Source organism: Tachypleus tridentatus, chromosome 8 (genome assembly GCF_004210375.1).
Source record: "Tachypleus tridentatus isolate NWPU-2018 chromosome 8, ASM421037v1, whole genome shotgun sequence".
NCBI classification, from domain to species: Eukaryota; Metazoa; Arthropoda; class Merostomata; order Xiphosura; family Limulidae; genus Tachypleus; species Tachypleus tridentatus.
In genome coordinates, this window is record NC_134832.1 from 89,540,267 (window position 1) to 89,612,355 (window position 72,089).

At 33.5% G+C, this 72,089-nt stretch overlaps 2 protein-coding genes across 7 annotated transcripts in view; both read right to left on the reverse strand.

Moving 5' to 3' along the window:
* Positions 1–2,430: 2,430 nt before the first annotated feature.
* On the reverse strand, positions 2,431–55,507 carry LOC143222895 (uncharacterized). 6 transcript variants are annotated; one of them, XM_076450039.1, is made up of 5 exons: positions 55,353–55,479; positions 54,416–54,551; positions 45,296–45,451; positions 22,849–22,995; positions 2,431–6,260 (listed from the first exon to the last, which is right to left on the reverse strand). In XM_076450039.1, the coding sequence occupies exons 3-5, from the start codon at positions 45,423–45,425 to the stop codon at positions 3,694–3,696; spliced, it is 2,844 nt and encodes a 947-aa protein (XP_076306154.1). In that variant the 5' UTR covers positions 45,426–45,451; positions 54,416–54,551; positions 55,353–55,479; the 3' UTR covers positions 2,431–3,693. The 6 variants fall into 6 exon arrangements, with proteins under 6 accessions (XP_076306154.1, XP_076306157.1, XP_076306153.1 ...); XM_076450042.1 differs by lacking the exon at positions 54,416–54,551 and adding an exon at positions 46,408–46,650 and having other exon boundaries at positions 55,353–55,461; XM_076450038.1 differs by lacking the exon at positions 54,416–54,551 and having other exon boundaries at positions 55,353–55,507.
* Positions 55,508–64,387: 8,880 nt separating this feature from the next.
* The window catches only part of LOC143222894 (uncharacterized), a 12,223-nt gene continuing 4,521 nt past the window's right edge, over positions 64,388–72,089 (reverse strand). Inside the window, exons 3-4 of the mRNA XM_076450036.1 lie at positions 65,486–65,700; positions 64,388–64,663 (exon numbers count right to left, since the gene is read on the reverse strand). Coding sequence (XP_076306151.1) covers positions 64,568–64,663; positions 65,486–65,700 — 311 coding nt within the window. The 3' untranslated portion in view covers positions 64,388–64,567. The remainder of the gene's footprint in view (positions 64,664–65,485; positions 65,701–72,089) is intronic.

Below are 72,089 nucleotides of genomic sequence, written 5' to 3' on the forward strand. Positions count from 1 at the left end.
TAGTTTATCAGGATAGACTTTAACTTCTCCTCCATCCTACGTACTAAATACAAAAATTGCATATCTTTATTAGTAGCCTCCTTAAAGTATAAGGGCGACTCACATTCCTAAATAAAATCGACCACACATTGCACTCGTTACATTTAACACACTGTGAACACTTAACTCCTACAAGTCTTAACCACTGGATTTATACCTGCGGCTTGAAAATAAGTAGTCAGTACCAAATGTCAGTATCCTATTCATAACACTGTTATTGTTAAGACAAATGTTTAAGGAACAATTTCCCGGCATGACCAGGTGGTTAAGGCTCTTGACTTGTAACCTGAGGTTTGAATTCTCCTCGCATTAAACATGTCCGTTGTTTGAACCGTGGGGACATTATAAGTGACAATTAATCCTGCAATTCATTGGTAAATGAGTAGCCCAATTTCAATTCATAATTGTCTATGTTTCACCAACTTAAAGTGAGAATCTCCAAGAGATATATAAGGTATGCGATAAAAACAACAAGTGTATATCCTCCCGATTATTCATATTTTATATAAATTCTTTAATCTTGAAATTATTTTCCTGTTCCACTATATGTTTTATAAAATTATTGTTCCGTTGGCTCTCAGTCCATAAAAGGCATCTTGTACATCAAGCAAGAAACTACTGTATGGTCCCTTAATAAATTAATTAAATCTGTATAGTTAGTCTTCATTTTCTTAAACATTTGCTTCCATGTTGTCATGATCTTGTATGCTAAAGCTTCAAGTTGTTTCTATTCCTTAAATGTGCAATTTATAATAAACCAGGTGAGTCTATTTAGAACTACGTTCTTTGTGTCATTGTCATAACATTTACTCTACCCATGGTAGTAGAATGTTTTGTTCCATGCAGAAACAGACTTCTCAATAATTTAGAAATTGTTTCTCACCATTATTCAGGTTAAGTTGGATTTTTACTTCCTCGGGCTTTTGTACATAATATAACAAGTACTTGGATGTAAAGTATCCATGATTAGGTGCGAAAACTATTGATTGTGGTGACATAAACCTCCATGTAAATATAATCATATATACAGAAACTGGCCATGTACACGAAAAAACCTACATCATAGATTGTGAGTAATTCTTTCCTGGATTGAAAACAGCACCATCGAAATATATTTATATTTGATCGACAGTATGTAAAGATAAAAATAAAGAACGAAAAAATGCGAATTTCAATACAATTTTCAAGAGAACAACAAAATTAATAGGAACCAACATTGACAGTTATTTCTATTACCTGTACATCTATTTTTGAAAGTCAAAGACGTACTCTTCCTCACATTGCTGAAAGTGACAATGGTCATACCTTTCAATTAAGATAACGTGCCTTGATAATGGCAGGTAAACATGGTAATGTAAGTGTCAGAACGAGGATATTGGTCATCATTGTAATTCCATCCTTGCGAGTGGAGATACGCCTCACTACAGAAACTCCTTGAGTGGAGAAACTAGCAACAATCTCTGACTAAGGGATGCTCTTGAAATCCCTCTCAACAATAACTTCTCATGATGAATTGAAGGTAGCATGAGGTGTCACCTTAATAGGTATATCCCCAATTGCCTTCGAATGCAAAAGGAGTTCACTGTATTGAGATGTGGATGTTTCCACCAATATGTCACCAGATCAAAGCTTCTTTATTGACTTTGGAGAGCCAACAAGTTCCTCTAGTCTCTTCTGAATGAAAAAGGGAGACATTTGCCCTAAAGGTTTGTCTGAAAGAGTATGTAAGATAAGAAAATTTAATATAACAGGTGTTACAGATGTTGAAGATTGCTGCTCAGAATCTTCAAGACATAGTCATTTACCTATGGACTGTTTTTTCACTATTTTATTTGAAGGATCCAAACAATAAAAAAAATTTTCATTGCACACTGACCCACCCACCTTATGAGAAGTTGCATTACAATGCCAAACAAGGACACTGCAGCAATGCCAGGATTTTGTGAGCACTATACCCACACACCGGTATCAGATACATGTCGATAACACCTGTTGAGAACATCCAACACTGGGTAGTTGGTTGATTTTAACCCAAGTGGACCAGTCAATTGACCCTACATGGGCCACTCCAAGGCTGCCTTGTCTTCAGGAATTAAAGGCCAAAGAGGGTGTTAGGGTTTGACCCCTCAATCACCAGGATCCTCTTTTCCATTTCATGGGTCACCTTGCATGAGAAACACGTGGGTGGATGTTTACATCCCGGAGGAGGTAAAGTGAAAGAACATAACCTTTCCTGGGAGGTCCCCTCACCATCTACAGGAATCCACACTGAGGGGCTGATGTTTTATTATTATTCTGCTATTGTATTAGTTGTAATCAAAAGAAAAGTGAAGATGTCACTTGACTGACAGCTATGAAATTTAATAATGAAGCTTTGCTTGATCATGTATATCAATTTTAAAATATTTTTATTTTCAGGTAAGAAGAGACAATTTTATTTTTAGGACATTCCATTTTATATGCATAACAACACTTTATATTCAAAATTGGATATATGAATTTTGAAAAGAAAAAATTCTGAGACCGTATTATCATTATTTTGACATAAGCCTGAGCTTTAACACGGAGTTATATGAATGGAAATTCTTGAAGAACCCGAGATTAAAAATGTAAGTACTAAAAGGTTTATTTTTATGCATGCTTTTCATCTATTATTATAATATTACTAAAAAGAAAAATTAGAAACTTATTATAAATTATTTTAAATGAAATAAATATCCAATGAATGACAGCACACCTTAAATGCAAATATTGTTATAAAATTTGCTACAAACATGCTGCTAACTGGATCCATCTTTCACAAAAATCTGTCTAGATTATTAAATAGGTGCCAGTGTAGACTGAAAGTCAAAATTCAACTGTAAATAAAAAAAAAAGTAAGCAAAAATATATATTCATTAAGGCTGTAAGAATAAATAATGTGTAATTATCTGTCATAATTTGCAGACAGTCTGAAATGAATAAAAGATAATTTAGATTTTTTTTCTTTGGATATAGGAATGAGCTTAGTCTAATTGGTGGATTCTACATAGTGTTAGATAAAAAAAATTACAAATAACAAAAAAGTTATGCAAATGAAACTTGAAACCTATAATATGTAGAAAAAGTATTTCTAATCATAATATGAAAATCACATGTATTCAGACTAATTAGAGTTTGAGTCAGACTCTTAATACATAAACTCACAAAAAATTTGGCAAAAGTCTTTAATGAAAGACACTGATACTTTGTGTATAAAACATTTGAAATGTTTGCTAAAAACCTGTTTAATTTGGTAAATATTCATTTACTGCATAAGTTATAATACATATACTTTTATGGTTACCTGTTAATTATTCAGTAATTGTAAAGACAGTCATTTTAACCAATCCTGTATTTCTAATATTCTATCTATATCCTCAATAAATGTCTCACAGATATTTCACAAATGAACAGTAAAAGGCTTTGTGTTGGTATGAACTACCTTATGTTGCCATAAAGCATTTTCAAAATAACACACTTTACCACAAACTTCACAAATGTACAATTCATTTTGAGTGTTGAGAATCTGATATTTACTCAAGTTACTTCCATATGAGAATTTTCCACCAAACTCATTATAATTGCACCCTTCCTCTTTACTGTGTGTACTCTGGTGTATTCTAAAGCTATCTGTTAATGTGCATTTTGGTCACTCACATCACAACTATACTTTCCATCTAAATTGTGTTTCAAATGATGTAATCTAAAGGTATTTACATTTATGAATATTCTGTCACAAACATCACATCTGTATGGTATTTCTCCTGTGTGGATCATTTCATGTATATTTAAAGTATCTTGTCTTGAAAACTTTTCACCACAGTGAGCACAACTATATGGTTCCTCCCCAGTATGAATACTATGATGAACTCTCAATTCAGTTTCTTTTCTGAACTTTTCACCACACTCATCACAACTGTACATTTCCTCTGTAATGTGTTTCAACTGATGTTTTCTAAATCTATCTAATGTTCCAAATCTTTTAACACAAAAGTTGTCTTCTTCTCTGTGTATAACTTCATGCACATTTGGGATATCTTGTCTTGAAAACTTTTCACCACAATGATCATGGACATATGGTTCCTCCCCAGCATGTATACTACAATGCTTTTGCAAGTCAAACTTATGTTTGAATTTTTCACCACACTTATTACAACTGTATTCTTCCTCTAAACTGTGTTTCAACTTATGTTTCCTTAAGCTATATACTGTTTTCAATTTTTTACCACAAACTTCACAACTGTATGGTTTTTCTCCTATGTGAATTATTTTATGTACATTTAGAGTATCCTTTCTTGAAAACTGTTCACCACAGTGATCACAAATGAATGGTTTCTCTCCAGTGTGAATCCTCTGATGTAATTTAAGACTGCTTATTGTTTGGAATTTTTTACCACATACCTCACACACATGCATTTCCTCCACATTATGTTTTCTCTGATGTTGCTTTAAATTACATCTACTTTTAAATGTTTTATTACACACATCACAACTAAACATTTCATTTATAATGTGTGTACTCTGGTGTTTTCTAAAGCTATCTTTTAATGCATATTTTTTGCCACACCAGTCACAAGTGTATGGTTTCTCTCCAGTATGAATTTTCTGATGTAATTTCAGGTTATATACTGTTTTGAGCTTTTTGCCACACACATCACAACTGTACATTTCCTCTACATTGTGCAACCTCCAATGTTGCCTTAAGTAATCTCTACTTTCAAATTTTTTATCACATATATCACAACTGTACATTCCCTCTACAATATCAGTTAATTGTCCCTCTGTAATGTGTGTCAGCTGATGATCTTTGAAGTTACTTACACTTATGAATATTCTTCCACATACATCACATTTGTATGGTTTTTCTCCCTTGTGGATCATTTCATGTATACTTAGGGTATCTTGTCTTGAAAACTGTTCACCACACCAATCACAAGTGTATGGTTTCTCTTCAGTGTGGATCCTCTGGTGTAGCTGTAGGCTACCTAATGTTTGGAATTTGTTGCCACACACATTACAAATGTACATTCTTTCTGTATTGTGTGCCATCTGATGTTGCCTTAAATAATTTCCACTTTTAAATTTTTTATCACACACACCACAACTGTATGTTCCCTCTCTAATGTGGACACTAAGATGGTTTCCCAATTCAATTTTGTTTTTGAACTTTTGACCCCATTCATCACAACTATACTTTTCTTTTACATCGTGTGGCAACTTGTGTGTCAATTTATGTTTTCTAAAGCTATCTGATTTTGTGAATTTTTTTTCACAAACATCACAGCAGTACTGTTTTATTCCTACGTGAATGATTTCATGTTCATACAGTCTATCTCTTCTTGAAAACTGTTCACCACACCAATCACAAGTGTATGGTTTCTCTCCAGTGTGGATCCTCTGGTGTAACTGTAGGCTACCTAATGTTTGGAGTTTTTTGCCACACACGTTACAAATGTGCATTCTTTCTGTATTGTGTGCCATCTGATGTTGCCTTAAATAATTTCCACTTTTAAATTTTTTATCACAGACACCACAACTGTATGGTTCTTTTGCATTGTGTGTACTCTTATGCTTTATAAAGCTATCTAGTAATCTGTACTTTCTGCCACACACATCACAACTGTATGGTTTTTCTCCTGTGTGGAGTTTTTTATGTTCATTTAGGTTATATTGTCTTGAATACTGCTTGCCACACCAATTACAAGTGTATGGTCTCTCTCCAGTGTGGATTCTCTGGTGTAGCTTAAGGTAACCTTTTGTTTTGAATTTTTTTTCACACCATTCACAAGTGTATGACTTTTCTCCAGTGTGGTTATTCTGATGTAATTTAAGACACTTTTTATATATACCGTGTGCCCTCTGATGTTGTCTTAAATCATTTCTACTATGAAATTTTTCAATGCACCTACACCTACCACAACAGTATAGTTTACCTCCAGTGTGGATACTTTTATCACCCGTGTCAGAATTATTCTGATTTTCTCCTCCACTGGTCAATTCTTTATTATGTAAATATGCATCACATTCAAATACATTACCCAAGTTATCACTTTTGTACTGGTTTCTTTCAAAGCAACTAGAATTCTCAACTAAGCTGTCATTAGAAGCATGTTCACAGTTTGAAACTTCTCCTGAACTTTCTATGTCTTGGGTCACAATAAGTTGCTTTTCACTGTACTTGTTAAAGTATGTCTTGGAATCTAAACAAAAAAGAAATAAATCTAGATTTATTAATTATTACTTTTTATTAGTTGAATTCTCAAGATTTTATACTATACATACTTTCTAAAACTGGTAATGTTACAAAAAATGAAAGAATAAATACCCAGTACACTCAATTAAATAGTAGCTGTAAAACTAGTTTATTTAACATCTAAAAATTCTTAGTTTTCTAATAATTCAAGTCAAAGAAAAACATGTTTTAGAATGGCATACTTCTAAAGATATTACAATTACTCCATTTGAAATATTAATTAGCACTCATTTAAAGATTTACAAACAACTGTTTCTTTACTAAGCATCAAGGCAATATTAGTTTATTTTTCAAAATAAAAACAAAAGACCTTTCATGCTGTTTTCGAAACTTATACTTGTCAAATTATATTTAATCCTTCCATTGATATAAGAGGCTTCCATTACTGCACAAAAAAAAAAGAGCCTTGATTGGGTACATTACATTTTGGAATCTTATCACACCATTACAGTCTATCTTGCAACCAGATCTGGACAATACAACCAATTATACTATGAGCAGCAATTTCATCTATTAATATTACATAAACTAATTCACTGATTAATCAAAATTATGACTAAGTAGACTGCCATAAAAATAACCAATTACCCAAAATTAGTCCTTTTAATTATTTCAACTGTCCAAGTAATTAATATATTACCATTGTTTTAGTTTTTCATTAAGAGCAAACCTAATTACCAGGTTAATTGTCTCTATTACTGTGAATATTAAAACCTGTTTTTAACATTACAAGTTTATTTAACTTGAGGCCAGCATGACCTCATGATTCAAGCGTTTTGGGTCTGATTTTCCTTTCCATTAAACTTACTTACCTTGCCTATGCTATTACAAAGCTTCTAAAACTATCTGCCATTTTCACTAAATACAATTCTACTGACTGAAAGTAAGCAACATGACAGTTACATTTGCCATCAACTCTTCAACTATCTTAGTGTTAATTGGTGTATTTTTTTTGCAACTCATGTCATAATTCCTTATTGATTAACAATATTCTGTATTGTTGAATAAGCAGATTAAGGTACAGGGGTTCAAGACCCCCTCCCTCCAATTGTTTTCAGAAATTAATTAAAAAAAAAGTTTTACCCCACACTTTAGAATAAACAAATTGGTGTTACAGTTTTTATCTGATTGGTCCCTTAAGTACCCCAAAATTTTTTTTCAGATTTCTTGAAGTCAACAAACATTGTATTATAGCCTCTACTAATAAAGATTATTTCTAAGTTCATAAAACAATATAAATAACAATTAAACACTGTCATGGTAAACCTTTTGGCATTGAGTGTTTTTCACAGTATTTATCAATGTGTCTAGACTTTAGATTTGTTTTCATCAAATGTAGTACTGTTTGAAACACACAAGAAGGATGTTTTTCATGTTGATGATGCCCAAAGCAATCAATAACAAAGTGGTATGACTGTATAAGTAATGATTGTTTGTTACATAAGATTTTGAAACTAGGCATCCTTTTAAAGAATATTCTTGTACCTCTCAGCAGTCAGTGTGTCATCAATTCTTTGTAGTCTTCCAAAACAACTGGTTCAGTTGTAGTGTAAACTTTCTACAGAACCCACCTCTTCACATTTTATTTTAGATTATGTACTCTGACCTTTTAGATACAACTGTACTCTTTGGCAACAAATAAACTATTGCTGATTGTTTTCAAACAATGTTTATTTGTTTAGACACACCTGTGAAGAGCATCTTCCTCCAGCTTTGTTGTTTGAAGTCTGATATCCACTTCAGACTTTTAGTTTAGTTCTCTCCTAAACAGTGTCTTTACTAGCTACACATCCACTGAAGCCATTTCATAGATCTTACAGTTCCGGAGGTAGCATCCATATATGCACTTACAACTAGGTCATTGGCAAAATTCGTACTAGATAGTCAAGTATTACAGAAAGATCACACGCAAAGTTATTCAATAACACTTTTATAGTGTCTGCACCTTCTACCTTAATTAAACTTATCAACAGCAGTTATTACACACATCTTTTCCAGTTTGCACACAGCTCTGAAATAGACATACAACTTTTACTTAGTCTGTTAGGTGGAATAATCTTCTTCATTCAAGCATATGATAACCTTATTTTGTTATGAGGTAATGTTTTAAAAGATAAAATATATTTACACAAAACATTTCTTTTCATCTCAGAATTTGATTTTTTTTTTTAATTACTGGTGACAAAGTTCCATTTTTCCATATTTTAAAAGCCACATTTCATTAGTTAATTTTTCAGACCACACACTGTGACATAAGGTTGGTAAGTAAGGATTGGTAGTAATAAATCAACTTAGAAGAATGAAAATTACATTAAAAAGAAGGCATGGATCATTAGGTTTTCAAAGTATAATAATTTCTCATCAAACATAAACCAATACATAAGAAATAAGCAGACAAATTCTAAAAAATCAATAAATGTGAGCTATGAAGAAATTAAAACTGAACATTTTTTCTTTGTATAATACACTAAACAAATGCTACATAATTTTAAAATACTTTGTTGAAATATGATTGTTATTAAAACCTTTATCTTATATTTTGAAATAGTATATCCAGATTTGCTATTCAACTCTTGAAAGGTGCATATCAGTAATAGTAGGATTATAGTTGGTATTTTCAAGTTGACACCACAATATGCAACATATAAACTTAAAGGCCAGGTAAGAGACCTCAACGTTCAGGTACAACCTTCTCTAATTACTAACTCACTGTCAAAGGAGAAAAATCAGAAAGCACGTAAGAGTGAACTGGTACCCTGTTAATCAAAGCATTCAAACTCAAACTGAAACAGCATTTATGAATGCCAGTTTACACACAATGGTTATTGCCTACATTTAAATTAGACTATTTGATTAATCCTATTTAATCCTTACATCCCTGATATTAAAATTAGCCATAATTATGAATTCATTAACAGCCAAAACCTTAATCTTATTATACAGTTTCTCACTAATTTCATCAGTATCATTTATTGGTCTGTTACAACTTCCCACTAAAAGCTTTTCCCTTTATATTCACTAACAGAAACCCAAATCGATTCAATTTCCTTGCTATCTTTGATATCCTCAATTTCAAAATGATGTAACTTCCATTTTACATATAAAGCCACCCCTTCCTCTCTTTAGTACTTCTCCCTCTTAAATATCATGTAATCTCATACTTCAAAGACATTTCTCTCATCAAAATCACCTCTGTTTAACCATATTTCAGTTATTCCTATTATATCAAAATCTACCATTCCTACCGGTGCACTGAAATAATCTGTTTTATCTGGCACCACAATAGTAAGAACTACTTCCACACTTATAACTATTTCAAAACTCACATCCTATGTCAAACTTTTCTGTTTCTCATTCTTTTTGCAGCTTAAACCTTTTTCTAGCTTAAATCTTCAATTACAACCACTGGAAAAAGGCTAGCCCCTACCTTACATGTAAACCATCCATTCTAAAAAGCTCCCTCCTTCACTGAACTGATCCCACAAGTCCAGCCAGATGACCTGCCCATTCTTACATACTAGCCTAAGTCTACCATTTAGCTCAAGTGACCTACTTATTATCAGTGGCATATTTAGGTAGGAGCAAGAGGGGGCTCAGCATCAGGGCCCATGGTCTTAATGGGGGCCCAGTGATAATTTTATTTTATGTAAAATTAAATAGGAGGTAGGGCCTACACAACCTTACATCTGCAACTGCTTATAATTTCATCTGCATAGTTAATTACAGGTAGTATTCCTGACAAAATTAAGTTATGGTATTTTTCTTTAAATGCCTCATTCAACTACTTTTATTTATTAACTAGTTCCTCTGACCTACATTTCCCTACATCATCATACCCTACATGTACCACCAAAACTGCATCTCTACTAGCTCCCTTTCATTACATCTCCTGCTCTGTTAGTTATATCCTCCATCTGTGTTTGTGGGTAACATAATGTGATTCTTTTCTCCCAATTTAGCCCACACACCTTGTCAAGGAATCATCTTCTCTGACCCTTCTGTTTCTCTTCAATTCAATATATTCTCCTCTTCAAATTCAATAATATAGGCTCATTATAACTAATATCATTACCTTTTACTTTAATAGTGTTCTTTTTGCCTTTCTAAAAGTTACTGTTAGCTCATTTATATCTTACATGTAAAAGCTTAAGATCCTCCTGAAATCCTGTTGCCATTTCCCATAGTCTATGGTTCTCTTTATCTATTGCCTCTGCTTTAATTAGGAATATCCTCTAACGTCTCCACCAACATACAAACTCTATATAAAAATTGCATATCCTTATCACTCACTTCCTTAAAAGTATATGCCAGTTCTGAGTTCCCAAATAAACCCAATCATTGCACCAATTACAAACTAACAAACTCTGAATAATCAATTCCTATGAACTAGTCTTAACCATTGTAATTATACTTATAGTCTGAAAATAAATACTCAATAACTAATACCAGTAGCCTGTTATCAACACTGTTACTGTTAAACCTAACATTTAAGAACTAATTACATTAGCTTTTTTATCACTAGTTTATCTTTACAATTAAGTAATAAAGTTTATCTTTAATTATACAGACCATGGAAATAGAAATTTATTAAAAGTAACAATAACTTGTCTATGATGTATAAATAATGTTAATAATACAATGTACTTAGATTGATTTCTATTATAACCTACTACAGGCTAAGTTTAAACTAAAGGATCTATGTTCAAGTAAAGAAGTTAAACCTTAAAACACAAAAAGACAATAAACTAGTTTATAGATTGTATTTATTTAATAAAACAGTATACTTAACCTGTTTTACAATTTACCAGTAAGTTGGAATACACCTAACCCTAAAATACCATAACACATACAAAGCCTATTTTGGTGTTGTAATAAAACTTACACAATTAAATTCTAAGTCAAAATTTGATTGCCTTATTTTTCCTCACCACTGTTATTATATATAGTTATTCTTGTGTTATTTAATACAAATTATAATATTAAATAACTTTCAGAAATCTATAAGAACTTAACCTTTCAACATTTTGTCTTCTATTTCTCTCATTGGTGTGTTGAAAAAAAAACCCAAAAAACAGGATCATGAGTGTAAGTATACTTACATATCAAATGATTGCTATTGTGAATAAAGTGGTTTGGGTGGTGGTGTTTTTAATTTTTCAGCAATCGATTTTCCAAGATTGGGAAATTCAATAACTTCATTCATTTTTTGATTGTCAAAATTATTACCATAACGTAAAATAATTTTTAAATGAACACAAAATGTTGGTTTAAAATCAAGAATAATAATGCAATTCTTATGACAGTCTCTCTGACACATTTTCTACATCTATTTCACTACTTAATTTCATCATGCACAGCAAGAAAAGCTGGCCATGGGCTGCAATCTTTCCTGCGGTTAAGGAGAAATTACGTAACAACTGTGGTAACTTTGGCCTCCTGCTGTTTATTCTAGCCAGCTCTGTTTAGGCAAAGAGAAGACTGAGCATGAGGAAAATCATTGAGACCAAATTTAGATCTTGTCTGGAAGGTGAAAGGATCACTGACCAGTTTCTGGTCATGTTACACTTGTCTTTGACAAGTAACTTTGATTCAATAACAACTATCCACCTTTGGAATGCACCAAGTGCTGACAGAGTCAACACTGAGAAGCTGATGCACAAGTGTGACAAGAAAGGGATAAAGGAAGAATCCAAGAAATGTATGTTGGGACACCATCAGACACTGACATTGATGCATATTAAATTACCTTTCATTATTTTAATTAAGAAAGAACAATAATTTAAGTTTAACTCATCACCACCTAAGTTATTCTAAGAGCTGTATGCATGTTTTACATGCTTTTTATTAGAATATTTTGTTTATTACGAATTCAAATTTGTGGATGATTAATTAATAGATTTTCAGGATATGAAAGAATTGATTGATATAAAGTTAGTGTTTGACCTTTTACTGGCAAATGCGTCAGCTGGATGGTAATGAGCTATTTGGAAAAATAATAAATTACATTGACAGACATGCAAAGATGCATTCATTATTTATCTTGATTATTGAAGGGCATTAATTTAAAGGGGAATACAAGTTACTGTTACACAATCCATGAGTGAGAAATTAAAGATATATAAAATAAAAACCACTTTGATGGTTTAAAAAAGTAAGTGGGTTGACTTATATTTTATTCTCCATGAAATATGAATTCATAACAAAGTAAACTAAAATATATTGATATATTTCATTTTCTTTCAACATGCATAACATCTACAGTGATTTTGATGATACCCTTCACTATATGGTTTATTTTACAATAAGCTATACGATTGGCCCCTAAAAGCTCATGTTCTAGTGGCACAGTTGGCTCCCTAGCAAGAAAATAAAGTGTGAGTCCTGCAATACTTGCAGTGGACACAGTACAGATAACCCATGAAGCTTTCACTATATATAAATCTACAGTAACTCTAAGCTTTTGGTGGAATGTAATAACTTTTTATACATCATGAACACTTTTAAAAACTGTGTATAATTTTTGAATGTTACGAAGTCTTTCAAATTTTCTAATTTGTGCCAAAACCATTATCTCTCAAATTCTGATCATGACGATATTAAAGGTGAAGATACTCTCAGTTTGAAAATCTAGGTAATAAAGACAAGAATAATAAAAGGCAACATAAAAAAAAGTTGATAAAAATGTTCATTTAGAATTTTCATGCAAAGCTACATGAGAACTATCTGCACAAAAACAAAGGTTACAAAAAAAAAAAATCTCAAGTATAAATAAAAGCTCAAACAAGCCTAAGCAAATTATTGAAACACCATGAAAACCAACCGAGTTAATAACAAAATTGTTACTAATATAGTTATCTAATTAGTTATTGTTCAACACTTGCTATTAAACCATACTCTTCTGGTTATACATTCTTATTATTTATTTGGTCCATACACATTTGTATATAAAATTATTATTTCCGAATTTCTCATTTCAAACAATTCCTAATATACCAGATTTGTCTGTTTCACCTTTATGTTGATTTTCTTTGTATTTTTCTCCCATTGTCTTTTCAATATTGTCTTTAATGCCACCACTATCATTTTGCAGTTTCTCTTCATTATATGCATCTAATTATTCATTAAATTTAGTTTTTTCTTTGATACTCTGGACAAAGCCAAAACAGATGGATCAACTCCATGTATTGTTACCAGGAGGCCTCATCCACCAGCAAGGGAACAGATCCACTACTATGGAAACCTAGTTGCATCTACACCAGTATAACCCCACTACCCTACTCTCAACTGAATGGTACAAATATGTTTCTAGTGCAACTCATTAAGGAGGATACTTCCCTGGTCCACCATCCCAGTGGCTTGGAACTGATAAGTGGCAAGGACTCTCACACTCCACTTGAGGAAGGGGTGGGTTACTATGTTTTGCAGAGTCCAGAGAAATGTCATCACCAGAGACAATACAATGGGTGGCCACAAAATCCTATTTCAAAAAATAGACCACACCAATTTATTTGCTCAAAGCATAGCAGAGATAATCAGCAATGCCCTTATGCTTAATTCACGCCATCCATGGGTGGTATGGTCCAGAACAGACATATTTATGAAGCAATTACTGTGTGTTTGATAACCTCCCACTGATCTTATGGAAAACTTTAACAGTGAAAGCACAGAGCCATGGATAAGAGGACATAATTCAACATGGGATAAAGTGCAGATTTATAATTAAAAAATACCTAGTCACTGAGTGGGATCCATATGATGAAGTAGATAAGTGCATGTGAAAGATACTTTACCAAGTAAAGTTGCACAAAAGTCTAAAGAATGGCAACAGATGGTACACAAAATCCCCACTAAGAGAAAACCATAAGAGGACTGAATTGAATGTACAGGAAGTGGCCCATGTCAGAATGTAGAACATCCAGCACTGGATAACAAAGACAAAAGAATGGAAAACAGTAAGGTGTAGGATTGGATGAAAGGATTACTGGAACAAGTCTTAGAGAAAGAATGTGAGGGCAAAGAAAGCTGTTTGAATTATAAGATAGACCCATTGGTAAAGGGATATGTCAAATATAGAAAAAGGATGATGTTTGCTAGAGGTTAAAGAAAAACTTAGACCCACAGTCAAAGATCCTGGTGAGAATTTCTGCCCCACAAGCCAGGATTGGCTGATCAGTGGTATACCAACAATGGAAGACTTGCCATTTGCACTGTTTATACCACCTGTAATATGGATGAATGAACTTAGCTAACAAAGAAGTATCTCAATGTGTGAAACCTAGCAAGTTGCCAACAGCCTGATGAAGAGTAGACGAAAGGACAGAAAAAAGAAAGGGTGGGATGTAGAACATTGGATTGAGGACAATAAAGAAGTGAAGAAGAAGCAGAAGAGGGATGGGGTGGGGGCAACTGATGAAACCTTGAAAACCAAGAGTGATCTGGACAATAGGAAGAAATCATAAGAAATATACAAGGAGTGCAGTGGATAAGAGATCACCTAATAGAGGAAACTAATGCATGAGATGCATAAAGATACATGTGTGACAAATCCATGCTGAAGGGAGTAACTGCTAGTCAGTGGATAAGGTACAGGTGACCAAAAGAGAGGGAACTCATGGGATAGGTCCATAGCAAGGGCATTCATGTGTGAGGATCCCACTAATGGCAAAGAGCCTTGAAAACAAGGGGATCTAATGTCCACTCTGTGGGATATGTCTAGACAGGGTGCAAAAGATGATCCATGACCAGATGGAAAGCACCCTGCATGGGACAAGTAATAATGCAAATATAATGTGTCTGCCCCAATAGAAAAGATTCAGTGATCAAAATATATAGATCTCTGGATTGGTTGCCCCCATGCTGGGTGATATGTGCCACCACTGTAGAATTTGGTTAAAGGATCAACCTCAGACAATTTCAGGTGAGGAAAAGAAAATAATGTAACACCTGATGAATGGATAGAAGTTCAAAAACAGTTATATGCAAAGTCCTAAAATATTTAAGCTATTAGCCCATATTCTCATACCTGAAAGGAAGTGTCCACAGATAGATGTAGATTTAGATATGGGAAAGTGGCATACCCACAGATATGTGACTATTGTCTGGCCACTGATACAGACAGTTCTTAAGGGAAGAAGGAGGAAAAGTGGTGGCAGAAAGAGTATCCCAACCAAGGCTCTACCAATCACAAAATATCATGGAAAACAAAGTCCAAAAAGCAATAGCACTTTATGAGCAGTAAGTGACTGACCTAAGAGTGGATGGTGAACTAAAATTCCATTGAATTAAGTTGTGATGAAAAAGAAAAAGCCTAACAAATATTTGGGTGAAAAAGACCTCCAACTGAACAAGATAGTGAGAAGGAAAAGAAATAGCATCTGTGTATTAATAAACCAGACCATATGAGCTGCCACAGAAAGTAGCTGCAAGGTAAAAGCAGTTGATTCCAATATGAAATGAGCCAGAAGATGTCAGCTGACCATATAATAAAGAAATTGCAGTCCCATAGTATGGAGATATGTAAAAACCTCAACAATTTGACCAATCATGGAAGGTGTAAAGGTGAGTTATTAATTTCAGCCCTTCCCTTTGAACTCACCTTTAAACCTTCCTCAGATGTAAATATCACCTCTTTCTCATCCTTCTTGCTTTCTCTTTTTGTCTCTCTTCGTTAATGTTGGAGAAATTCGTAGATGATATCCACAACCCAGGAAAAAATACCACAGGGAAAGAATGAACCTCAGGTGAATACAAGTACTGATATGAAGAGGTTGAAGAAAGAACAAATAATTACTGACTACCAAACTCCAGTTTTCATGGGGACAATGAAAAGGCAGGAACAAAGATGCCAGGAAAAATGGAAACAGGTCCAATTGGCCAATACAAGAGCAATTACCAAACTGCTTAAGACGAATGTTGGTCAGACACAAAAGCTTGAAAAGGATGGAAGGAAATAATGAAAAAATAAACCATAGGTGATGATGTATATGCATGGATAGAGGCAATTGTAAAGATTGAATGAGGCTTAGAAGATATCACAAGATGGAAATGGGAATGATTGGAAAATACTGGAGGTTGAAAGTGACAGACAAATCATTTGTCAACTAGCAAAGACTCAAAAGCATTAGTGGAAGCCATGGAGAAGGCTGAGGATAAAGGATGGACCGTGCAATGTTCCACCTCCTAACTCATAAAGCAAATAAATCCAATTGGGTCACCCACACTTGAGCCCTCAAAGTGGTAATGTAAACTTTGGAATTCATAGTACTGAAAGTGACCACCATACAAGACAGCAGAAAAAAGCAACTTGAATGAATTGATAAAAAGAAATACAATAATCAAGTTGATAAAATCAAATTAAGTTGAAAATTAACCACTTCAGGAGTAAAATAAAGTCAAATATTCAATAATAAAGAATAAAAGAGCATCCATATCCAAATCCAAAAGCTGCCAAACAAAAAGTGAAAGTTTGGTAGAATTTACACCATAGGAGCATGTCCTACTCTTATCAATTAAGAGCATGATGCATGATAATATGTACAATAGCTACGTTGGAATCATCCATTCCCAAAGGGGTGAGATGAATGCTTGTGCCATGCATATAGAAAGCAGCACGTAACAAGAATAGCTAATCCTGTGAGAGGAGGAAGGTACCATATCAGGATCAGAATATTAAATTGGTTATTGCTCAAAACTCAATTACGACTTATGAGTTTTGTAAGTTATAATTAATAATAATACACTATTTTGAACTCATTTACAAATCAGGTTTGCTTTCATTTTTCCTGATTGTCTTTTCTCACTCCTAACTCTTTGTGTCCAGGTTATATTTTGGAGTTAGAAGTTGGAAATTCAAGTATGTTGTGACCCAGAATTTTTGAACTGAGTAATATATTCTGTTCAAGGTGTGAAAGTTTTAATAAATATGCTTTTGTTTTGTTTTAATGAATACTGGGATTAACATTACGGTTATTCATAGAAAAGAAAAAAAAAATGTCACATGATGTATTAACCAAAGATAGAGTATAATCCATCATTTGATTCTTCCTTCAACAACAGTAAATACTGACCTAGACACTTAAGGTTTTATTTAATATAGTATTCATAGAATATATCTGATGATTATAGGGAGTTCTAATTTCAGGAAGTATGTTTTTTACTTATCACTCAAGTAAACTGTTTAGTAGCAGCATGTGCTAACAATACATATTTTTATTTTAAGCTATATTTTCTTAAAGTTATATTTCCTTTTCAATTTCAACAGAATAAAAATTAACTTTGCAAACCTAGTTGTAAGCAGTGGATTTTAGTATAGATGAAGCAAGTTCAGAATCTAAACATTCAAATTTTTATTTATTTAAATCTTGATTAGTTTTTCACTTAGATTTATAGGACACACAGAAAAATTTAAGTTAAATAGAAAATTTAAAAAACACAAATTGTTCATCTACACAAGACAGACTCTAATAAACCAGAAATTTGCCTGTCACTTTAAAAGAAGAACTACTATTAAAGTATGTATTGCATGGCATTTTCACAAAGTATTAATAAGGTTTTAACAAAACTGTTTATTTTTGACAAGAGCCATTTTACCATTATTTGTGTATATTGGATCTGGCTGATTAGAAAAATTTCTCAGACAGTTAATAGATGGGTTAATTTATTAATTGATTGATTACATTCAGCTAAATGATAACTGTAAAATGGTATGGCTAAAAATACATATATAATGCTAAATATCAGGTTCTGATACCCATAGTGGGCAGAGTACAGATAACCCACTGTGTAGCTTTGTATTTAACAGCAAACAAATACAATGATAATAATTTAATTGCTTGAATAACTAATAATAAAACATGTTAATAATAAGAAATTGGTTTTGAATTAATCACCCAGCTTCTTTCTATAAGATTCACTAATTTCAAAACAAAGTATTGTGAACATTACAGTGTGGTTAATATGTTGTTATATCTACAAAATATGATTAACAGTGATTCCTTCAAAAGATGGGTAAAACATAGGATTACGCTATTTATGTAAATGCATTTTAACAACTTTTAGTTTTTAAACACTGAAATAATTACTAATATGTAAAAGTTAATTTTTAATTTGTCATCTGTACAAAAACAATTAATGAATATACAATTTTTAGAAATTACAGTTAACTAATAAAAATAACATATATTTATTCTATTAGTCAACAGAATTGCAAAATACTATACAACGAACCATCATCAGTCCTTACACTAACCATTCCGACTATTCAGAATCTAGGATGTTTTTCATAGAGACAAATCGTCACAATGGGAAATTTAATCAGTATTTGTTATCTGAATTTCCTATAGATGCATGACTTGATAATCTGTACATGACTCTATAAGAACCAAGTACGATCAACTGAAAAATGAAACAACTTGATAGTTTTTGACTATAAAACAACTGCAATAACAAGTACCATTCAAAATTTTTCTGAAAACATAAACTCAAATTTGGCAGTATTTTATGACAGTTTTTAGGCGAATGGCCTTTGCAATAGGGATGCACGTATAAACTATAACAGGAACATCAGCATTGTTAAACTATGATGTTTGTTTAAACAAGAAAGCAAATTCAAGTGTAAGGCTTGAAACCATCAGCAGACATTTCAGAACAGAAAGAAATATTCTCATAGGCAATTCAACCATACTTAAGATTCTTTGTAGCAAAGAAATGTGGATAAATACTCCAGATGATTAAGGTCAAGAAACAGCAGCAAGAAATTCAATGGATGCAAAACAGATGAAGACCATTAATTTTGACTATGTGATGTTACATTAACAAATGCTTATGCTACTATGAAAAACATACTGACAAAGCTAATCAATCAGGAAAACTGCATAGTTTAACAGCATTCAGCTACTTCAGAAGATGGCTGCACTGTTTCAAATGGCATTTTAGAATAAAAAAGATGAAAGGTGAACAACAAATGCCAATCAATATCCAATAAATGCAGGTAGAAAAAAATAATGAAATGTTCCAGCATGATATTAATTGATAAACATACAATCAGATGAGACTGATTTACTTTATGGAGTGGGACTCAGCCATCAATCGTTTCTGGCAAGCCAGAGAGTTGAACATACAGAAAATGTAAAAATAGCAGAAAAACGGCTTTGTGTGCCAATGCATGTGGAAGAGAAAAGTAACAGCCATTTGTGTTTGACAAATCTAATCTACCAAAATGGTTTGGAAGTTATTTGAACACTGCCATCCATATGATATACAGGTACATTAGGAAAACTTGAATGATGTCAGTATTGTTCTCCAAGTGACTAAAGAATTTAAATTAAAGAATGAACTGCAAGAAAAGAAGAACATTCTTCTTCTGGATGCTGCTGACTTTTCATGCTGCACCATATTAATAGAAATTTAATGTAAAGCTGTACCTGTACCATTTACCACCAAATACCATATTAGCAATACAGCTTCGAGATGCTGGCATAATCAAGTCATTCAAAGTTACTATGACCATCAGTTGATTAGATAGTACATAAAATATGGTGAAGATAACAATCTGCAAACCTAACTGTCTGTGAAGCTTTATAAATGATAAATTTCTCCAGGTCTATTATCACTATAGAAACTTTTAAAAAACTGCTTCAAGTATATCAACATTTTGGTACAGTCTGTTTAAAATTACTCAGTCTGTAGAGATGTTGAAAGATTGCTTACAGAATTCATATCTTAATTATGAGTAGCAATTATTTTAACTCAAATAATCCATGGCTCATTAGGGACTCAGCTGCACCAACTGGTCAAGAGCTGTCAGATGAAGATACACTGCTGGCCAAAATCTTAAGGCCAATGATCATAAAGAAACAATATGCATTTTGCATTGTTAGACTCAACCACTTATTTCAGTAGAGTTTCAAAAGATGAAAATAAGATAAGGGAAAATAAAAATAAAAACATTTTAGCATTTAATAGGGAAAATGTGAACATTATGAAATTAGCCTAAATACTGGCTGGTCAAAAGTTTAAGACTATATTGAAATGAAGTGTCAATTGGTAAACATGTAACAAAATTTAGCCATTTGCGTTCAAACATTAGCACTGTTAACATCTCCCCCTGACATCTCCTGTGTTACATTGGGTAAAAACATGGCAAAGGCTGAAAAGTTTACAGAGTTTGAACAGTGCAGAATTGTCTAGCTATTGTTGATGAGACTGGGCATAGTAAAATTGATGTTGCAAATTTCTTAAAAGACCCTGAGGGATACAAACGAGAATTTCAAGTGGTCAGCCCAAGACATTTTAGCCTGCATTGAGCAGGAAGATTTGACAGGTTGTCTGACAAGACACCAGCAGATTGTGAACCAGATTAAATTTTGAGTTTATTTACAACAAATAGAACAGTACAAAAAGGCATGACAAGTGAAAAACATTAAATATATACAAAAGAAAAAAATATTAAATATATACAAGTGAAAAAAGAAAACATGAAATATATCCAAAACAAAAAAACAAACAAATAACATTAAATATATACAAATGAAAAAAACACTAAATATATAAAAAAAAAGAAATAGATACAAGTGAAAAATCAATCATTGAACACATTAAGACCCTTACAGATGTAGAATGTAGCTCAAGAACAAAACGACTGCATCTATGAGAGAAAGGCTTTAAAAACTGTAAATGTCTTCAAAGGCCATGCCTCATTCCATGCCACAAAACAGCTCAGTTAAATTTTGCTGAGAAGCACTAATCATTGGACGTAAAAAAGTGATAGAAGGTATTGTTCTCTGATGAGAAAATATTTAACTTGGATGGTACAGGTGGTTTCCAACATTACTGGCATAATAAGAATATCCCACCAGATATATTTTCTACATGACACAGTGGAGGAGGTTCCATCATGATCTGGGGTGCTTTCTCCTTCCATGGAACAATGGAGCTTTAGGTCACTTAGGGGCGTCAAACAGCAGCTGGCTACACTGGCATGTTGGAGAGAGCATCCTTAATGACTGAAGGCCCTCGCTTGTGTGGAAATGACTGGATCTTTCAGCAGAACAATGCTGTATTGCACAATGCCCACAGGACAAAAGACTTTTTTATGTTAAATAACGTGATTATTTTGGACCATCCAGCGTGTTCGCCAAAGCTGAACCCCATTGAAAATGTTTGGGGGTGGATGACAAGGGAAGTCTATAGAAATGGACGTCAATTTTAAACAGTGCATGATCTTCATGAAGTCATCTTCACCACTTTGAATAACATTCCAGCCAGCCTTCTACAAACGCTTATAACAACCATGCCAAAGTGAATGTTTGAAGTTATTCACAATGACGGCTGTGCAACTCACTACTGAGACCTCTTGTTGGGCATTTCCTACCCTGTTTAGGACTTCTTTTTGGTATGGTCTCAAACTTTTGACCAGCTAGTATTTAGGCTAATCTCATAGTGTTCACATTTTCCCTATTAAATGCAAAAAAAGGTTTTTATTTTCATATTCCCTTTTCTTATTTTCATCTTTCAAAGCTCTACTCAAATAAATGGTTGAAAAAAGTTTTTTATTTTCATATTCCCTTTTCTTATTTTCATCTTTCAAAGCTCTACTCAAATAAATGGTTGAGTCTAACAACTAATTTTTTTCTTTATGTTCATTAGCCTTAAGATTTTGGCCAGCAGTGTATTTCCATCATCTTTTCAAGAGCTTAGTGACAGTGATTCTTACATCAAAAATGATCCACCACTTGAATCAGTAAATCTGGATAAACCATGATTTAGCTCTAAAGATGCCCTCATATGATTTAAACAAAACAGTGATTTGTGAAAAGATGACGACATAATGTATTTGCTTAAAGCAACTGAGAAGACAAATCAAATTGTATCAAATTGAAGACAAATCAGTGATTGTATAGTTGGCAAATAATATGTTTTTTATATTCTGTTTAATGTAAAGATAGTGAAATGGTACTTTGATTATAAAAGTTTTGTAATTGTCAATGACATATACAATAAAGAAAATGATAAATTTATTGCACATATAGATAGTTTTTGTTTACCAGTTTGATGCCATCCTTACTGGTTTGAACATACACACTTGTCAATTGATAATGCATAGTGTCCATTGCATTTAAAATAACTGATACAACTACTCAGCTGTCTCAACATTCAGAACACATTACTTTGTTCTAGGTTTGTTTGGATTAATGAGAATTCACTGTATGTACATCACTGTGATTGTTTTCATCAGTTGCACAGTGATTATTTTCATCTGTTGCACATTGGAATATTTCATAAAATTCTTATTTATTTAAATATACCTAATATTACATTTTATGCAAAAAAGTCACACTGAAGATATTCTAACAAACACTATCTTAAAGCAATACTGGATACTTTTCATTTATTTATATAACCTTATACAGAAATAAGCATCACAGTGATTTAACTTCTCTCTTTAATAGTTATGTTATGAACATACTATTTCAATTAAAATATGAAAGGCATTAGGAAGAAATCTAGAATGTTTCATCAACCACACGGCATCTTACCTCGTGTTTCAAGTTTATCTTCCACTTTTACGTACAATTCTGTCTGTTTCAAAGTCTCTTCATGAACAGAACATTTCTTGTTACTGTTACTAAATATGGAAGGATCAACTCCAGCCATTTTGCTAAAAAATACTTCTTCTATTGGTACTGAAAACATAATGGATGATTTTTAATATATGTATACTGACTGGCAAATCATAAAAAAGCAATTATCTCCTGATAGGACAAAAATTTAACTTCAGATTCAGATAGGTAAATGAAATTTTTACAAAAAAAAAGACAACAGGGAAAAACACCAGGCTCCTAAAACCTCATTTAAGAATGCCAATTTTAATCTGAATTATAACAGATTAACCCTTTTGGCGGTTGGCGACCACAGTCGACTTGAAGGCTCAGCACGGCAGGCGACCTTCCTTTATTCTTATGTATTAAATTTAACATATATAGTATTGGGTACAATCACTGAATATTTCAGGGACTTTTGTTGAGTTATTGCCGAGATATCATGCTTTTAGTACTGATACTGTAATTAGTTGAAGTATCAAACATATATATTCAGCACCATGCCAAACATTAAAAGTTGTTATTCAGTGCCAAAAGGGTTAATTGGACTTACATGTGATAAGCTAGCCAAAATGATAAAACTTGGTATAAATACTTATGACTTGAATGTAAATTATTAATATAATTTATTTTGAAACACATTTAGATCACATTATATTACCAAAAAAAAACAACATACTATACGAAATGAAATGTAAAATATATTTAAATTATTCCAAATTATCTATTAATGACAATATTAAGAGATAATGTGGTGTAATTAATTTTAATTATTTACTTCATATAAATTGCTACAGTTTTATACATACTGATGATGCACAACTCTAAAATGAATGTTCAATTAATGAATATATGGCTTAAGTTCTATTTTCAAGAACTTCATTTTACTTTCTTTTTAAAGAGAGGTTTGAATAAAATTAACTTTACAGAGTAGTATACCTTAAGAAATATACATGTATATGTATAGTTATCTAATATCAGAGCCATAAAATATAATTAATTTATGCACAAACCTACTAGTATTTTGTAGACCTATAAAGTTCTTGGATAATTTCCTGTGTCATACTGCACAAAATACAAATGCGTTATAACAAAAAAAAAGCATACTATGCAATCTGATAATACAAACTTTTTAAAAACACCGTGAAAATAAATGAGGTATGATGACCTTACCATGTGATAGAAGTGTGCCCTAAAACAATATTATTACGTATTTGGTAATATTCATGTATTATAGTTTTGTAAACTATTTTTTTCTAAACAAGAATGATATTAAAATCAAATAAGTTTGTAGAAGCAGGTCTACAAAATTATAAATTTTAACATCAAGTTTTTCTAGCTCATTAAAAAGTAGAATATAAATAGCTGTAAACAATGTAGATATCTTTCAAGAACATAAAGTTGTTTTCAAGCAAGCAGCATAAATTATCAACTGTGTGTGAAGTATTTGAGCCTGTGTCAGTTATTACATTTATTGAGTTACTTTGTACAAGTCTGTTTCTAGGTTTGTTAAAAAAAATGTATAATGCAGTTAATGTTATTGTAAACACAACCTAAAAATTACTACAGTGTTCAAGTATGTAGAAGCATTAAGGAAGAAATATATTGGTTTATTACCATTACATGGACTGCACAGTGAATTATTTTAACTGGATAATCCAAAAAAACCTGCAAATGAAAGAACACCATAACAACAACTGATGTCAGAAAAGAGGTTTATACTTGGAAATAATATATAACTTTAACTACTGAAGATGATGACCACAGGAACAAAGAGTTACAGTGCAATGTTACTTGAGATAATAATATGATCAAGATAAAACCAAGAAGAAAGAGTTCAAAAAGTCAAAGGAAGAAACAAAAGATAAGGAGCAAGACATGAAGTTAAAAAAACAAATAGAAATCACCTAACGAAAATAGAGAACCAACAAGAAAGGGCTGAAAGAAAAAGGCGACCTACATAAACAAGAAAACCATAAATAAATCTAATCAAAGACTAGACTGAGAAGGCTATTGAAATTGTATGGATAGATTGCAAAAGGAAATTCAAAGATGTGCAGAAGGACATAAATAAAGTGGAGGTTGTAATGACAAGATTGGTAAAGGATAAAAAAAAAAAGCCTACATAAGGTAGAAAAAAGCATCATTCAGATACAAAGTAACATTGCTAGCATAAAAGAGAAAACAAATTAAATATAAATAACAGATAAAAACTAAAGACACTATTTTACAGTAAAGATAGTGTAAAATGAAACGTTTAGTTAAAAACTAGAAACACCAAATGGTAAAACCATTTTAAAGTACAATTAACTTAAAATACCATATTATTATTAACTGCAGACAAAATGATTGCAGAAAATAAGAACTCCTTCCAAAGGATGCCACAAAGAAGCAAGTTACTAATGTGAGAAAACTTGCAATTATTACAAAGAATGTCAAAAATCAACAGTTATGACATCAAGATGAAGAATAATAATACCACAAGCATTAGTCTTCTAATCCAACCAGACAGAAGGAACAAACAAGTGGTAACCAGACATCAGTAAGCAGGAAGTAATGACAAAGCTCAAATAAGAATACACCATTTGCTCCATATGTGGCAAGAAGTTCATGAATTTATTGATGAAAAGTTTTTTTGTTATGTTGATCAGCATGAGTTCTGTTGCTACAATAATCCAACCCACTCTGATAATGAAAGGTGGGAAACTGCCTAGAGATATAAGGAAGGAAAGGGAGTGACGCAAACAGTAAGAGGAAAATTTGAAATTACTCTTTCAATAACACACTCCTGCACATCTCATGATGTGCAAGTAGCTGATATTGAAAAAGTGTGTTAATTGATAACTGACTTCATGTGGAAACAGAAACCATGATGCATGATTATGCTAGGTTTAAACAGCTCATATCCTGTAACAGGGAAATTCCTGTGCAATACATGGCAATTACTACACCAAAACATGGCCTTCCTCCAACAAAGAGAGTATTCATTCAACGTAAAATTATGAAGTAAAGTATTCACATCAGGACTTGTTAAAAATAAATTTACATCTAGTAACTAAGCCATAATAGAACCAAACACTTGTAAATATCCAGATGAATTAATGGCTGGTAGACCACTTGTAACCTAAAGAATAAAGATGTCATCATTAAGATTCAGGAATATAATAAATCATAAATTGATTGGTTGGTTGGTTTGGTGTTGTATGGCACAAAGCACCGAGGCTATTTGCAGCAAACATCTGGTAAAAAGTTAAAATTAAATTAAAATTAGTATAATTCATAAAAAGAAATAAAGTTTAAAAAACAAACAAATAGCATTATAACTAATGTTTACATCCAGTCTACAATGGTATGAGATAAACTACAGTAATACAAGTTGTAGAGGGCTTTCCGTAGCATAATTGTAATTATCATAACTTGCCAGGAAGACCAACGGGTAGTTCAAACGGCAGCATTAGTCACCTGAAGTTGGCCACTCCAGTCCTGGTTTCGAGTTATTTGACTTTATAGTCATTTTCTAATTACAAATTAAGCTTGATGGACTTTGATTCTTAAAAAAGAATCACATTAATAAAAAAGGTCTAATGTGTAAATTAAAAAACAAATTGCATTAAAAGGATAAATGGCCTTTAAAAATCTAAAAACATTTCCAAGGTGGACAGTGTCACCATCATCAATAACACCGTCTAATGTTACAGATAAACATTGGGATAGTACATGTTTAAAATGGTGCTATGGTTGAGAGTCATAGTGATGGCAAGACAGTAAAATGTGGCTTACTATGAACTGAGTGTCACACAGACGACACACTGGTGCATAAGTCCCAGATAAAAGAAAATAATGAGTAAAAACTGTGACCAATGCTTTGTCTGGTTAGAACAACTTCCCCTTTTCAATCCTTATAGAAGCAAAATAGCAAAAGTCCAATATGGAGTTTTATTTGGAAAAGCTTGTTTTTAGGTTGCTCACTCCGAGTTGACTGCCAACTGGCACAGAGCTGACCCTTGAATACAAGACCACAGTTCATGTATGGAACAGCCACAGCAATGATAGTGCCAGAGAAGATAGATTTAGCTGCAGTGTCAGCGAGCTTGTTCCCACAAATACTAACATGGCTTGATATCCAGAAAAACTGGATATCAAAATGTACATTAGTACCTCAATATCAAGGACATCCTTCCGACTGCATCCAAATGCCCTCTATAGCATGATACACTTAATGCCAAAAAAATGAGCCACCCAAAGCTGGATTCCATATTGACCATATTAAATTTCTCCATTTTAAGGGTCTGGTACAGCCAAAATGGTTGAAGCACTTGTCTCCCAGTCTGAGGATCATGTGTTCAAATCCCCATTTCATCAAACACACCCACAGTTTCAGCTAAGAAGGTGTTCTAAAGTGACAGTAAACCCTATTATTCATTGCTTAAAGAGTTGTCCAAGAGTGGGTGGCGATGACTAGCTGCCTCCCATCTTGTCTTTTATCTCTAAATTAGAGATAGATAGTGCAGATAGCCCTCATGTAGGCCTGCACAATATTCAAAACAAATCAAGTTGAATTTTAAGGCCCCCCTTCATTTTGTTCAGTGTGTGTAAGACATGAATAATTGTGAGTTGCACCTTGCCCAAGGTGGAGTGTCACCAAAAGGAAGTCTCAGAGAGTGGATTAGCTCTGCCCTCTTTACGTTATTATTGGTCACAAAGGTTCAAAGTACTTTTCTCAACAGTTTGAACTGCTAAACATTTCACATTTATATTCTGCATTTATTTTACTGTCAACAACTGAAGTAGAGCTTTACTGAAAATATAACAACAAATCACTGCTGATGTTATCAGACTGGTTACGATATAATATGATACTCTCAAGAATGACAAAGCACATGAACAGAAATAAGCCAAAGTTACACCTTCTCTAAGAGCATGTGTAATTTATTAGGTTACATATCCTTTGGTGTTTATCATGAAAATTCCTAAGAGTAATAATATTTCACTTTGAATCTGTGAAAACCTTTATTACAGCTTTATTGAAGGCAGTCAAAAACATCACAAGTGTCTGAAAACGATCATTCTTTTGGCATACAGTGTCAACTGTCTGCTTTAATATGTATCCCTATAGACTTACACATTACTGAAAGATTTATTTTGGTCACAAATAGTAGATAAAAGAAATAGACTGAAAAGGTCTGTCCTAAATGCTGCAGTGCCCACTATTTTGAGAAGTCCTTTAATTAGTAGATAAGAAAATAATAATAGCCAAAAACCCATGTGAAAAAGCTGAAAAGTAGGCCACAAGAGAGGAAGAATAATGGAAAAGAGATAAGAAAAAGGCTAAATGACTGGAGAGCATAGCCCTGCAAGAAACGAAGTGGACAAATACCATGTGTAAAAATGAAGGAATAACATTTCTGGGTGAGAGAGATATATGGTTACAACAAGACAGTGTGGAAATGGGATAGAGGATGAGAAGGTCTGGACACTAACAGACAATGCAGAGGGAACCTAGTTGTGCTGGCCAAAGAGACACCACCACCAAGATCTGAAAAAAAGCATTGATTATCTATGCAAGGATACAAGGAAGATGAGGAATAGGATGATAGTCATACAGAAGAAAAGGAGACCAGTCCTAACTTAGTGTGCCAGGACTGAAGGATGAGGAAGTATATTTTAAGAACATTTATAACCCTATCAAACTCACTGATCATTGAAGTCTTATTTTTATCAATTATGTTCATTATAGTCATAATTTGTTAAATATAAGAAAAAATCAGTTTCAGCTTCAAAAGTAATTTAACTCTACTTAGTCCATTACTTGAAACAAATACTTGTTTATATTTATTATAAAAAAAAGTCATAATTGTCTAATTCTTTCACATTTCAGAGATAAAAAAATTAAGTTACCCATAAACACAATTAAACTCATTCATTCCATTTAAAACATTAAATATTAATCTGCACCAACTGCAAAAACAAAAATTTCAGTAACGATTGATGAAAGCTCTTTCATAGTTTCAGACCATGAATAGTTTGCCTAACCAAATTAATAGAAATATGTTAGCCTCTAGCTACACCATCTGAACTGATAAAAACCTAAATATATTGTGGTATGCCCTCTGTTTACATCTGGTTCAATCTTCCTGTACTCTCAACATTATCTTAAAGCTAGAATGAAAAAAAAAGCCAGTTCAAACCAACATATACATATGTAAATATACCAAAATAATGCATAACTTTAATGTGTCTTTTCAGTGCTCGTAAAGAAATACAACTGCCAATCATTCTTGATTTTAATTTCCATAAAATTCAAGCTATATCTTTACAAAGCTAAGAAGAGATACATCTTGAATTTGTAACAAATGTATAAATATACGAAATTCAGAATTATTGAAAACATAAAATTAATGTTGTGTGGAGTAGAAACTATAATTTTCTTAGGTTTTGTAAGTGGCAGCAATTCTGCAAGTTATGCTACTAGTACTTTATAGAAGCATTAAACATGAAAGAATACAGAAATAATAACCTAAGAAAATTAAAAGTACAGTGTTTCTTTACTAGAAGCAGAAACTAACAGCTGAATATTATTATTAGCACCAACAATTTTTAGTATATCTAACACTAGTTGAGTAATGTAACACAACCACAAGTATGATACTGTCTTATTGTATTTACTATTTCAGGCTGAGCAATAACAAACACTAAACCAAAATAATCATTAATGCTTTATTAAAAGTTTTAATTGTTAGAGTCAGCAAAAAGAAAATTACTGATGGGACAAATTTGTACAGGGAATAAAATGTGGAACATAATATCTGATTTTAATTTTCTTTACTACAGTTGTTAAAGTACAACTTCATTTCAAAGACAATTTCCTTTAATATTTTGAAAATAATTTGAATAAGTTTAACAAAACACTTTTTTAAAATTAATACAGTGACAAAAAACATGTGTCAGAAATGCTTGATAGTTGATCTTCAAAATGAAATATTATATTATCTCACACTGTTACTCGTAATTTGTGGAAAGGTCTAACATACATTACATAATAGTAATAGACACCTTGAAATAAAAGTTGAAAACAGACTATACCATTACAACTAGTAAAAAATGCTTTTGCATCACAGAACTTCTAGATGGTAAAGTTTGAAACTATTCTACAAAAACACAAAACAACACAGTAAGTCATTTGTGCTAGGAAACCCACAGTCAGTAATTCATTGATTTTGTTATAGCCAATGGAGTTGCTGAAATTTTTGCTACTTATCGCATAGTGTTACGAAGCTCAATACCCTAATTTCATTTTGATTTTTCATGATGGCTGTGTATCATTCTACGAAGGCCATCAGTATAATGTCAAATGTTTTGAACATACTGAACTTCGTAGAAGGTTCATTTGTTCTTTGAATTACAAGTATCTGGATGTTAAATTTTAAACAACTTCTCAGTAATTCAAATAAAAACAATAAGCTTATTTTTTATGTATTTTATGCCATAATTCAAACTGAAACTAGTATAAATGATAAATACAAATCTTGACCTCTATTCACCTACAATTTACAAAACATGTAATGGCCAAAGTTATGTCTAACACAGAGTACAGTCAATGTCCAAGAGTATATGTTCTTATAATTAATTTATCTCCTATACATGTTGAGTTACAGCCATTTGAGCAGCAGAGTTATTATGCTGATCTTTCTACACTAAACTAAACAGTTTTATGCTGACTGTCTGTGGTGAAGACAGTAATTATGTTTACATGCATAGAATTCTTACTTTAATGAAAATTACACTTCAAGTTAATACATGTTTGTGTTTTCATTTTGAAAAATGTTTTTTTAATTTTTTATGGCTGTTATTTTTTTATTCGTGTTCTTAACTAAACTCACTACATAAATACTATTTATTAATTTTTGCTATAAAGGTAAATTTATTTATAAACTACCTTATGCTCCAGTAGTTTAGCAAAAAGTCTGAAAACTCACACTTCCAAAAATCAGGTTTCAATCTTTTGCATATTGTTCTAATCATAAAAATAAAATAAAGTATGTTATATTCACTAGCACTAGATACCACAATTGGCTGATGTGGTTTGTTGATAATTTACTATTGATATCGACCAAGAAAATCTAAAGGGAAGGGGAGCAGTAAAAAAAAAGAAAAAAAAAAAAGAGAAAATAAAAGAAGAAGAGGTTTGAATTCCCGTCACACCAAATATGCTCACCCTTTCAGCCAAAAGATATTACCACAAACCAACATTTTCTGGTCTGTATTGTCATTTCAGTGCACTTGTACCTGATTGTTCAAAAATTAATTTAATGAGCATTTTAACTTATTGAACTACAAACTTTAAGTTCATTACAACCTCAACTAAAATTGTTTCTTTTTATCTCTCGTTATTAGGTGAGTCTTTTTTATTACTGTTGTCTCTTCAATGAAATACTCATCATCTGTAGATCATCTCAATGTCAAAATTGAAATATCCTTTTGCAATTGATGCATCACAGATAGACTGTATTTTCTGATAATACATTCCAAATTATTCCTCAAAAAAAATAGGAATCAATTCTTAAAAAAATATCAAATCCTTTGTATCCATGCCCTTATTATTTTTATGCTCATATTTTATACCATACTCTTTATGTATATTTTCTACTGCATATGGTCAATACACATGTATTTGTTTACATACATATATTGTAATATACCTTTGTCACCACTACACTTCGTCAAGCATTCAAATAGTTTCCCTCGGCTACCACATGAACCACGATGACAACGTTCAACTTACCTGCTCATACTATGCATAGTAATACCACTGATGTCATCCAGGGTCATCAAATTCAATTCATTTAAATTTCATTCTTCATGAATTAAATCATCAGTGGTAAAATTCAGTCAAATCGAGATTTTTAAACCAACAGTCTATTTACCATGAATAAAATTCCTACTTTCACTACTGTACTCCAATACACATCGAGAAAAATAGGATTCTCTTTTAGCCATTTTATATTCCACAAAGAATGATAGAAAATCTAATGAATAAATGAGCATTCTCTGCAAAATTATAACTGCTCAGCTAGATTGTGAAAACAATTTTCTTGAAACACTGAGTTATGGCTCATATCAGAATATTCACCAACCTTCTTTATTAAAGCACTGGTTACAAAGCCTTTTCTATCACTGTACTACTTTACTTGTAAATAATTGTGTGAAGTAACACAAACATCCCATATGAATAATACTCAATAACATGATTATCCATACTATAGACTGCCCTAACCATAGTACATAATAGGTTAAAAAACAAAAAGTTGACATCCTTTTTTGTCAGCAGTCTTTTAATCATATAACTGCCCTAGTTTCAAATAAACAAGTAAAAATAAAACAATGCAGTGCTTTTTGTTTGTTAGTGGTTAAGCAATGGGTTATTTCTACTGTGTCCACTAAGAGTGTTGAAATCTCATTTTTCATCTTAGAGATATTTGTAACAATTTAAGCTGGTCAATGCAATTTTGTTAGAGCAGCTCATTAGTACTCATCAGCTACAGGTTTATAGATAAAAATTTTGCATTACCTTAGGAGTTAGCATTATAAAGGAACCATCAATGCTCTGCCCTAACATTAAATATGCCAGTGGTGTTCATTAATATTTAATTGGATAAAAAAATCTTTAAACACATTTTCTTGATAGAATGCTCTTTATATTAAAGTATTGTACACATCTGTTTAAAACTGTGTTGAAAGGCAAGCAAATCTACATGACACATATAAAGACATATGGACAGTAAACACAGTAGAAATATCAAAAAGTGGCTTAGGAAACCTGTTATTTCAAACTGCCCTGCTATTCCAGGTATGGTGTACAAAGACTAGAGAAATTCTGAAAATAATTTTATTGAAGAGTATAATATTTCACACCTCTCATTGACACTATTAGTATTACACAGCACTACATCTTTTTTGTATTGGACAAGGTATTGCCAATCTATATCTATAAACTTCTAGATGACATCTATATTGCTTAAATTAAAATCTTACCCACACTTAATCCTCTTTAGGAAAAATGTGAATCCATATTTATACTACAATAATGAAGAGAAAACCAAGTACAGCTTGAAATGATTTGGAAATTAATTTACACATATTCATACCTCATCTTTGCATATTACCGCATTCCTTCAACAAATCTAATTGAATTCATACCACATAACAAAGATGAACCATTTATGTCTTCTGATTGCAAAAAATAAAAAAAAATTAAGTACCATTTTAAATATTAGTCAGTCAAAAATTAAACACTATTTTGATTGAAGTGTTGCTTAATTCACTAAGGTTAGGAAGAAACTGATGGTGTTATATAACATGATCCTTGTTCTAATCAATATACATTTCTCACATTGGCCTCTGTTCTTACTAACCCACTGATATGATTCTCCCACTAACTTGCACTCCAGTGGCACAGTGGTATATCTGTAGACACACACAGAAACCAGGTTTCAATACCCATAGAGAATAGGGCACAGATAGCCCATTGTGTAGTTTTGTGCTCAATTCCAGACAAACAAACACACTAACTGAAATACTAATATGTTTATGATTTTAAGAAGGCTCTAGATAGAGTCCCTTCAGTTACTTAAACAACTAAATATAAATATCAAAATGTAAATAGTTTGAAGTATATGAATTTACATTTTTTATTATATTGGGTCTTTGATATTTAAAAGATTTGATAAATTTATAAATTAAGTTCTCAGAAATATCTCCCAAAACAAGACAGGTGGAAAAAAGAAGTCATCTGGAAGCCCCAAAGATAAATGATACACAATGCTAGGACAAGGCAGTATTGCTCCTCAGAAGGTCCAAATAGCAAAGCAACCACATATGATAGAATACCAAAGAAGATAATCTTGCAAATATGGAGGTACTGAGAGAAAACATATACCTTTAAAATTCCTTAGAAGATCAGTGAAGTACCTCAGAAAGGAAGTATATAATGAACAAGTGCTGTATGAGAGTTCTGAGGGAAGGACGAAGGCAAGAGAAGAACTGCTACACACACGAATGTGCTCAATTAATGATCCTTGTGATTAATTGATCAGCAAATTCCATTGACTTCCCAGTTATACACATGGAACTTAAAAACACTCCTAATGATAACAAAACCTCCATTACCAGTCACAAGCCAAAAATTAAACAAAAATAGAATTGGGTATAACAGAAATGTATGTCAGAATGCAATAAGACATTGGATTAAAGCCCAGGGATAAGTGAATTGCCCATTACTGATCTAAATAAAATAAATATAGAGACTTAAACAACCTAAGAGGTGAAATAGATATATATAAAAACATAAAAAAATTTCTCAGCCCAAATCAGCCATTTTTACATATATATTTTTTCTCTACAAGTGGGTTTTCTTGTCATCACTGAGCCTAAAAGGTGATTATGCAACTTATGCACTAACAACTTAATGGTCATTACTGAGTGTAAAATAACAATGGAGTTTACATTTAAATATTAATAGTTAAGAAAGAGTAAATGAAAACTTTTTACATTATTTAGAGCTGAGCATTTAGTAGAATTTTTGAATTCATTATTTGCATGTCTCACCGATACTATTTGATTATTCTCACATGACAAACCTTCCTAATTTCATTGTTACATTTTTGAACTATCAATTATTTATTATGAGATATTTTCTATACTTCCATGGACAATCACTGATTCCATAAAAAAGAACTTATTTTGGCAAAAATATACAGCTTCATAGTTAGGGTAAAAATGTTGTCAGTGCAAAAACATTGTTACTATGTGCACATGTAATGACATTTTTTTCTCTTATTTAGAAATTACATTTTTCAGAAATAACACTGGGAAAAAGTTATGGAACTAAACATGAGTTATATATACAACATTTGAAAACAATGAATTGCTACTAAATGATCTATTTTAATCCTTTTGCAATAGGTTCAGTATAAAACACGAGTTTGCATACATATTTTCATACAGTAAGTATTATACTATAACTTTTAATGCTATATGTGTATCTTTAAAAATTTGGTAGACTTTAAGTAATGATTCCAAGTCTTTTGTATCCAAAATCAGATTTTTTAATGCAGTATGTTTACTAAAGATTTGACTGTGATAATGCCAAGTCTAATATCGAAAACCTCCTAAATACATTACAAATGCTTGTTTTTAGTAAAACTGTATTTTATCTGACTTAAACAACCTAATTATAGAGGATCTGTCAATTTTCTAGAACTACAAAATAAAATAATCATAAAAACACAGATGTTTAGTCTAAATAGCTTAAATAACATAACATTACACATGCATATTTATTATTTTTTATTCACCTTCCAATCATGCCTGACTAACAATACAGAACTTACAATGATACAGTACACATGTACTCATGTTACCCTATCCAATAATATAAAACTGACCTTTACAATGCGACCTGTCTTGGTTGTGTTTTATTGGACTAGTAATCAAATTTTACCTATAACACATTTTATATGTATATATATTTTATTACTATTTACAAACAAGTAATTAATTGTTTTTCTTTTTTAACATAGAACATAAATGAAGAAGTAAAGCAAACAATTATCTCTTGTTGTTATGACCTTTGTACTCAGTTACTGCTTCTCATAGCTTGCTAAGGCTTGAGAAATTTTGCATATGGGGGATGTGAAACAAAATTTTTTTAGGTTTTATATATATTTACATTTGAATGACCAAAAAATTAATAAATTACTATATCATTATCACAGAATGCCATTATAAATTATCAAGTTTAGTAACTAGGCTACATTTCAGTAAAAAAATATGAAATTTCGAGTGGAAATCATGTTTCATAAAAACGAGATGGTATCCTAACACAAGAAATTGGCTGACAAAGCCGTATGGGGAACATTCTGGGCAACTAATTGGTTATTCAGATGCCATATACACACATAAATGTATTTAAAAGACCATTTTCAAAAATGAAAAGAGGTGAACAGGGTCATTATGTTTGTTCAGTACATGAATGATATATCAACAAATAGAAAAAATGTTGAAACTGTAAAGAGGGTAGATTCAGTAAGTAATCATAAAATAAAATAACACCTGGTGGATTGAAGAAGAGTAATGATGGGGCTTAGTTGTGTTTATATAATTTTTCCATCATACATATATTGTACAGTTTCTTTCAATTTTGTTGAAAAGCAGTAACTTACAATCATATTGACCAAGAATTACATACTCACACCATACATTTTCTTTTCAAAAAATCTGTGACTATGACAACAGTTTAACAGTGTTTACCATTCCTACAGTAGATTAAAGTTGGTAAATGAGGACCTTGACTTTGACGTGCAAGATCCACCCTTCTAGTCATATAAATCAAGTTACATTGCACATAACCTTCAACCCACAACATGACCAAAAGTACTGCACTTTTTAACCCATTCAAAACACTATTATTGTGGTAAATTTATATATGGTAATAAGTATTCATTAAGCATTAGACTGTTTTGTATTCAAACCTAAATAATTCTTTCTTATTCCAAAATTTCAAAACAGAAAGATGCAATAAAAATGACTAAAGAAATGCTGAGAAAACATCATGTTAAAATAATTGCTGACATGAGAATTCCAAAGAAATTGACATTAAGGAGAGTAGAGAAGCAAAAGGTAAAAATTACATAATAGCATACAACTCACAATGACTATCATTGTGAAAGAACTAGATAAATCAAATGGATGCTTCATAACTTAATACTAGACCAAGCTGGGCAACTAGTGACACTTACAAATCAATTAATTAACTTCTTACATATAATCAACAAATTAATGCAGCATTACCAGCATGATATGTGTTCTTCACTATAATAAAATAGAAAAAAAAATACAGGGGTGTGATATTCATGAATTCCTTACCAACTACACTATTTTAACATGGTATTCATCATCATTTGTCATCTGCTGTTGGCATTTCTAAAGTAATTTTTGAATTACCCTTTATTTGTTAAAGAGTTAAACTTGCATCAAGGTTTTCTTTGTAACCCATTAGACTCGTACCAAAATATAAAAGCTCAATTTATCTCTAGTTCTCTGTTATCTTGTCAATGGAGAAAATTTCTCTAACCTTAAAAAAAATAATCATACAAACTTTCACAATTCAAAAGTTATAATTTTCTTATACTGAGAATGTATTTCTGACAGGCAATTTCCTCTGCTCAAAAGATTAGCTATCCTTTTTCTTTGCTGTCTTCTGCACACCTCTACTGGAATAAAATGGTTTCAATGTGCCTCATGCAAATCCTTGAATCCCTTCTTCAGCAATATTAGCATAGTACACTAACATGACCCATGTGACTTTCTATATGCACCTCTGTCAAACTATTACTTTAAAGTTTGGCAGATGACAGAAGCACTGGAAGTGAGAGGGGGGGAGTGCAAAGTGTAAGTAGGAAGTACCTGTCAGAAAAAAATTTTCAGTGCAGGAAATATTATAACTTCTGATATAGTACTTCCTTTCTCTTACAAGATTAGCTAGAATCCCACACTGAGTAGGAGGAGGGACCAGTGTGATGGAAGAACAGATGTTCTCCCCTAGAAAGCATATGAATGATACACCTCTATAACAGAGGTTCAGATCCAAAGAAGGAAACCACACTTCTGATCCAGATATACTCTTTGTCCATTTAAGGAATGTGTAAAAAATCAGGATCAAAAAGAAGAGAAGCATATCTGAGTGTGAAAAAATGAGGTAGGAAAATGATCCTAACTAAAGAAAGATATTGTAACTCAATTCCACAGTTAGAAAAGAGGGTAAACGAGGATGTGTTCCATGGTGTAGAATGACTAGGGCATACAGCAGACTGTGCTTGTTAAGTCAACTACATCCAAAACCTTTTCACAGGGTACAGACCTCTATGAGAGAGTAGGATGAGGGTCTTACCATCTTCACCAAGAACCAGAGAACTGAGAATCAAGACTAGTTCTGAGTTATTGATCAAGGAATTTGACATCTGGTATCAAAAGGATTGTTTGTTTGATTATTTTGGTGTTTTGTGGCACAAAGCAACTATGCTATCTGCGCCAAACATCTGGTAAAAAGTTAAAATGAAAGTAAAAGTATTAAATTCATAAAAGAAAATTAAGGTAAAACAAGTTAAAGTTCAATTTTTGAATTAAAAAACATAAACAACACTAAATCCACTTTCTACGTCTTCTAGTCTACAGCAGCAAGAGAAAACTACAGTAATACAAGTTGTAAAGGACTTTCTGTGGCATAACTGAAATTATCATAACTCCCCAGGATGACTAATGAGTAATTAAAAAAAAACACACTGTTAGTCACCTGAAGTTGGCCTTTCCAGTCCTGGTTTTGAGTTATTTGAAGTTACAGCCATTTTCAGAAATTAAAGTAAAACAAGTTTTAAAAGACTTATAGCAAAATTTTAATTATTATAACTCACCAGGATGACTAATGGGTAGTTCAAACAGCGCGTCAGTCACCTGAAGTTGGCCTTTCCAGTCCTGGTTTCAAATTATTTGACATTATAGCCATTTTCTGATTTCAAATCAAACTAGATGTACTTTGATTCTTAGAAGGGAATTACATTAAAAAAGTCTAATGTACAAATTAAAAAAATTAAATAAAATTAAAAAGATTAATGGCCTTTAAAAAACTAAAAATATTTCTAAGGTGGACAGTGTGACCATCTCCAATAACACTGTCAAATTAAAAGGAAATTTATCACATACAATAAACTACCACAACTGTGGAACAGCTCAGGGTCATCCAAAGAGCAATAATATCCATATAATAAGAGAATAAGGAGAACCAATGATGGAACTGGAACAATCCCACATATCCTTGCAATGACCCACAACCCAGAAGGAGAAAATCAAGGGAGGAAAATAATAGTCCAAAACCTGTGTGAAAACTTATGTTGAATGGTTCACTCAAAATTCAAAACAAGCCTTCAGGATACCAACATTCATATGAGGGCAAAATGAGGGCTCCCAATCAAAGTAGTAAACTGCATTTAAATTTTTCCCCTCTTTCACTGTTAATCATAGAATAAAAAAGGAGAACATTATGGCATCTACACCAGCAGAACATCACTGCCCTACTTTGAACTGAATGATTATACCTATTTTATGTAGAACCTATTTAGCAGCATGTTTTCATGGCTGACAACACCAGCAACTTGGAATTGGTAAGTGACAAGGACTACCATTCTCCACTAGATTAAATGGAGACTGAGTATGGATTGGAGAGCTCAGAGGAACATCAACACATGAGACAGTGTAATGGGTGATCAAGAAACCCTATTCTGAAAAGCAGACCATCTCAATTTATTTAATCTGGGTATGGTATGGAGGGGCAGCTATCCACTTCCACTTTACCCATGAAGTCCAGGAGTGGTACTGTCCAAGACATCAATTTATGAAGCAAATATTTTGAGGTTATTCACCTGAAAGTGATCATGTAAAACACTCCATCTCAAAGGTGAGCATGCAACATGTCATACAATGTAAATTTAAAGAATATCTGGTCAGGCACCACTTGCCACAGAATGGAATGCAAGTAATGAAGATATAAAGAATGTGCTCATGAGAGAAAAGAAAGTATTAATAAAGACTTACCCAGTTTCAAAGTCACACCAAAGTCTGAAATACAGCCATAGGAAAAAGGCAAAAATCTAAAGAAGTTGAAACTGTGATATCACATAACCAACAGGAGATGACTGTTTTAGGGTTGATCCATATGCCCAACTGTAGGATTTCCTCCAAAGATCAATGAAGATAAGAAAAAATGAAAAAGGTAAGGTGTTGGATTTACTGAGAGGTAACACAGAACAAAGTATGGTGGAAAGGAAACATGGTAGAATAAGCCAACTGATTAGGACAAAAGTGGAAAAGATCTCTGGACAAAGAAGACTGAAGAAAAAGACAAGAACAGGAACCATGAAATTAAGCTGTGTGGGTGATATAATGATGAAGGGCACACATAGGAGAAAAGAAGTCTATATGGATTGGGATGGGGTAGAGATGAGAAATACATGGAAGGGAAACAGCTGAAAAGAATTACACTTCTTTCAAGGATTGGGGAAGAAAGGAATGATATGGATAAAAGATGAAGATAGGTATGCTGGTAAAGTGTGCATGTAACATTGATGGCAAACAAGTTAAACAGCCCACACCCACAGGCCAAAATGGGAAGGAAATATTGTTAAAGAAACAGATAAAACAAAGAACAAACAGAAATAAGTTTCAAATGGAGGTAAAGTAAGGGAATGGAGGACCACATTAACATCCCAATTTGGAAGGGTAGGTTGCCAAATCCAGAAAGAATGGCTGAACATGGTATGGACAGGTGAGAGAAAAACCCTGTGGTAATGGGAAAGACTAAAGGTATGCGACAAATCTGCCTGATAACCTGAAATCAATGAGACCAAAAGCCGTAAGACAAAAAGCCATGCTAGAAACTAAGAAATACCAACAAAAGTAGGATGAGCAGTAAGACATTCCTGAATATGGGTCCATGTGTGAAAGACCCTCTACTTTTGCTGACACACTTATAAAGAGGAATGTCATATGTATCAAGCCTAATGAAAAGTTATGAGATGATAGAAACCAGATCTCACCAAAGACCAGACCAAAGCCAGGCATGAAGATGGAAGACATGCAGTGTGAGATACAGAATTTATGACCAGGATTGACAGAGAGGGTTGGGTAATGAGGGAAGTGGTACCAGAATGAATAATAATAGTTGGAGTAAACAAGGAAAACATGGTTGAGTTGGCAAATTGGGAGCTATAAGAAGGACCCAGTACAGAATGGCATGGCTAAGGGAAACTACCCACTGAAGCAACTGGATATAAGTATACACATTTAGGAATTTATGTGACTAATCCTGGCTGGAGGTATCTTTTGCCATAGCCTGAGGACCAAAAGAGAGGCAAGTGGTGATTGAGGGTGATGGTAAATGCATGAATGTGAGGAAAACCCCACAGATTGTAAAGTCACTGGAAAACAAGAGGGTGAAGAGACTACTCTGTTGAGTAAATCTTATCAGGGAAGAAAAGATGATCTACCATAAGGTTGGAAGTACATTGGAAACGATACACAGTTAAAAGAATGTGATGAATGTGAGCTCAATATAATAGAACCCATGTATGAAAAGAGAGGGATCTCTATCAGGTGCCATTTTAGTGACTGATTTAAGTCACCACTATTGAATAATACAAATGGATCATTACCAGAAAATGTCTGGCAGGGGATGAATGTGATTCAAAATCCAACAAATGGCTAGGAGCTCTGGGATATTAATATGTAAAAACCACTTATCAATGAAATAATGGCTCAAAGCCTCTTGACAATCAACCTATACACTCCAGCCCTAAAGAAATGAGTCAATAAACAGATATAAATCTGGAAGAGGAGGAGGAAGCAGGATACTTGCCAATGTATAAATCTCATTCAATCACCAAAGGAGATTGTCTACAAGGGGAGGAGAAAGTTTTATGGGAGCAGCTGAGGGGGATTAGCAATGTCAATGAAGACCACATTCCCCAAAATGACAGAACCTTACATGCAGAAAGTGAGGAAGCAAAAAAGGTGTGGTAAATAAACAATTCCATAGAATGGAGTTAGTGAGGAAAAGGATGGATGTAACTGAGGTGAGTCTTGTAAAAGATACCCAAATGCACATGATACTGGGTAGGATGTAAGAAGGACCTCTCCAGTTTGATCAACCAGCCTAAATTAGCAGCTTCAAGAAGGAGCTGACATGTATGACTGGTTGGTTCCTGTTTGAAATGGGCTAGAGGAAGCCAGTTTTCCATATAAAAATGGAAATGCAACTCCAGTGTATGAATATAAGTTTCCATATGGCCCAAACCCACTAGGTAGTCACCAGAACTTTTAACGGAACATCATGCATCATTGAGAGTTAGCATACTCTATGGCACCATGAGAAAGAGGTACAGGTAAGATTTGGAAAGAACAAAAAACTGGGATTAACACCACTCTCAACTGTGACTGAGATGAGTGAGTCACCAGATGGGAAAAGGTAGATCAGTGCTGGACAGATGCCACCCAAGACTCCAAGGACTCTGATACCGTATCATTAACAAAACATCTTAAAAACAGAGCCATATGCAAATCCCTTAGGTAGTGAGCAGGTAAATAGGTTCTAGATAAAAGAGCATCATGACACTAGGTCACAACACTAAATCTAAACCATGTTTGAAAACCCAGGGCTGAAGACACCAAATGAGCCAATGTGGAGGTAAAAATGGAGGGAATGTCTCCCCAGGAAAACCCTCAGTATTTCTGTGAAGATCCTCTGACAGGACTGTAGAAATACACTGCTAAAGAGTTGTGAGGGTAAGATAAAGGCAGAAAAATTGGGCAGGGGTGAGATGGACAGGAGAATCAGGATCCCCCAGTGGGTAAAACTAAATTCAACACTTGTTGGTCAAGATATGGATGGTCAGCTCCATAATACGCTATAATAGACTGATCTGAAGCCCATGAGGAACAAGGCACATTAACACCATTGTTCAGCTAAGAGTTGAATTGTTCAGCATGAATCCGGAGAATGGGGGGAAGGGAGAAAACCAAATACAATTAGGAAGTACATGCATGCAGTAATGAAAGATATGGATCATAAGATATAGGAGCAAGAGATAAAGCACTACATACGTGAGAAGTAAACTCTAAAAACTATGAAAGGTAAAAAGACTCCTCAGAAAAGGTATGGCAAGGCACAGCAAATTCAGGTGGTGGAAACATGATTAAAGTTATCATCAGCCTGCCCACATTCCACAGGTTCAGGAGGAAGTAGGGAAATGTCTGATGATATAGTTTGACCCATATAATGTTCACTCTCCTTGCCAATAAATGTAGACAAATCTTCTGATGAATTGCCAGCACCTGTAGCCTGTGTTAAAGTGCCTGTCAGACATGAGACACTTGAAGTGGTGATATTAACTTCATAAACAAAATTGTTTGAAATAAGAAATATATGTCACAAGAATGAGAGTACTTGAATGTGAATGCTTTCAAAAAAACAAAACTGAGTATGTTACATTAAACCACTTTGAGAACTAATTCAACCTTAAATACTAATCAACATGAAAAACAAAGATGTTCGAGTTCAAGCACTAGTAAATGAGAATAGTTGGATAGAGGTTCATAGACACACATGCATCATGTTAGTGTACTATGCTCTTTTAAGAAGTAAAGTGGCATGTAATGAATTGCATCAGACATGATGGAATCATTTAATCCCAACAGAGGGAGCATGGAAGATTTGATGGCATGTATAATAAAACTTCATGAATAGAGGACAGCAGTGAATAAGAATAGCTAACCCTGTGAGAAGAGAGAAGTACCATATTAGAAATAATGTTTAAAAAACTACAAAACTCTAAACTTGTAGATTCACTTTGTTATGACATGATAATTTAATTCTTGATCTATACAATTACATTTAAATTTTCTTTATCTGTTTTCACGGCTGTTTCACAGGTAAATGCTCAAATTCACTTCATGTGAAACAGCAGAAAGATAGCAACTCAAGATAGTACAAAATTCTCAGAAAAACACTTTAAAACCAAATGATAATACATTACAAGGCAATGGTAGATTCTTGGCACACATAAAATTAATAAAAAGGGAGGGTAGTTTACAAGCAGCACCTTTTACAGGTGTGCAAGAATGAAAATACTTTTCATTATAAATTACACCAGGTAAATATCAGTAAATGACAAAATATTCATTCTGAATTATATGAGTTAAAACTGGTAAGATTTTAGAAACTAACACATGAATTTGTTTTAAAAACTGTCTCAAACAGATTTATGAAGTGGGAAAAAAATATGAAAAGCCAGAGAAAATGCAACAAAACTGCATTGTTTAACACTCTTGCAACAGCCTTTGATGTTTTTACTGAGTTAATAGCTCTGAAATGACTGTCAAGAGTTTTCATATTATTACATTTAATGTGTGTTATGGATTTTAACTATACCTGGAAAAATTTCAACACACATTACAAGTTTTTCATACACACAAAAAATTTTCTTTAACTAAGAAATTTTCCTAAGAATTTATCTGTAAGCATAAGAAGTCAGAGCACTGATTTTATCAAGTGCAAAATGATTTTTATGTTAAGATTAAAGATACTGTTCTTTACCTGAAGATTGTCACATTTCATTTGCATAACCTCTAAAACTTCCTAACACAAATCCTTTTAGTAAGTAGAACCTTGTATTTTATGTTATTTTCCTACCCTATCTCTATGCACATTTGGTCAAATCTGGAATTACTACAAAATGTAAATGCATACTAAAGCTGTCTATCCCGAATAGCTCAAAACCCCTAACAGCATACACTTATTAATACTTAGTTTTATTGGTATAGTGCCCTGTGACCCATGTCTAACTACTAACATAATACTGTTACATAAGTTATTTAATAACATTTTAAATATAACTAAATGTTAAGATATGCTCACAATAACCTGCATGCAGCAAGAGAGTTAAAAAGTGGAATGGCAATTAATTTAATATAGAAAGTAATCAACTAGTCAAATCAGTTTAAAGAAAGCCAATCTAGGATTAAAATGCTTTCACATGGTTTAAAAATGATGACATTAGGTCTTGTTTACTTAAAACTGCCAAGATACTTATAGAAAAAATATCAGTTTAAAAGAAGACTGATAACATCCTTCTTTGGAAAGTGATTTATTGTGTATTTTACCATATCTATGTACTTTATAAGTCACAGTTTAAAACATTTTGTGTTAAGATAATGAAAAGGAATTCTGATTATGTAGTTTATTAAAGTATTAAAGATGTAAAGAATAATTAAAGTGATAAACTGGTTTGATATTACCACACTAGTTTAAATACTGGCATTTACCAATCAGTAATTCATGGTATTAATAGTGTCTACCATATTCAAAATAAATTCCACTATCTAGATGTCTCAATATTCTAGACAAATTAGTTCATAAAAATTTGTTCAGAGTAACAAGAATTCAGTGTATTTAAATCACTGTGATTTTGCATTTGTTATAAGTTATGTTTTTAAAATAAAATTCTTAATTTTTAAACTGTCTAATATTGCATTTTATACAAGAGACATTATAAACATCCTTATCTTGAAAAATTATGGGAACTTTTCATTCAATTATTTGACTGACTTGAAAACAAAACATCACAATGGCTTAGTTTTCTTTGGCATTCTACTCTGAAAAGGTTTTGAAGTACGAGGAATTTACAGAAGCTATGTTGTGTACATAATATTTAATTAATATATGAAAGTGTTAGCATGAAAAACATAATGTAAATGTATCATAAACCACATTGCATCTTACCTTCTGTTTCAAATTTATCTTCCACTTTTACTTCCTCTTTTATGCACATTTCTCTCTGTTTCAAAGTCTTTTCATGAGGAGAACATTTCTTGTCATTGTTACTAAGTTCAGAAGCATCACCCACGGCCATTTTACTGATAGGTTCTTCTATTTTTACTAAAAGTAGTATGCATAATTTACGATATTTATATGTAGAAATTAGTAGGATTATAAAAAAACAAAAAACATACAGGTAGATTATTGAAATACTATTTTTTGAAGAAAAAAAAAGCACCTTAGTTTAAGATACATATATAATATAATACATACAAAAACAATAATGGAAAACAATATCAGGTTCTCAATACCTCATTTTAGAATGCCACATTCATATTAAAACAATAATGGATTCTTTGGATTTATATGTATAAAACAGCCAAAATGATAACACTTGGAAAAGTCTTTATGACTTGTACGTAAATGTAGAAAAATTATTTCTAGATACATCACTAAACATATGTGGATAAAACTACTTTATCTTTAGAAAACCAGCCAATATTTTGGTGTTAGAGTGTAATTGCTTTATGACCTTCATGAAAACAAACTGTTTTACAAAGTAAACACATGCATAAAATTAATTCTGAATTATACTATATGATACACAAGTCTATTATAAAACACGAAAACCTAAATTTATGTTACAAGATAGTTACATAATACATGCTTCTCTAATGCCTTTCAACTATTATTATTTTTGGTGTTTAATGTTGAGACAAGAGGTAGAACAAAAGAATGTCACAAAATATTTTGCAGGGTGCTGAAAGAGGTGCTAGAGTGCACTATTTGAAAAGAGAGGACATTACAAAGCTAAGTTCTTGTAATGTTGTAGATTTTTTAATGTTATTTGGCTTTATTACTTTGATCTTTAAAAAGTAAAGTTGGATAACAAAAAATATATAGATTTAGTAAGATTGTGGACTAAATTAGCAGATATAAGCTTTTAATTTAGATTTGAGAATTGTAACATAGTATAATGTTAGATTAGGCTTAGTTATATTTCAACTTGTAGTGATTCAAATTAAATTATTTAAAAATTTTAATCTAAAAAGTAATTGTCAAAACTGAAACTTAACCTGTTGACTGCCAAGTATTTCAGCTGCGACGGCAACTCCAAACCAATACAACTCTAATGCTTCTTCATTTTGTAACCTTTTTGTGATGCCATTTTGGATCAAAAGTAAAACAATATGTAAGTAGGTCAAAAGCATGTATAGTGCTGACATCTAGCATTGAAGTTAAGTAGTATTGAGAACGAATTAACTCATCTGTGGCACTGTGTTACTGATCAGCTTGGACGAGTTATCTCATCTACAGTGCTGAACAGGTTAATAGTGTTAACAACAAATTTATTTAATCATAGTACTGAGTGTTTATTTTAATTCTACAAATAAAACAATGGTTAAGACTAATTTGGGGGGATTAAGAGTTCCTAGTTTATTAGGTTTGATACATGTAATGAATGGATTTTATTTAGGAAATGAACTGTCGTGCACTTTTAAGGAAGTTAATAGTGAGGACATTCAATTTATATGTAGAGTTTGTAAGTTGGAAGTAAAGTAAGAGGATATCCTAACTAAACTTGAGCAAATAGATAAAGAGAAGTCTAAACTTTAGAAAATAACAGCAGGATTTCAAGAGGAGCTTAAGTTTTTATATATGAGAGAGACATCAGCTAAGATTAACAACAATATTCAGAAACTTAGAATGTGTAATAATTTGGTTAAACATAGTAAACTAAATTGCAAAAACACTATTCTCTTGAGCAACAGATTTCAGACCTTGACTTATGTCAATGACAAACTGTTGAAACTAGGAAAATCAAAAAGTATAGATGAGGATATTGATAATGAACATAAAGATGTTATAGGTGATTCCTTGACATAATATGTGGATAAAAATAGTCTGTGGGGTAAATAGGGAGAAAGGAATTAGGATATGCTATCCTGGAACACAGGTGGAAGAGATAACTAACAGAGTAATAGATATTTTATAATAAAGGGGACTGACAACAATGTAGATTTTGTTGTGCATGTACAGGCTAAGAATATAGGGAAGAGCAAGTCAAAAGAGCTAATTAATAAGTATAAGGGATTGATAAAAGCATTTAATGATAAAGGCCACAAATTAATTGTCAGAAATACTATCAAGAATTAATTGTGGAGATGAAGTCTGGTCACTAGTGCTAAATGATAAGTTGAAATTAACATGCAAGGATGCATTAATTAGCTGGTTTGGAATCAATTCAGTGAGAGGACAAAAACGTTTTGCATGTATGGTTTACATTTAAGTAGGAAAGGGTATGGCATGTTTGCAAAAGCTATTAACTCAGTTGTAAGGGAAGGTTTAAGTTAGAACTAGATAGTGGTGAGGACAAAAATAAACAGACAATATTGAGATGTAGAGGAAATCACTATAAAAGTAGTTACAAATATAGGTTTATTGTTACTATCGTAACACTAGAAGATTAAATAATAAAACATGACTTCAAGGCACTGGTAGAAAAATATTTTGATATAATGAGATTAATTGAAACATGGTTAAATGTAGATGAGTTGATCACAGAAATTTCTTTGAAATACATAAGAGGGAGAAGAGTGACTCTAAATATAAAATGAGAGTAACATCCTTTGAAGTTGAAGATATTAAGGATAACAGAAAGGAGATTGAATCCACTTCAGTTTCTGTTAATGGATCTTAAGAGAAAATACTCTTAGTCGAAATTTGTTACAGACCACCAGATGAAATTGCTGAGAAACTTTACAATGAAATTAGGATTTCAGCTATTAATAAAGTACTAATTGAGGGAGATTTTAATTTCAGACATGATGGTTGGGAAATGCTAGAGTCAAACCATGAAGGAGAAAGGTTGCTGAAAACTGTTGAAGATAGATTTCTTTACCAATTTGTTAAAAAAACTATCAGAAATAATACTATTTAAGATTTCTTGTTAACTTCTAATACAAAAATGGTTAAGAGCATGTAAATTAGGAAATGCCTAGTAAAAGTGATCATTGCTGTATTGGATTTAATGTTTTGCTAGTCACCTGAAGTTGACCTTTCCAGTCCTGGTTTCAAGTTATCTGACGTTACAGCCATTTTCTAATTTCAATTCAAACAAGTTGTGCTTTAATTCTTGAAAGGGAATCACATTAAAAGAGGTATAGTGTATAAATAAAAAAAAAAACTTAAATAGCATTAAAAAGATTAATGGCCTTTAAAAAACTAAAAACATTTCCAAGGTGGACAATGTTACCATCACCAATAACACTGTCTAACATTACGGATAAATTTTGAGACAGAACATGTTTAAAATGGTGCCATCATTGAGAGTCATAACGATGGCAAGACAGTAAAATGTGGCTTATTGTGACCTGAGTGTTACACAGACAACACATTGGTGCATCAGTTCCAGATAAAAGAAAATGATTTAAAAAACTTACCAATGCATAGTCTAGTTATATCAACTTCCTCTTTCCTATTTTATGATAGCAAGATGGCCAAAATCCAATAGAAGGTTTTATTTGGAAAAGCTTGTTTTCATATTGCTCACTCCAAGTCGACTACCAACTGGCTTGGAGCCGAGCCTTGAATACAGGTTTATAGTCCATGTATGGAACAAGCACAACAGTGACAGGGCCACAGCAAATAGATTTAGCTGCAGTGTTGGCAAGCTCATTACTGCGAATACCAATGTGGCATGGTATCCAGAAAAACTGGATAGAAGTAGATGTTAAAGAGAAATGGGCCAGTTGGTTTCAAAAACTGCTGAGAACAGGATGTGAACTAACATGAAGCAATTCCAGGGCCAGTAGAGGACTAAGCAAGTCAGTATAAACAGTGCAATTTGAGTACTACTTAGATTCTATGTGATTCAAGGCAAGAAAAATTGCATACAGTTCTGCAGTGAATACAGAAGCTGAAGAGGGGATTCTGCATGCAACCACAAAGTACAACAAACCACGGCAGAGCCCACACAATTGCATGATTTAAAACCATCTAGAAGGATGGTTTGAAAGATGTTCAGCAAGAAACAGACAGTATTTCCAATCGAGAGTGTCTGCTTCTCTCAGATGACTTAAAGATAAGTAAATTTTGGGAACTGTAAAAAGCCATGGTGTAATGGGCTGACCAATGGATACAGCAATGTTATCCAAGGACAGACCAAATTCATCCAATTGCACCTGGATAGAAAGGCCAAAAGGAGCAATGACAGATCATCTGTTCTGAAAAAATATGGCCCACTGAGGAAGGAAATTATCGACATAGAACCCATTTGCAACAGTGAGAGGAAGTTGTTCAGTAACGGCATTAATTTTTATACTGAAAAGTGAAACTGATACTCAAAATACAGCCAAGGGACTCCAAGTTTCTGTAGAAAAGAACAGAAAAGTGTCGAACCCACACAAGCTTGGAATCTCCTGTCCATTAAAAAATTAATAAAAATGGCCATGTGACCCATATATACAGAGGTCTCACAAAATGCCATACCTCCCTGTTATATCATAAGCCTTCTCAATATCAAAGAATATTGATACAAGATGTTGTCATTTGAGAAAGGCTTCTCTGATTGACGTTTCAAGTCGAATCAGGTGGTCCATGGTGGAGTACTGTCTTCGGAACCCACACTGGGTGGGTGAAAGGAGGTTGCTTGATTCGAGAAAACAAACAAGAAGAGCATTAACCATCCTCTCTTAAGGTCTTACAGAGACAGCTCGTTAAAGCAACTGGACAGTAGTTTGAAGGAATCTTGGAATCTTTCCCAGGCTTAGAGAAAGGTAGGACAATAGCCTGGCATCAAGCATCAGGAAAAATATTCTCCTGCCAGATGTGGTTAAAAACAATCAGAAGAACAACAAGAGAAGCAGGATATAAATGGCACAGCATTTCATAGCGTACATCATCAGGTCCAACTGATGTACTGCCAGACCAATGAAGGGCTGTTTGAGTTCTACAAGTGTAAAAAGAACGATTATAGTCACAGAGGCAATCAGCTCAAAAGGAAGGAGGTGATTGCTCTGCCCAAGTCTTGGTGGCTAAGAAGGTGTGGGGAGAAGCAAAGTGCTAGATACCTGGCAAAAGCTTTCACCTAGAATATTGGCAATGCTCCAGGTATTAGCTTCTTCCTGGCCACCAGAGAGCAAGATTGAGAGGGACACCGAATTATATTGACAACTGACCTCTTGAATCTTGTCCCATATGACTTTAAAACTGGTGATAGGAGATATGCTGGTTGTGAACTTAATCCAAGATTCCTTCTGGCTATGACTTCTTACCCACCGAGCATGTGCACAGGCCTGCTGAAAAGAGATGCAGTTCAAGAGTGTGGGATACCTACGAAAAGTATCCCAGGTCCATTTTGAGCCTTCTATGCCATGTGGCAGGCAGGATTCCACCACAGACAAGGATATTGTGAAAAACGTGTTGAGGTTTTTGGAATACGCCTGTACAATACAGTCAGTCACTGCTACCACACAGTCATCTATTGATGATTTACAGACGATGGAAGGATCATGTTCTGTGAGAGCAGTGAAAGAGGGCCAGTTAGCTTGATCCAACTTTAACCCGGGACATGCGGGTTGGGTGGCATCAACCATGGCCAATCTTTCTCAAAATTATAGGAAAATGATCACTGTGTCATGGATTATTCTCAACCCTCCATGAAAAATGGGGCAAAACAAAGGGGAGCAAATTGAGAGATCAGAAGCAGTAAAGGACTGACTATATGCATGAAAATAAGTAGAAGAACAAATATTGAAAAGAGAAAGGTTGTGATCAGAAAGCATACGCTCTCCAGAGCGATCCCTTCTATATTGATATCAGCACATCTCCAGATGATGTCCATTAAAGTCTCCCAGGATTAAAAAAGGAGAAAGCAACTATTCAATGAGAGCATCAAGGTCTAATTGTTCATATGTCTCTCCATGCAACAGCTTGAGAGAACAAACAGTGATGGTATGGCCCAAGAAAACATGGATGGCTACAGCCTCCAAGGGTGTGTCAAGTGGCAAAGAAAGGGTGGACACATGCTAATCAACCAACAGTGCCACCCTTCCATGCACTCGTCTATCACACAACCTGTCATTTCTGTACAAAGAAAACTGTGAAAAGGTGACTGTATCGGCAGGTTTCAGAAATGTTACCTGTAAGGAAAAACACACAGGATGGTAGGAAGCAATCAGTGTTTTGATGTCATCCAGATTAGAATGTAAACTTCAACAGTTCCATTGTATCAAGGTAACCATTTTTAATGACATGTAGGCAAAGTGGGTGGAGAACCCTTCTGTTTATGGCCACATCTTTTTTCCTTACTGTCCATATTTGAGAGGAGTCTATCGCCCTCCATGGATCCTGACATTTGTTATTGGAAGGGGATTCCAGTGACTGAGGATGTGAACTAATGATTGTTTTGCATCTTGGGGTGGGTAAAGAAGATGCATCCAAGGAAATGCCTGTACCTGGTACCAAAGGATGTAGATCTTGGGATTTGTTAGAATGAATGTAAGGGACAGAGATAAGTGTTGAAGTAGATTCATCAACTTTTTTAACAATGGAGGTCAAAAGATTTTTCATTTGTTTGGAGAATGATTTTTTTGGTGGCACAGAGAGATCTGTCTGCACTCCCACTGTAGTTGTGGAACAAAGCGCAACAGCATACATCCGAGTTGAAGTGGTAAACAGCAACCTTTGAGCCTCAGGATAAGTAATGTTATGAATCGCTTTCAAAAGCTGCACCTATTTTTCTTCCAACCATTTAGGGCAAGTATGAAAGTAGAACGGGTGAGAGCCATTGCAACTGATGCAATAAGAGTCCGTTTCACATTCATAGGCATCATGGTCCTTGCCACCATAACAAGCACACATGAAGGAACCATGACATGATGTCTTTGAGTGACTGAACCACTGACACTGGAAACATCGGAGAGGGATTGGAATGTATGGCCATACCCTGCAATTACGATAACCTGCCTTGATGGTGGCAGGTGGACATGGCAATGTAAATGTCAGAACAAGGATAGTGGTCAGCATCGTAATTCCATCTTTGTAAGTGGAGATATGACTCACTGCAGAAACTCCTTGAGTGGAGAAACCAGCAAGAATCTCTGACACAGGGATGTTCTTTAAATCCATCTCAACAATAACTTCTTGTGATGAATTTCAAGTAGCATGACATTTAACCTCAAAAGGTATATCTGCAATTGCCTATGAATGAAAGAGGAGTTCAATGTGCTGAGATGTGGATGTTTCCACCTTTATGTCACCAGATCAAAGCTTCTTTACTGACTTTGGAGAGCCAGCAAGTCCCTCTAGTCTCTTCTGAAAGAAAAAGGGAGACGTTTTCCCTAAAAATGTGTCTGAAAGAGAATGTTAGACAAGAAAATGAGGTACAACAGGTGTTACAGATGTTGAAGATTGCTACTCAGAATCTTCAAGATGTGGTTGTTTACCTATGAACTGTTTTTTCACTATTTTATTTATGTTCTTATTTGGAGGATCCATAATAAAAAAGGAATACATCGCTGCCCATTGACCCCACCCACCAAGAAGCCCTACACGGGGATGCACTACAATGTCAAACAAGGACACTGCAGCAACGCCAGGGTTTCGTGAGCACTATACCCAAACACCAGCACCAGCTATAATGTTCACAACACCTGTTGAGAATATTCAACACTGGTACTTGGCTGACCCTAGCCCAAGTGGACCAGCTGATTGAGCAAAGAGGGCCACCCCAAGGCTGCCCATCTAAAGGAATTTAAAGCCAAAGTGGTGTGTTAGGGTTGGACCCCTCAACTAACAGGTTCCTCTCAAACCCTTCATGGGTCACCATGCACAGCAGACACATAGGTGGATGTTTTGATACCAGAGGAGGTAAACTGAAAGAACAAAACATTCCCTGGAAGGTCCCTTCACCATGTAGAGGAATCCATACCAAGGGGAGTAACAACAAAAACAGCCAGCAAGACATGTCGAAAAAGTATAAAGCCAATTAAAGAAAAATCATATCAAGAATAATTAAAATGAAAATTTTATACTTTGTAAAGTAAAATTTAAGTATTATTCTTTCATACAATCAGGAAACATTAAGGAAAGACTACACAACAAACAGTAATGAAATATTAAAAGAATAAGTATAGAAAATTGTGATAAATCTTATGAAAATAAGCAATGCAAAGGAGGAATGATAGAATTTTCAAATGCTAGTGCTCATGAAGATTACTGTGTATGGTGTATCTTCAGTTTGTTCAAAATATCCTACATTGTCACACCAACTCACCAAATTCCTAGGACTTTGGAAGATCAATTTTAGATGATGTCACAATGCACTAAGCATGTTTTTTGGACAAAACAAATGCACTGTTAGTGAGCTGTACATTCAGAACTGCAGCTGACACAACAGATAATGAATTTAGGCAATGATTTATACATGTTACAGCTACACAGTTACAAAATATAGTTCTTACTGTTTTACAGTCTTACAGTTCTGTAAGACCTTGCAGTATTGTAAACATTTTCTACATAAATTACTTTTATATATGCTTACATACTTAGCTTTATGATAATTATACATTAATTAGAAAGAAATATATCACTTTTCATATCAAATACTTTAATTAAAAACATTAACAGCAATTTAGAAAGAAAGAAATTACTAAAGTCATAACTCAGACAAATGAAGAACTTCAAGTGAAAGATAGAGAAATATAATGAATGAAGACTTATTTCAGACAAATCAGTATTCTTTTCCAAGTTCATATGCATAATCATGATAATGTTGGAACATGAAGTATTATATTAATCAAGCAATGAAAATAAATAATCAAACTTATTTATATGGTAAACAAGCACTTGACCAAAGTAAAAATCTACTACTTTTGATATTCTTCAAGTGCCTTAAATTTAAAATCAAATAACATAAAAATTAGAAAACATCAGTCTGTTCTGTAAATAAAGATTTTGACAGTTATAACTTTATCTTACAAATTTTAAAATACATTAGAAGAAAATTATAAAGTCTGTTCAGTTAATATAGTATTATTATGGCAACAGGTAACATCAGTGATCTATTTAAAGTGTTCCAACCAATTATGTGCTTGTTGTATCCCAGCTGGCCTGAATAGCTCTGAACTGAGTCAAATGCATTGTTGGCAAAGGATATGATGAATATAATTTGGTTTAAATAGAATTATTACACACTCTTCTAATTCTTGAAAAATTCCTAATGGATAAATTAAAAGCATAGTATTAAAAATACAACAGCCCTAATATAATGTCTTAGGACAAATATAAAAATCTGTAATCATCCTTCACCAGCTTGTAAAAGGAGTTCACACTATAACAAACGTTTAACCTGAGAGGAAAAAAAAAAGACCTACTACTCCAGTTAACATAACTGGTTTTACTGATTTTGGTTATTAAAACCAATTATGTTTTCTGGAGCAATGGGTCACATTTTATTTCTCCTTTTAACAGTAAATACAATTCTCAGTTTGTACTACAAACTTTAAACTCATATAAAAGTTTAACTTCTCCTTAGTAGCTGTAATAATGCTTTATTTTTACAATGATGGTGCAATACCAGTTACCTTTTCAAAGACTAACAGTGTAACATTCTGACCACATTTTAATTATTTTTTTTACTTTGAAAAATTAATAAACTAATAATAATATAGTACTTACGATTAATTATCAATGTTAACCAAATGATAACAGAATACCTTTAGATAAAATGAGTTCACATATACAGTATAAGGACTTGTATTTTTTACCTTATTTTGCAAATCAAAAACAATAAGAACATCTTTCTCAGAAGAGTCCTAGCCTCTAAACAACAACAAAAATCAATTCTGTAACAATTACACAAAAATTACTTCAGTGAAAACAAATATCTAAAGTATAGGTACAATATTACCTTGTTTGAAAAAAAAAAAGAAGATAAAAGCCAAAAAATTTATCATGACAATGTTTAAATTACATTCATATAGTTGTATTCTCTTGAAAATAATTAATTAGTTTACACCTTTGACATGACTGTTGTAGACTTCAACTGTATTGGTTTCAGAAAATCTGAATAACTTTTACAGTAACTAATAAACCAATCAGCCATTTTGATCTCTCACATTTGTCTACAACTGATATGGTATTTTAAGTAGGGGGCATCGTGAAAAGGAAAATAAAATGTAAGATACTTCTGATCTAGAATCAACAAGCTGACCACCACGCACAAGACACTTAAAACTACTTTTATTTTATCATTATTGTTCTTGTTATTAGTAATAGTATTTCATATATATGGAAAAAGAAAAGGAAAGAAACAAATAAAAGAAAAGAAAAAAAGAAGAAAAGGAAAAAAAAAACACTTTTTCACGACTATACATGAACACTGCCCTGAAACGGGCATAAGTACGGTGTCATACTCTGGCCCAAAGTTATACCAAATACCACATCCTAAGTACAGACGCAATCAAAGTACGGGATGGAAGAAGAGGTCTAGTACACCTGACCCTCCAGGGTATTCCACATAATTACCCAAATACCAACACAGAGAAAGCTAATCTAGAATCTAACATATCAATATCAGTACTAACATAAGAATACTTAGTACTACTGTTACTATTACTAATATTAAACAGTAAACTTAACTATATTACAAGTATCAATTTTAACTAAGTGTAATAGAAATTTTAATGTATTACATTTTTAGGATTACCATTAATAAAGTAAACTAACTTCGAGTTAAGCTATTTAAGTGACAGGGAGTAACAGTTACGAAGATGTTTTCGTTGAAAGAGTTACGTTAATAAAGTTAATGAGAAGAAGAGGAACAACAGATACAACTTTATCATACCATAATTCATATTTAGCTTTACTTTACTTTATATTATAGCTTATAATTATTTATATGTTGCGCAATTACAAACTATTTTCTTTAAATTACGTACAATTTACATACATTTAATAAAGCGCAGACCTAACAGGAGCACTAGTATTTGTAACTACATATAGTTTTACTCACCTGAGTTCACTTTTTAATAGATAAAAACAAGTGCAGTTTTGTGAAAGTCTACTCTGTGGCTCAGAAACCAATTTCGCATCATCCTAATGGTTGTCCTTGCTTATGATACACACTAAACCGTAAAAACTATATTATGACATACAATACCTCGATGGCTCGAAAAGCAAGAGTTAAACGAATTTTCCAATGTTTGATCATCCTAGTTATAATCTTGGTTACCCACTGTCTTATCTTTGAGTAAAATATTTCTAACTGATTGAAACTGTACACCATTGTTACGTCCAGTCTTTCTCTACTGGTTTTCTGTGGTCTGGGCCAGAGTTTCGGTTGTATTATTCTTGCTAGTATTAGGCAGGAAGTCTTGTATTAACCTTTTAAGTTGGTCTACGACTCATGAGGTACCAATATAAATCAACTATCTTCAGTTTTCCAAGCTTCTCTTGCATCAAAAATGGTCTTTATGGTAAAGTTTTCTTCCATCAATTTGCGTGCTTCTGACATAAACAGACCTTCTTCAATATGCAGTTAAATGATGATCAATATTATGAACCTACATTGTGTAGGCGAAAGTCCATGTCCAGAAGACAACTTCCTCTAGATTCGATACCTTTCTCCTTCAACTATATTTCTTCAGCAGCAAACATTCCCTTTTAGTCGTTGTTAGTACTCTATGTTTATAATAAGACATTCTTTCATTAAAAACATTACTTTAAACTCTTATCAAACAAGAGTCAGTACACACGTTTTATAAAACAAAACAATCCAAAATAAGTCATGGTTATGACTTCAAAACTACTCCTTCCTACCTACTTTTGGTATTCTTAGATTCAATGATTTTCTGACAAGTATTAAATAGATCCAATAATAACAGCAAGATCCAAGAGGAAATTCTAGAGTAACCTGAATTTGAAAAGCCGACTGGGTTTTAAGCTGTGACAGTTAAAAACAAACTGGAAATGTTTGAAATTAAGTCAAACAAGATAAAAATAATGTACATTATACAAACAACAATACAATTTATAATAACGACTGTTACAAACAGTTATTGCAAATAAGATTTTATATGCAACAAAAATTTTAGAAACGTAGAAATAATACTGAGCCTCCTATCTTACCTAGAACCGAACCTTTTATCGACAATTTACGAATGTCTGTCGGTGTTTGGGTAAGAAAAGTTCATACCCTGGAGGGTCAGGTTCTCTGTGACCTCTTCTTCCATCCCGTACTTTGATTGCGTCTGTACTTAGGATGTGGTATTTGGTATAACTTTGGGCCAGAGTATGACACCGTACTTATGCCTGTTTCAGAATTGCGACAATTTACGGTTTCTTTTGCTTGGTTTGTTTTGAATTTCGCGCAAAGCAACTCGAGGGCTACCTGCGCTTGCCGTTTCTAATTTAGCAGTGTAAGACTAGAGGGAAGGCACCTCGTCGTCATCACCCACCGAGAGCGAATTAATTTTATGTTGATATACAGATACACTCCTCATGACAGCTGACTAGCTGATTTGCTGAACACACATAACTTTTTCACCGACGACAATATCTAATGTACTTGTAGAAATACTAACGTCTAAACTAATTCATTGAAGTTAAACGGTTTTTAAAGTACGAAATCTATAGACGTTTCTGGTCCAATTCTGTAGGGTTTTTTTTTATTATTAACAATCGTTTATCACAATTATGGCTTCCAAGTTTTATAGTATATTTACTGTAGCAAACCAACAATGTTATAAAACTGTCTCCTGTGTTGCTTTGATTACCTTTTGAAAGTTTTAGGTGAGATTTTCTACAAACTTCAGCTGAGGCAGTAACACTCGTATTTTATATACACACATCTTCTATTGTTGATTCTTACGCTCAAGAATCGTCTACAAATTTAGAGAACAGGCGGGACTATCGCAATAAACATTTAACAGTATAAGTTATATGCATTTCTAAATATATATTAAACTGAAACAAACATAGATATTAAACTAAACATATAATATTAAATTTCTTACAAATTGTGTCTACATCAACTAAAAATTAATTCGCTCATCGTGAACTATCGATAAGATATCAAAGAAGTTCTATATCACAGAGAAGACTCAATATTGTTTGTAAAACTTTTATACATGGATCATTATTTTTAATAACTGTTATCGTAAATTGTGCTGTTCTCTGTATATTAAAATATACTTGTATTAAAAAAACTGTGAACATCAATCTTGTTGGCAAGTATCGTAAATTGGATACATATCGACATCTATTTAACTTCTAAATTAAGATTATCATTTATCTCAGTTTTAGACTATTTGAAATCATAATACGTTACATAGTAAGTTGACCAATAACAGATATAATAAATAAGCTTAATATACCAAAAATTGTTTAATCTCGACACTTAAGTTCAAAGGAGGTCTAGCTTGTTTGTTTGTTTTGAATTTCGCACAAAGCTACACGAGAACTATCTGCGCTAGCCGTCCCTAATTTAGCAGTGTAAGACTAGAGGGAAGGCAGCTAGTCATCACCACCGACCGCCAATTCTTGGGCTACTCTTTTACCAACGAATAGTGGGACTGACCGTCACATTATAATGCCCCCACGGCTGAAAGAGCGAGCATGTTTGGTGTGACGGGGATTCCCACCCGCGACCATGGAATTAGAGGTCCAGATTATCTCTCTGTTTTCAACTTGTGTACAAGGTTACTGATGAGGAGTATAATTCTTCGAAACTGGTATAACCCAAAACACACGTTGATAAAAAGGCAACGAAAATGATACAACTTTAGAAGTGAATGTCATTGAATAGCTATTTCTAGTCTATCAGTACTAAATTGGGGATGGTTAACGCAGATAGCTAAGGTAGCTATGTGCAAAATTTGAACACAAACAAGCATCGCAACTTCACCAGCGAACCCGTGACCCTCAGATTACGAGTCGCATGCCTTAACTCACCTGGCCATGCCGGGCCTTCTGGATTGGTCGATTAGAACTTTCTTTTTAGTTTTTAGAGCTCGTACATTTTCTTCATTACAAGCGTTGGCCACCTATTCATTGTAGAATTTCTCTCTCCTCGCTGGAGTTGTCGCTAATGTATTTTGCCTGGGACACCCACTGCCCTACTTACCATAAGGACAGGATGATTTTATTCCCAGACCACTCCTTTTTCCTTGGCCTCCCAGTGGCACACCAGTATGTTTGTGGACTTATACTTTTAGAACCTGGGTTTCGATACCCGTGGTGTGCAGAGCACAGATAACCCAGTGTATAGCTTTGTGCTTAATATCAAACAACAACAACTTTCTTCGTTGAGACTTGAGATGCTCAGGAAAGTGTTCAGATGTTTTTAACCTCAATAACCATTTCCGGTGGCTTATTTGACCTGCTAACACTATGCATTTTAAAGCAATCCAATTGAAATAAACAGCTCATCTATACCTGTATAGGAGTTTAGTCGTTCTGTAATTTTCATTTCACGTCCCACCAGGTTTATCAAACCTGGATGTATCTTTCGTAAGGTTCTCATTCTTTATAGTAGTTGTTATTGCATTATTTTTCTTGATAGTTATTATTATCTTCTTCAAATGTTGTTTTCTTAAGAGCTGTTACTGCTCATAGCACTATCAATGCTATTTTCTTTCTCAGATTTAATTATTTTATCAATGATATCTCTTTACACCCAAATGTTATGTATGAAGGATGTATTTATCATAATTGAATATTTTGATAAATGCACTAAAGCAACTAAAGTAACTGATTTTTTTTTTACTGTACTTTTAATACTTATTTACTAGCATATGAAAACTATCTAACACAAATTTTGTTCCTGGATAGTATGTGTTATTTCGTAAATGCTTATGTTGTAAAAGTAAAGAAAATGGCCACTATTCCCTCAAACTTTGCTTTTGTGATCTGGATAATGAAATTTAGAAATTAACCTATTTTCAATGAAAAACGGGCAAATTTGCACACTTTCATTTACATAAGGTCTGAATAAAACAACGTATGACTCAAGATTTACATATATTTATACTAAAATTATACAAAAATGTTTAGAAGTGAGTATTTTTTCAAGATTTGCGACTGCAATATAAATCACTTTCACGTATCAGCTCCCAAATATAGTCTCCCATCATGTTTACGTTATACGCTCCAGGTCACAAAAGCAAAGTTTGAAGAGAAAAATAGGTCTTTTACATTTACTTTAGGCATAATGTAATTGGGAAATAATATTTTCTGCCCAGGAACAAGAAAAAGTAAAAATGTTGTTACATAGTGTAATTCAGCTGAACAGAAATGATATATCAGCTCATATATTATTATATGGTGCTATTGACAAATATCACATATACACGTTTTCCAAATTCCATATCTTCAAGTAGTTCTAAGTTTATATGTATTTATTTCAAGCAATGGCTTGTATTACATAAACGCAAAGCATGCAGTGCTTACTGTTATTAAAGTAAGAATTCTAATATTTAATATATGGTGCCCTCAAATTATCTAACCCATTTTAAAAATTAATAACATTTAATATATCGTAGACAGAACGCTTTAGTTTTAATTAATTTGATGAACAACTCGTGAAATGTTTTACTCGTATTAACAAACTTATTGTTCAAAGAATGTCTAAGCAATACCCTGTTTCTTTCCAGATGTTTCTCAGATGACTGTGGAGTCGCATTCCCAATTACTTCGATTATTTTGCGACGATGGTCCATGATATCACTTACAAGTGTTGAATATATTTGACCTTTTGTAACCTTTCGGCCCGGCATGGCGAAGTGATTAGCACGCTCGGCTCGTAATCTTACCGTCGCGGGTTCAAATCCCTGTCTCATGAAACATGCTCGCCCCCTTTACCCGTGGGGGCGTTATAATGTGACGGTCAATCCCACTACTCCGTGATGACGAGAAAATCCAGTCTACTCGTACTCTCTCTACCCATACCAGCCGTTTTTAAATATATACAATCCCACTACTCGTTGTTAAAGAGTAGTCCAAGAATTGGCAGTGGGTGATGATGACTAGCTGCCTTCCGTCTAGTCTTACACTGCTAAATTAAAAATGACTAGTGGAAATAGCCCTCCTGTAGCTTTGCGCGAAATGAAAAAAAAACCCACAAAAAACATAACCTCTCACAAAATTTAAAAAATCCAACGGAATTATGTTAGGTGAACGTGGGACTCATCGTATTGGTCCATCACTACCAATCTATCTGTTTGGGAATGTGTTATTCAAAAACTCCAAAACATCCAGACTCCACTGTAATGGAAAATAATCTGAAGTAGGTTTTGTAGTTGAGGGACAACGAAACGCTGGAACATACATAAGTAACGTGATCCAGTCACAGCTTTTGAGTGAAGAAAGATAGTCCGATAATACTATCACGCATCAAGCCACGTCATACTTTAATCTTTCTGCTGTCACGTTTGTATTCGTGCACTACGTGTGAGTTTTGTGATCCCCAAATAAGGAAATTATGCCAATTAACATGACGGAACCGTTAAATATAGCCTCGCCTGAAATCAAAATTTTCAGTTTCCAGGTGTTCATGATGAACGGACTTCTTTAGGCTTCTAAGAAACGACTCTTACGCAGATTAACTGTTGCATCTGATACGCTTGGACGTCCAGTTCCATTTTTTTGCGGCCCGGCATGGCCAAGCGTGTTAAGGCGTGCGACTCGTAATCTGAGGGTCTCGGGTTCGCATTCCGGTCGCGCCAAACATGCTCGCCCTTTCAGCCATGGGGGCGTTATAAGTTACGATCAATCCCACTATTCGTTGGTAAAAGAGTAGCCCAAGAGTTGGCAGTGGGTGGTGATGACTAGCTGCCTTCCCTCTAGTCTTACACTGCTAAATTAGGGACGGCTAGCACAGATAGCCCTCGAGTAGCTTTGTGCGAAGTTTCAAAACAAACAAACCATTTTTTTGTAACATATTACCAGTTGCTAGGAATTTTTTAAACCGCGCATTTATGCTATTTTTAATGTTGTTTTTTGTGAGTTTTATTAATTTTGTTGCACTGATACAACTGTTTCGGATTCAGTAAATTGTGCCTTCACCTGGGTTTTGCCACTTTTTTTATCACTTTTTATCTTTCCTAGTAATGCTCCAATAAATGATATACAACAGAAAAATAGAGGAAAACTTTGATTTGTTCGTAAAAATAAATGAAACCGGAGTGTTCTATTTATAATATTTTTAAAGTTATTAGTTTTTAGAAAGTTCAGATAGTTTGTAGATATCTCGTATGTTGATATTTAGTACATAAGTACTGAATTACAAAAACAAACAAGGTTGAAATAAAATAGATGGAACGTAAACGTTTGTTTTGATAGAATGGATCTTTGTCATGTTCCTACAAACATGTGCTTGAAGTATAAGCAATAGTGTTTGTTTGCAGTTAAACATGAAGCTACACATTCGGCAGTCTGTGCTATGCCCTCAACCAGTATCAATACCCAGTTTCTAGTTGTTTCCGTCAAAATAAACTATAACAATATGTCGCACACACATCAAGATGACGTTATCGTTGAGAAAAAAAACCTGTTTCGGGACACACATGGGAGAAAACCTATTTGAGATTATTAAGTTGAGTGATTTTATTTCTTTTTGTTTGTTTGTTTGTTTGTTTGTTTGTTTTGAATTTCGCGCAAAGCTACTCGAGAGCTATTTGCGCTAGCCGTCAAGTAAACTTTTCCACGCAAATAGCACGGAGTTTCCGCATAAAGAATCAGTTTGTCAGCATCCCACCTCTTCTTAACTAAACTTGGCTAAGTAGATTGCACAATCTTCCACAGAGTCGAATCAGTGCCATAGTTTGTAGATAATGATTTTTCCAGTTGCCTTGAGTTCCTTCAACCAAGTGGTGAGAAACATAAAGGACCAGATTTTCTAAACCCAGGATTAGGTATTACATAGCCTGCTCTTCATTTCATTCATTTCAAGCCTTTACCAGCTTGAAATGCTTTAGGAACCAGTATAGGCTCTATCGTGCCATCCACTTGAATATCAATAGAACTACCTGTCTGGCCATAATTAGAGTAAAATTAAGAACATACCTTATTAGCCTTTTTGGTTTCTCATATTTCTGACAAAGGACAGATGTAGCTGCCACTGACGTCTTTAGTTCTGGGATGAAACTACACATGCATTTACCAACACCCAAGAGGTGTCCAGTCTTCCAGAGCTACAAGATGATGTGTTACTCTTGGCAGCTTATTGTACACACCTATGTGATCACAGGTGTTTCCAGCAGCTGTTATGTGAGGGAATCTCTTTATATCCTTAAAGGCCCCTCACCTTTCTTATAGTTTCTATCATGAATGTCAATTGCTTCTCTTGCATGGAAGGTAACATTGACTGGTTGATGCGATCTATCAGTGGCATGTCCAGTTTCTGTCCACCACTGACAAGAAGTCAATTGTCCATGTTTTCCTCGACTAGCATGAACAACTCCAGATGTAAGGAAAACGTCCTGAGTCAGTGGATTAGGTTTAATCGACATCGTAAACCTTTGAAACATCAGCAAAAGTCTTCTACCTGAGAAAGGACTTCTCATTAATCTTGTGTACAATATCTGATAAGTACTCCTATCTTGTAACATATTTTCATCTATACGTATATTTTCCATCTTTACAAGGTTAATAAAGAAGCATCTACATTGACACTTTTTAAAGCTCAAAGTAACAACAATACAGTATTGTTGAAAAGCCTGCTGTCGTCATAAATCTATTATGTACAAATTGCTTCATGATCCAACTAAAGATATGAAGAAGAAAAAGAAAGATCTTAAAGTAAACAATACTAAAATATGGTAATTTTGATATACTGTTAGTATTACTTAAGTTTCAGATCTTATAATTGAAGTATGTAATTGATTTGCTGTTACCATTGTTCTGTCACTGTTAACAAATAAATATTTTTAGAAGTTACTACCATCATAAAACTTTTTGGTATTATTAGCAGTTTAATTATTTGTCGCTGTGTGTTATAAATTCAAACAGTATCTTTAGATCTGAGTTTATTTCTTTACAGAGGCAAAACAGGTACAAATAATGTCATATCTTTATTGTTTTGTATATATTTTCAATGTTTTTACATACAAATATTTTTTTAAAAACTACTATAATTAATTGAAATAATAATAAAACAACACAGATTAATTTGCTGTAAAAATTTTAACTTTTTTGTTTGTTTATGGTCTAACGTAAAAATACAAAGATACAATTTCAGGCCAGCTTCAACTTCAAAAAAGCACACAATAAAGTGATTCGATTTCCACCAGAATCTTTTGTCACAAGCTGATACTTAGCTCCAAGTTCCATCTGTAAACAGAAATACATACATAGGGAAGGTATTCATTTGAAAAATTCTTAGCAACTTGGAAAACACATGTGGCTTAGTTCTATTCTTATGTTAGTTAGATTTCACAAAATAAAGTTTAATTTTCGTCCAAAGCTGAAGTCATACCTCGAAGGTTTTCTTTGTAACATATATTTGTAACTACAATCATCTTCAAATACTTGACTTAATGTAATCATCTCTACATGCTTAGTTCACTGTAATCCACTGGATATGTTTATATAAGTGTAATCACCTTAACATGTTTGGGTCAGTATATTAAATCCGACATTTATGGATAAGTGTAATCAGCTTGATATGTATGAAACAATGTAACAAAATTATTTTTATGAATTAAGCACAAAGCTACACAATGGACTATCTGTGCTCTGCCCACCACGGGTATCGAAACCCGGTTTTTAGCGTTGTAAGTCCGCAGACATTTCGATGAGCCACTGGGAGACATAATCAAATTGAGATGTAAGAATATGTCTAATCAATTTAACATGTATGGATAAATGTAACTAACTTGGTATGCATGGAAAACTGCAACAAATGTAATAAGTATGGATAAGTGTAATTAACTTGATGTTTGGGTAAGAGTAATCAGTTTAACGGGTATAAAAATATTTGTTTAATTTTGAAATTCATAAAAGTCACACAGTGACTTTAAGAATTTGAAAGTTTTCTCAAAACCTGGTTTGTTAAAGTACAAATGTCTTGAAAAACGAAAAGTTTAATACAAAATCACGAAAATTCAAAATGCCTCCAAAGTGGAAGTACAGACCTAAGAATGTCCAACTTACCCCAGCGTAGCCAATTCCGGGAACATTGAACTTGTCGACAGAGGTGTACCACGAACCCGGCCTGAAGGTTACTTGCCTGCGACAACTGTTTCTGGAATCCTCCGGTGAGATACAGGCTTTTACAGTTTCGTAATCAACATCTATGTTTCCAAACATTGAACTTATCACTCCAGTCATTACACGTTTCATCCTGTATGTCCTCGAGCGATCATCACCTAGGTAACGTAATAAACGATACAACTGATACCAGTTTGATTTCATTATATCGACTCGACGTTTTTATTAAAACCAAAGTATTTAAACTTAAATAGTTATTTTAAAATAAAATATCAAATGTCGATGAAAATTCTCTATATTTTAATATAACGATATACATTTCTTCTAAAAAGTTATGCTTTTTTTGTGGACTCTTTCATCCACTCTTAACTAAGCACTAAAAAAAGTTAAAACCCGATATTAAAATAATAATTTAATTGTGTAGGAAGAGTCGCACTTCAAATGAAAATATTTTGTCAAGAACAAGTTGTGGCCCGGCAGGGTCAGGTTGTTAGGGGCGCTCGACTCGCAATTTGCGGATTGCGGGATCGAATCCCCACAAACATGCTGTCCCTTCAGCCGTGGGAGCGTTATAGTGTGACGTTCAATCCCACTATTCGTTGTTAAAAAAATAACCCAGGAGTCTTATACTGCTAAATTAGGGACGGCTAACGCAGATAGCCCTCGTGTAGCTTTGCGCGAAATTCAAAACAAACAAAGAACAAGTTGCAGGAGGAAGAGACAATTGGAGTTTCTTGGACAGGTTATGAAAATAGAAGAAATTGAAAGTATGATCGTAAGTTGAAGGACTGAAGGAAGGTAGACCGTGAAAAATAGAGTCCATCTATATGGAGAAATATATCGAAATTGAAATTTCTTGGTGCCTCGATGAGAAAAGATATGTGGCAGACCATGATGACCAGTGCCTATTTTGGATATAGATATTTTAATTTAATTTTATGAGAAAGTATGACATCACAGAGAAAAACAAACAACGTTGTGTTAAAGAAGGCGCAAGGTGATAGATTGTTTTATTTCCCTGAAAGAAAGTCGAAGGCTGCCTGGAGGGATTACCTGTTTTAACATACTGTAGAGCAGTGGTGCACAAAGTCCGGCCCGCGATGTCTAACGGGAAAATCAAACATAGAGAGTTCGCGCCTGCGCGAAGATTAATTGCTACAGGAGAATATGCATTAGATTAGATACTGGATGGTTCCATATTTGTGTCGAGCAATAAAGAAAATTTAATAAGGAAATCTCGTTAATGCATAGACATTTAATCATTGGCGCAATGATATAATATTTCCGTAATTACGAAATCTCACGCGTTCCAATTGATTTTAGAGAATTACTTACGAGCACTATTTTGATATTATTTCGTAACAAAAATGGCAGCTAATCGTAAAAGAAAAGTTGACGACAAAAACCGGCAGTTTCATGATGAATGAACTGCGCAATACTGTTTTGTTCAACAACAGAAGAACGTAATTTGTCTGCTGTGTCATTCGACAGTAGCAGTGGCGAAGGTATCCAATATAAAGTGTCATTATGAGTCAAAGCATAAAGATTTCCACAACGTTGTTGGTGATGAACGAACAGCTCGAATTGCATCTGGCGGTCGCTGAATCACCAGCAGGACGTTTTCTCAAAGCGGTCAGCAGATTTAGGTGCAGCATGTGAGGTCAGTTACGATATTTCGTTGATGATAGCGAAATCTGGACGACCGTTCACTGATGGTGATTTTTTCAAGCAATGTATGATTACTGCATCGGAAAAGTTGTGTCCGGAAGCAGTTCGCAAGCTACAGATGGTGCCTTTGAATCGTATGACAGTTCAACGAAGAATTTCACACCTCTCAGCAGATGTGATAAGGCAGCTTACAAATAAAGAAGCCAACTTTGTTTACTTCTCTTTGGCAGCAGACGAGTCGACTGACATCAGTTCAACAGCACAGCTACTAGTTTTTGTTCGTAGTGTGTCGTCATCGTTTGATATTAGAGAAGGAACTAATCGGCATGGGCTCCATGAAAGGTCAGACAACTGGGTGTGCTCTATTCGAGAAGACAGTACGACTGTGTAGTAGTGTTTCATTGGATTTCACGAAACTGGTAAGTGTGACAACTGATGGAGCACCAGCCATGACCGGAGAAAGTAACGGGCTGGTAGCACTGTTGATGAAGCATCGAGGAAAGCAGAACAGACAGTTGGTGAAGTTGCACTGTATTATTCACCAACAGAACCTGTGCAGTAAAGAACTTGGTTTTCAGGCACTGATGGCATTAGTGACGAAAACCATTAATTTCATCAAATCACGAGGATCAATCACCGTCAGTTTCGAAGTCTTCTTGAAGAAATTAATTCAGACTATGGTGACCTTGTGTATCACTGTGAAGTATGCTGGCTGAGTCGAGGGAAGATGCTCAGAAGATTCTGGGAGTTGATTGATGAATTGATAGAATTCCTCAGAAGCAAGAACAAAGACACATAAGTGATTTCCATGACTGATCCAGCATGGCAAGCTGATTTGACGTTTCTAGTAGACATGACACAACACTTGAATGATCTGAATTTGAAGTTGCAAGGCAAAAATCAGCTTGTCTGCCAGCTTGCAAATCACGTCTCAGCTTTCAGGACAAAGCTGCAGTTGTTCCGGCAGCAAGCAGCATCAGGCAACTTCGTGCACTTTCCCACTTTTCAGTCACAGCTACAGAAGAATCAGGACATTAACACACAAGTTTATGTTGGGAAGCTAAATACCTTGATTCAATCCTTTAACTCACGGTTTCATGACTTTGACCAATGCAGATTGTTGATGAAACATTTTGCTGATCCATTCAGTGTGTCAGTGGATGACTTATCAGCAGAATATCAGCTCGAACTTACTGATCTCCAGCCATCTGATGAACTGCGTGCTATTTACCGAGAAAACAGTTTGCTTGACTTCTACAAAACGTTGCCTGATACATTTGCTAATCTGAAAGAGAACGTACTTGTCCCCACCAGCATGTTTGGCAGCACGTACTGCTGCGAACATGCTTTCTCGCATATGAAACTGAACAAAAACAACACTCGCAATCAGCTGACTGATGATCATCTGGAAGCAGTCTTGCATCTTTCAACGTCAAACATCAAGCCAGACATTTCTAAGCTCGTAGATGACATGCAGCACATCCATCGCACTGACTTTGTGACAGTTGACGTATCATAACATTTCTTAAAATAATGTGCAAACTGTGGGACGATTTTAATCTTCATTTTTTGTGGCCCCCAACGGTTACGAGAAGTCAGTTTCTGGCCCCTGACTTTTAACGTTTGTGCACCACTGCTGTAGAGTGTTGTTTGTCGGTCAGTCAGTAGACACTAACATGACGTCATGTAAGGGACGGGAAATTTAACGTTGTAATTTGTTCTGTCGCAGCATCAGTAAATGTGCGCATGTTTTCAATCACGAGAAGAATCATGCATTCTGTAGGCTACACAGCATGATATATAAACTTCAAAAGCAAGGGATACAAACATTTACTACTTTTAATTTTCATTTTATCTTCTTTTGAAACAGAACATTTTCGAGGACTCTATAGGGGTACATCTAGTATACATGCCGAGTTTAGAGTTGAACTCTAGCATTTACATAGAGGTAGGTACAGAGACATTCTCCGTTCCAAACAAGTATACACGTGCATGGAAAGTAATTCGTTCATTACCTTACACTTTCTCATTTCACATGCAAGTTTGGATTACAGGCAAAATGCATAATAAAGTCACATCAACAAAGCAAGCAAAAAACAGAAATACATAGTTCCAAATACGTATTTGTCAAAGAAAACCCTTATATTATTTGCTGGCTGGCTGAACAACTAAATCATTATGTGGCTCTAATTTTGTCTTCTTCGCTCTATATCTAACACAAAAAAACAATTTTAGTTTCGTTATAAATTCAATATCACAGTGGTAGACAGACGTATCAGTAAAGAATTAAAAAATAATGGCATACTGATGGTTTGATTCAAGTGTACACAATATTCCATTTTTAAAGTCTCTTGTGAAAGGACTATACTGTCTTATGACTAACTTCTTCAAAAAAAAAGAAAGCGTAGTATCTTTATTCTAAAGATGGCTGGCATGGGTATTAGAAGTTTAATTAAAATAATGTACAGAACAACGTTTCAACCTTCTTATGTCATCTTCAGATTAACACAGAAAGAGTTTTCAAATGAACATTGCCGGACACATGTATCAACGGCCTACTTGGTATGATTCGAAGATATGTTTCTGCATAAAGCCTGACGTGATAAGAAGTGTAAACAAACTTCGTCTGAACATAATTGACTAGGAAAGTTGGCACTTGTTTTAAGTTGATCACGTGCATCTGCATCAGGCCTGATGTGATAAGAAGTCAAACTAGATACTGTGTAGTCACTATTTACAAGGAAAGTTATTAATTTTAATAAATTTCAAGTAAACGTTAAACTGCTATGTCTTTCAAACAAAAAGAAGAGACGGTTACTGTTAGCTTTTTACATTAATATACATATAAATATATATACAAGTAGTTAAATTTGTCCGCACTGTTTCACATGCTGAGTGGTTTTTGTGGTCGCGTGACCTCTGACTTCTTGAATGCTACCTCAGGCGATAATGGAATAAAGCCCGAGAGGATATCATATCACGCTATTAGCTCCACAAAATAGCATTAGAGGAGGTAATTATGTTACTAGGGGAGAAAATTGGGGGATAATTTTAAGTTGTGTTACTAGAGGAACAAAAGATAGGACGATGAGATCATCTATGATACTCAAGCAAAAATTTGAAACGTGGTTTGCTCGCAAACCACTAGATGGTGGTATAGGTTGTCACGCTCAACACATATCAATGTATCTCAACATATAACTACGTTATAATGAAGGTTTTTGTTTTATATTTTTTGATTTTTATATTTAACAGGTCATGAATATACATCTATTGTAAAACAAGTCTGTAGATGTCAGTCTTCCATAAAACATTCAAACTCTAGATATTCATATCCACACACTAACAATTTATGTAGTCCTGAAAAGAAGTTTTTCATGTCGCTTTATACGTAAAATGTTTAAACTCTAATAAATACTATAAATTACTAACTCTTACACAAGATATTTCAACTTTATGGTTTACATATTCACTATGTTACAATTGAATAGTCCTGAAAAAGCCTGACTTGTTTCATATTAACAATGTCAAACTTCACACATGTATCAGTAACCGAAATAAAGTACATTTGTAATTCCCATATATAATGTTCTTAGGTATTGTATAATGTAAGATAAGAGAAAGAGCAATATTTACCACTTTGTCACAGAATCCGCACAGCTTCTGTGATTTCCTGTCCATCGTTCCAATTTTTGTATACAAATATAAAACACAGTCTACTTAACCAATCAATAAGTATGCACAATATATATATGTAAAAACGACTGGTATGAGAAAAGAAATTACTATGTGGAGGAGCGAACAACGTTTCGACCTTCTTCAAACTTTGTTCACTCCTCTACATAGTGCTTTCTCTATCCATACCAGCCATTTTTACATATATATTTTTCTCTACAAGTGGGTTTTCTCGTCATCACGGAATAAGTATGCACAGACTTTTTTTAAATGAACTTAGCTAAGACAAATATCATAGTTGAGGTGGAAGGTCAAATCCAGAAACACTGAAGTATTACTGATGCACTAGGAGTAAGTCGTATGAATTTTTAACATATATGAATCACAGATTAAAATTCACGTATTTCGGTAACAGTGTACAAGATTAAAACGTGTTGTATTCGGAGCAGATATATGTGTGTGATTACAATTAATATTATAGACATAGTTAATTTTATTTTTGTCAATCGCATTTAACACCTACAAAATAAATAAATAAGTTTTGTATATAATCCAAGTGAAATTACTTGTTTTACAGAGGGCTAAAAATCAATTTATTCTGTAAGACTATTTTGTAAAAATCCTAAGTGGAATATTTTATGAACTTGAACTACAACAAATAACCAAGTCCTCTGATGACGCCTTGTAGAAAGAGAAGTATGAGAATGGGGAATGGGTATAAACACAAAGTATTTCATAAAATAGAAAGGATTTCCCGATATATATTTATAGCTGGATCTCTTTTTATTCATATCTGAATCACTTGTCATAATCAAATGCTGAATTTAACTGTGTAGTTAATTACCTGACATGGATAAATTTACGTGTTATTATCTAGTAATAATTTTGTGAGCTATTTTTACCACAATATGCTGACATATTATGTCACTCATCTTCCGAGACCTATCAATCTTGAGGGATCGTGAAAATGGCCTTGGCCGGATTACAATATTCCCATAGTTGGCAATAATGTACCTGCTACTGTAATAAATAATATCAGATCAGGTCATTACAATCACTGAGATTTAGTTAGAACATCAAACTGACTAAAATAACTGCTTCATAAACTTGATAAAGAACCTATACTTACTTATGATTTCTTCATAAAATACATGAACGTGAATTATGAAGCTCCCATAACATTCGGTCCTGTATAATCATCAGA

Coding starts and splice junctions, on each gene's coding strand:
- LOC143222895 (XM_076450037.1), bottom strand. CDS start 55,290: ATGATAAATTTTTTGGCTTTTATCTTCTTTTTTTTTTTCAAACAAG. Junction 45,452..55,244: donor CTTTTTTTTTTTCAAACAAG/GTAATATTGTAC, acceptor TACTACTTTTAG/TAAAAATAGAAGAACCTATC. Junction 6,261..22,848: donor AGATAAACTTGAAACACGAG/GTAAGATGCCGT, acceptor TTTTTTGTTTAG/ATTCCAAGACATACTTTAAC.